Genomic DNA, 72,089 nt, shown 5'->3' with positions numbered 1-72,089 from the left:
ATCTATGTACACTTATATATGCGTATATACGTCGACTATACACGTATATACTCAGAAACTCAGGTATGCACATATATACTCGAGATATATGTGCAAACACGCAAATGATGTTCGTTTTGCGCGTATATACTCGCATATACACGTGACTCGTATATACTCGTGTAGACACGTACACACTCCTGTAGGCAATCACGTATACATGCTTATACGCTCGTGTATACACGAATATACTTGAGTAGGCGCATGCATGCATGTATCTGATGTATATATGTATTTCTTCATATATGAACATGTTTACTCTTGTTTACATGACACGTATATACTCGTGCATACCCGCATATACTCGTACATATACTTGTAACTATAAAAATAACCGAAATATACAAATAATAGGGTTATTTGTAACAGTTTTGCAGCTGTTTTTAACTATGACCACTTTACCCCATGCTATGACCACTTTCCCCCACCCCATGGGGTAAAGTGGTCATAAATACAAAGGGAAATGAAAATGTTATAAAACTACTTAAATCAATATTTTTTTCCCTGAAATTCAATGTACGTGTTCTTTAATAATGCAATGTAAAATAATAACAAAAAAAGTTGAAGTATTTAAAGAATTTAGTGTATTTATTATCCACCTAAGTTGAAAACCTACGATTTTATGACCACTTTACCCCACCAGACCCTAAGTAATATATTATTATTATTACTCATCTTGATTAATATTCCAAATGTAAACATCTGCATCGGTTCTTTTTAACTATGTTTTCAAAGTTAACCCAAGGACTACTTTCTCACATCAGAATTGTATGCTTCCCCTTCCTAAGAAATTCGTAAAATAGATGATATTATGTAGCTTAACATTATAATTAACTCCTGATTGAAAGAATAGATTGGTTCATAGGTGTTCATTGGTGGCGGGCGCCACCGTTCAATCTCTGTCCGAAAGGTGAAATTAGATTAGTCTTGTTATTTTGACTAGATGATGTCTGTGAAATTGATGCGTGTCATTTTGCGATTGTATCAGATAATTGTCATGCTTTGTGGAAGAGATACCTTTCGTGAAGGGTGTGGGGTTATTGAAGTGGTCGATTAAAAAATTGACATTTAATTCTAAAGAGTAGTGTAATGAAATTTTATTAATTTGTAAGAAACTGCTTTAATTGTTTCTAGTATGCGGCACATATTGTTGTGCGAGCAGTAGAATTAAATTCTACGTAAAAAAAAAAAAAAAAACCCCAGAGTTTGGGAAGGGAATAGGACACTCATGTTTTGGAAAGAGTCACTAGAATGTAAGGGAAGCACATTTTTTTTTTTTTTGGATGGTGAATTATAAAGTAGGGGAGACAGGGGATGGATTTACTGATGGTTTCAAATGGTTCTTTTACTACTAGCTGGTAAATTTTAAGATTAGCTGTCGCCAGGCACCACTTAGCATTCGTATGAAAAAAAAGTGCCTCCTGGAAGTATAATTTGCCATAAGGACGCCGTTTTCCCCAACCTCTCCTGTATTATTGATTAACGTCAATGTCATTAATTAGTTATAATATTAACTTTTATCCAAACTGATAATTTTTAAGTTTTTTAGAAACTAAAAACGTAAAGTTTTATTCTGTTACCTTTTTTTTTTAACTAAAAAAGAAAGAAAAGTGCCGACTAGAAAGAAAGGAGTGGTGGGTAATAAATTTGCTTCTACTCACCACTGGCGACTAGAAAAATTCCCAAGCTTGATCTTTCTTAGCTGGCTATTTGATCGCTGAACCTGCGCAAAATGTATCTAGTATCTGATAATTAGAGCTAACATTTTTTATTTAGTACTCTAAAGTGTAGTCTCTGAAATAGTAAAAAATATCATTGTGTTGAAAGGTTAGACATTAATCCTGTGATAAACAGGATTCAAAAAGAAACAGATGGTTCTTCACTTCATAACATTGCATAATTTACACTGAAAAAAAAAATTCTTTATCATGTGCGCTTGACATATAACTCGCACTTGCGCCAACAGTGGCACATCTCAAAATTTTCGAAAAACATAACAACTAAACTATTGCTTTAAAATCAGTGTACTTAGTTAGTAGAGATGGGCAATGTCGTTCTTTTTAATGATTCATTAAAAATATTCAATTAATTCATTCATTAAATTTTCATAGTAATAATGCCGATTAATTATCGCATTCAGTCAAAGAATAAACCCATCATCACGCCTGCAGTCTCAACAAAAGTGAATTTAGTGCGTTTTTGTTCTTTTTATAAGCTTCTTTTATACTTGTGTAGCACGCATTCCTGGAGGATATTAGTGATCCGTAATTGTTCCGAAACATATCCTAAAAACTGTACCAAAACGTGTGCCACAAAATGGTTAGTGCAAGTGTTCAAAAACCATTCTTTTACACTATCCATGAAGTATCTAAAAAGTGCACTAAAAAGGAAATACATGTTCCGAACAGTGTTTCTAGAAGTGTTGTGAAAATTGACCGAAAAAAGTGTTCTAAAAAAGGGGACAAGTGTACGTGTTCAAAAAGTATTATGACATGTGTTCTCAAAACGGTTATAAAACTATTACGAAAAATAATATTCTCAAAAAAGGAGACAAGTGTACGTGTGCAAAAAGTGTTCAAAAAATGTTTGATTATTTGCAGTGCATTTTTTCTTGGATTCTTTTTTGATGTAAATTTACTTTTAGATTCATTCAGTTTGAAAATATTTCCTTATTACTATAACTAGCTTGTATTAATCGGTGGTTGTCTTATATTATCAATTTTTGTCCTACTATAATACCAAGATGTTGCGAGATTATTTTTATTAAATTATATTCACGATTTGAGGTTCAGTATTTTCAATATATTCGTCGGGTACGCATTTTTTTGTATTGCTTAAATTAGTGTAGTGTATTCAAAAATGTATGTTATACATTGATAAAAATTCAAACATCGATGTTTGGAAACCTCGATGTTTTTTGATCGATGTAGCAATACGATCGATGTTTTTTGGTCGATGTATCAATACCATCGATGTTTCAATTTCTAACATCGATGTTTTGAAACATCGATGTTTTGACATCGATGTCGCATCTCTACTCCAAACTGCTCACCGTTCAAAAGAACGGTAGTTCATTTTTTAGGTGAACGAACGGTCCCGTTCATTTTAAGGACTCGTTCTTTTTGACCCGTTTGTTCATGAACGACGCATCCCTAGTGTCAAGAAATAGATCTAATTCGGCCAGGAACACAGTACTTAAATAAGGCATAAACGTTGCTTATTTTATTTCATAAGCAATGGAAAGAAGTGCGTTTCAAATATACTTTTAAAATAAGTAATGATTTGAAAAGATTACTGAAATCGTTTGCATTTTATTCGTAAAGTATTTGAACACAATGTGAACGCATAACAGAATCGGTTTAGGGAGGGTCATGACCCCCATGACCCTATCCTTGTATCCGCCTCTGCTCTTAGCGTGTAGCCGTAAGTTACGTTTACATAATTTTCCCCACCTCATTCCACTTTTTTGCGTGTAGCTTTAGGTTGAGTTTACATAAGCATTCGCCACCGCGCGTAGCCTTAGGTTGAGTTTACGTAACCAGTCGCCATTGCCTTAGGTTGTGTTTACATAACTGGTGCGTAGCGCCGTAAAAACAACATAACCAATAGTCACAAACTACATATCTGAATTTCCCAACTTTCAGGAATATTTCCAAACTGTATTTGACTAGAAAAACCAACCAGGAAGCAAAGCTAGATAATGTAGACGCACGCCGTGCGCGGATACATCCGCTGACGTGCGGATACATTCGTCGCAGAGTTGCACGTCGTCCGATAATCGTAAAAGTTCTTAAATAAAAGATAAAGATTAGATCAATTGAAGATCAATTTGAAACGAATAAGTAATTAGAAGTAAAGATATTATCTTTACTTCTAATTTGTTTTAAATTGATATTGATGTTATTTATTTAGATAGTAAAAATTACTACAGGACAGTAATACACCCACGTGTTCGGTGGATGTATTCGCTGCTGTACGGATACATTCGCTGCGGGCACGCGCATCTGGCGAAAATAGTTCAAATTCTTACTGCTTACTTCTAATTTGTTTTAAACTGATATTATTTAATTAATATGTAAAAGTTACAAATAGATAGTACATAGTACTATGTACGCAAGAGTGTAAGGTGGACGCATTCGCTGCGGGCACGCGCATCTCGCGATAATAGTTCAAGTTCTTACTTTTTAATTTAACTTGCTGAGCAATCACATTGCTTATTGTTTTCATTTGACCTTTGAATAGCGTTCCTATGATTTTATTCCCCCCCCTCCTCCCTCTGCAGCACCACCGTCGACGGCCACCCGATGCTGCTCCTCTAGCGAAAACCGTCTCCAGGTTACGTCCATATCCTACACACACGCGCGCATACATACACACACACATACACAAACACACATACACACACACACACTCATACCTGCACACAGACACAAACACACACACACATACACACACTCATACCTGCACACAGACACAAACACACACATACACACACACACTCATACCTGCACACAGACACAAAAACACACAAACATGCAAACACACTCATACCTGCACACAGACACAAACACACACGTCTACACACACACACACACACACACGAGCGCGCGCGCACGCACACACAAACTCGTGATTGCGGAAAACATGAAAAACATAATTTGAATTCAAGATGTCAAAATTCAAATTAATTTTTTTGTCTAATTTTTTCAAAACTAATTTAATATAATAAATTTGTAAACATTATTATAGATAGTATATATGCAAGCGCGTAAGACGAATATATTAGCTGCTGTGCGGATCAGGGATGCCCCTTAAGAACAAGGACGCACACCCCCCTAAATATCGTGAAGACCCCCCAAAGCAAGAGCCACCCGCCCCCAAAAGAAAAAATACCCCTCAAAATAGCCCTCCTAAAAATTTCAATGGCGCAGTCTCGGATACATGCATAAATGATAACCCATCGTTTGCTTAACAGCGGTTTTAGATTTATAATAATCGAAAAAAGCTAATATACGTAGATTTCGAAAAATTCTTTAAAACGTTGTTTTATACAAAGTTAACTCAAATTTCGCTTGCGTTTACACATCCATTTCACTTAGAAGTAGGGAAATACGCACTTATGAAGCATTTAATTCGCACTAATTTCCGGTTGGCCCTTCTGGTATCTTCTTTTTTTTTTTTTTTTTTTTTTGTTAAATTGACTTAAATATTTGCTTTCTTGGGTATTTTTACCAACAGGAGGTAGAAAGGTCCTGGAAATAGTCTTATCTGCAGAATATAATTCTCAGTAGGCACTGCTCCACTCAGTAGCAATTCTTATCTTCCAGAAACTCAAATCACGGAAAAATTAACCCAGAAGTGGCTACTGTAAATCTTTCTAGATGAACGAAATTCCTGCTTCAGAACAATCTCTGAGTCATTTAATGCGACAATATTTGTTTCTAGAGTTCCTTAAGTTGGTCAGAAAAAGCACGTGTGCTATTTGAGTTTGAAATTTATTTTATTTGTGTTAAAAATGTTATCAAGCAGTTATTTCTTTTAATTTTATTTTATTATATTTATTATTACTATTATTGGGGCATTTCACGTATTTTTGTCATTTGCGTAGAGTTCGTAACGTGACCTTTTTTACCATAACTTTTTAATTTATTGTTTGATTTGCAAATTATTTTAATTTGAGTTGGTGTGTTGGTAGGAAAAGCTCAAAATAAAATAATATGCTAATCAAACAGTAAATTAAAAAAGTTATGGCAAAAAAAGGTCACGTTACGGACTTTACATAAATGTCTAAATTACCGTGAAATGACCCTATTACTAGAAAACCGCCTGTCAAGGTATGACGGGTGAAAATTGCTTCTACATTTGAACGAAGCAATTGCTCGTTTGGTAATATTTTGACAGTTGACATTTTAACCCTACCTCCAGTGGATTAACCCTAAACTCCAGTGGACAGCGTTAATTTTTGACCGCTTTTTCGATTCGTCATTCCCCTAAAATGACTGTCTTACCAGTAAAACAGTAACAGTTAAGTTACTGGATCCAATTCAGCCTTGTCAGAATGAAGCATTTTCCTGCATGTCAAACGTTACCAAAATATGTTATTAAATTATCATGCCGTGGCACGAGTTTCGTTGTTGGTGACGTCAGGAGCGCTACTCGATCATTCGCTATTATATATATAAGGAAAATTATTATTATTATTATTATTTTTGTAGTACTATTTACTATTTCGAAGAGTGATTTTATGTCCATGTACCAAAAGTGCTGATGCCCTTAATTTTCTGTAAAAACGGCTTTAGATTTATTTATTTTATTTCATTTATTTATTTAATTATTATTTTTTTTTCTGGAATCCCAGGGGTGCCCATCCCCCCCAAGTTCAATGGCGCAAATTCCCCCCCCCCCCCCCCAAAAAAAAAAAATTTCTCGCTTTCGAATCGGGTTAAATATAACAGTTTTTAGAGTGTTTAATTTCCAGTCAAATCCGTGAGGGAAGGGGTAGCGCTAACAAATAGCATTTGAACAGAAATATTGTTGGATTGTTGACCTGCCTTGCCTTCCCAAATTTTACAACGTGCACCTTGAGTAAACAAGTTTTGGGTACACCTGGATTTTGCTACACCTTATTTTTTTTCAAACGTTATGAACAATTAAAGGAAGAGTGGATTCAACTTTCTGGCTTGGGATGGAGTCATTACTAGATGTATACAATGTGAATCTATAAAATATGAATCGTATTTTATCGTCACTTAGGAGGTTCGTGGGTTTCTCCTCCGCAAAATTTTCGAAATTGTAGTTTTAAAACCAGTTTTAAACGATCTTTGGTGATGTTTGGGGGATAAAAGATTTGGTGTGCCCTTCCCGGTAATTTTTCAATATTGAAATTTAAAAACCGCAATTGTAGATAGTTTAACGTTGTGTGAAAGAGGGCTTTTCCTTTGTTTTCAAAATTGTAGTTCTAAAAACGCAGTTTTAGACTATCTGTGGTAATGTTAGGGAAAGAAGAGATCCTAGGGCTTGCCCCAGGAAAATTTTCAAAATTAAATCCTTAAAAACGCTATCTATGATTGGGGAAAAGCAGTTTTCTGAAATTGAAGCTCTAAAATCGCAATTGTAGCCGACTTTTGTGACGTTAAGAAAACGAGTTTTCGGAAGCTCTCCCGGAGTTTTCTCGAAATTGAAGCCCTGAAAACCAAATTTAACACGATTTTTAATAATGCTGATGAGAGTAGGGGGGGGGGAGAGGCACTCCACTTAAATTTTCGAACTTGTAGCTTAAAAAATGCAGTTTTGATAGATCTGGATGATGTTAGTGGAAGGTGAATTTCGGTGCCATTTCCCCGGAAATTGTTTGAATTTGATATTCCAAAAACGCAATTCTTGGCTTGTCTTTGATCATGTTAAGGAAAGAGGGGGGAATCAGGGGCTCTCTCCTATAAATTTTTCAAAATTGCAGTTCGACAAACGCAGTTTTAAATGACTCTTGATGATAAAGAGGGTGATATTCTGGCGCTACAGTGGGGGGCGCTCTACTGGAAGTTTTCCAAAATTGAAGTTGCATATCCAAAAAAGATGGATCAGACACACCGTGACAGATGTGTTTCGGAAATCCTCAAAAATGGATTCAGCTATTCAGCACACATCGAAAATCTGAATTCGAGAATTTTAATGAATCAAATATCCTGCTATACATATCAGATAGAAGAAAGTAAATATGATTTACAAAACATAATTTAAACACGATAAGAACAGACTGTTCTACCTGCATCAGCGAAAACCAACATCACTGAAAGTTTTAATAAAAATCTAATGATAAATTGAAACAATCAGTTTAAAAATGGTAGAGAAGATGGGAGTAAAGTGAAATGAAATTTTTTTTTCACAAGCTTAAGCTCGTTAATGAAGAAAATATATTAATTGTCAATTGGAGGGATAAAAAATTATTCGCAAACTTCAAAACTAGTTCTTAACGATTGTCGAGGTGCAAATGAATCAATGGAAGACTAGAGCATACTGGACAGAATTATTACAAACAATAAAGCATTTTTGACCTCTCTCCCTCTCATCATTTTTACACACATTCATCATGTAGAACTGTGCAACTTCCAGAAAATTTATAAAAAAATGAAAAGAAATCTAATCGTCTGATCCAGCTTTGAAACGGACACTAACTCCATGCCGTCTGTGATTTTCCTTTCATTGAAAATGAGACACGGTCATTTAATTTTGGAAAGAGTACCAGGGCCGTCCCTAGGTAAAAGAAAAAAAAAACTGGGGAGGGGGTACGCTTTTGAAGGACCGTTAATTTTTTCAAACGCATGTTCCAATATGCAGAGAGAGAGAGAGAAGATTTGGCTTCTGGTTCAGCAGGGATAGTCATATTACTAGATCTTAGTACTAGCAATATAAATTTAATCGTAAGGATAATATTCAATCAGAATTAGGAGGTGTCGGAGGGATACCTTCTTGCATTATTTCGAAATTGCAGACACAAAAACGCCGTTTTAGACTATATTTTAAGTTTGGGAGGAAGGGGGAGAGGAAGTCCAGGGTAGCATCTGCCGATAATTTTTCCAAATTTAAATTATCAACACAATCGTGCGTTATATTTAATTATGTTCAGAAGAGAGGGTCTGGGACTCAGCCCCGGGTATTTTCTAGATTGTTATTTGAAAAACACAGTTTTAGACGACCTATGGTGAATTTAAGGAAAGAAGAGACACGAGATCATCGTTCTATATTTTTTCAAAATGCAAACTTCAAGCACGCATTCCCAATTGTGAATTATTTGTGAATGTGACACGTAAAGGGGGATCTGGGGGCTCTCCCCCAGGAAAAATCTGAAAACTGTAGTTTGAAAAATGCTGTTTTAGATGATCTATAGTGATATTAAGGGGAAGAGAGATGCGCCCCCCCCCCCCGAATTTTTTAAAAATTTTGAAGCTTTAAAAACGCGATTGTAGACTTTTTTACTTCCTTTTACAAAAAAGGAAGTATTTCATTCGCGAAAAAATTTTCACACAAAAATCGGCCTTAATTTCCATTTTGCTCACCCCCGAATGAATGTTGAGTTTTTTTTTCGAGCCGACCACACGTATATATGTACCTAAGAACGTATAGACGCTCAAAATATCCATTTTGAAGTTTCCCGAGTTAATTACAACGAGTTGTCTCGTGACGTGTGTATGTACGTATGTATGTGCGTATGTGTGTATGTATGTCACATAACTCAAGAACGGTATGTCCTAGAAAGTTGAAAGTTGGTCCGTAGACTCCTAGTGGGGTCTAGTTGTGCACCTCTTTTTTTGGTTGCATTCGGGTGTTTCTAAAGGGATCTTTTGCACTTTTTTTGGTGGAAATCATTGTTAATTTCGATGCAAACTCAAGTGGTGTTATAATTTGGCGGACACTTGGCGATATATCGCCAGTCTTTTGGTCATCAAGTTCTGTCGCCAACTTGGAGACAAATTTGGCGATTTTTTTTATCATTTTTTACTTCCTTTTACAAAAAAGGAAGTATTGTATTCGCGAAAAAATTTTCCCTCAAAAATCGCCCTTAATTTCCATTTTGCTCACCCCCAAATGAATGTTGAGTTTTTTTTTCGATTCGACCACATGCGGAAAAGTGCCTAAGAATGTATAGACACGCGAAATATCCATTTTGACCATCACCGAGGTAATTACAACGACTTTTCTCGTGACGTCTGTATGTATGTGCGTATGTGTGTATGTGCGTATGTGCGTATGTGCGTATGTGCGTATGTATCTCGCATAACTCAAAAATGGTATGTCCTAGAAAGTTGAAATTTGGTACATAGACTCGTAGTGGGGTCTAGTTGTGCACCTCCCCTTTTGGTTGCTTTCGGATGTTCCTAAGGGGGTCTTTTGCACCTTTTTGGGGGGAAATCATTGTTAATATCAATGCAAACTTAAGTGGTGTTACAATTTGGCGGACACTTGGCGATATATCGCCAGTCTTTTGGTCGCCAAGTTTTGTCGCCAACTTGGCGGAAAATTTGGCGATTTTTTTTTATCTGGTTTTAATTTGGCCATCGTTTTTAATATTTAGAGATTAAACTATTGAATCACATTAAAATTGCCAATAATGGGAAAATGACATTAAAATGGAGTAAAAGGAAGTCATGTGAGGCACACATCAGCTCGTTTAATTTGGTTTCAATATGGCCATTGTTGGTGATATTTAGAGAGTTAGAGAGAGAATCACATTAAAATTGCAATAATAGGGAAATAACATTAAATTGGTGCAAAAGGAAGTCATGTGATGCACACATCATCTCGTTTTGTTAAAATTTAGTGCACGGCCAGTTTCTTGAAATTAAAGCCGCAAAAACGTAATTTAAGCCAACCTTCGATGAAAGGGAGAAGGGGGTGTTTTGAAGTGGCTCGAGGCCAGAAATGTTTCGTAATTGAAGCACTTAAAGCGATATTTAAGACATTTTTCGATGATGTTGGCGGGAGAGAGATAGAGAGGGAACGGGAGGGCATTCTCTCGAAAAAAATTTTGATTTGTTGAAACCGTAGTTTTAGAAGAGTTTCGGTAATGTTAATGGGTGGAGAGATTCGAAGTAATCCCCTGGCAAATTTTCAAAATTAAATTCAATTAACGCAAACGTAGACGATTTTAAATACTGTTAGAGGAGTAGAAGGTTTTGGAGATCTTCACCGAAAAATTTTCTGAAATGAAGCCCTAACAATGAAATTTTTTGACGATCTTCGGTAATATTTGGAGAACGACAGTTTCGAGACACCTCAGGGAGTTTTTTTTTTTTTTTTTAATTGAAGTCCAAAAGACGAAATTTATTCGACCTTGAGTGATGATGAATGATAAATTGAGAGGACGTTTCTCGGAGGTTACGTTGGGAGCACTCTCACAGCTTTTCGAAATTGCAGTCCTAAATACTTAGGTGTAGGCCATCTTTAATGACGTTAGGATAAAGGATGGGGTTTGAGAACGTTTTCCCAGGATTTTTTCAAAACTTAAGTTATAAAAACTCATTTCCAGGTCAGCTTCGGGGACGTAAAAAGAAGTTTTTGGAGTTCCCCACTCTTCCTGTCAGTTTGGCTACGTCTCTCCTATCTTCATTGTAAATTTCAGTAATTGATAAACATATTGTTTTACCATTTTTTTTTCCAATTTTTCTTTGCCAAACACGATTATTTGCTTAGATTTTCATAATAAAGTTTTCAATTTCCCGCACAATATTTTTGTTTTCTTGCAATACAAGCATTTGCGGCCTTAGGAAAAGGACTTTTAACATTTTGAACGGATGTGGTAATTTTCTGCGATACCTTAGTTCCCTTTTCCACTTCATTTTATTTTAAATATGTCACCTGCATCTCTTGATCAAACTTTGATTTACTTACGATTTTTACATTCAAACATTTAGAACTTTTGGTATGAGTATTCATTATAGTACTTTGAATCTCTCTTTGCATTTAACTGTTTTCTTTTTTCCTCTATCTCTCTATTTCTAACTTAATTCGGCGACCAATACATTTTTTTCCACTTAGCAATGATTTTCAGGACAACATTTTTCATTAAAAAAAAAAAAACAATGTATATACATATGGGAATGTTTCGGCGACCCCTATCTTATGGGCTGTCCTGTTTATTTATGTATTTTCTTTCTTTTTTTTAAACTGCATGGTTTAAGCATGGTTTTGTATAACCAGGACCGCCGAGAGACAGACGTACAACATGTTAGTTTGGTCGCCTGTCCTCCCTCCCATAATTCAAATTTTACTCTATGTACAATGTTTTTAATTCGAGTCGAGCCCATAGTTTCCGACTTGGCAGACATACGCACTCTTCGGCCTAGTAAAGGGTTTATTGTACTGAATACTTTTTTTTGTGTTAATAAAAATGTTTGAAGTGTACATTTCCGCGGCCTTTACTTAGATACTCTTGATAAAATATAGTCATGGATGTTCCTAAATTGTATTTTAAGATTACATTTTCTATTTAAATTTGACAGAAAAAATTCTTTTTGTCACTATTATTTCACTTGTTTATTTAAAATTACTATTTTAATTTTTTTAAACAACGAAGAGCTTTCCTTTTTCTTCGTTAGTTGAAAAATGAAATTGGCGGCCCCTCTTCTGAAAAACGGGGGGGGGGGGGGGTGGCTTGCTACTGCGACGGCCCTGAAAAGTACGAGGGAAAAGTATTATTAGTGCTTCTACTTCTTGATGAATGAGTCTAAATATTTTTTCTTTCCAAAATTCAAAAATTTCATGTTCTAAATAAAAAAAACCTTCTGGAAAAAAAAATCCCCCCCAAAAATGTTGATGGCGCAACTTGCACCATAATCCCCCCTTGTGGGCACCCCTGTTCTGGAACGCAGGTTTTCCCCCTTTAACTACGGCACAAAGTGGTCCAAAGCATTTTTTAAATTTTTCTTTTTCTTTGCGTATTAAAAAGCATTAAAAAATTTTCGAGGTCATGTGCTTGTGATATCACTTATGATACTTTCATTTAAACCTTTTTGCACTGTTTAAAAAAATCCTGAAATTCGACGGTAAAAGTTACTGGAATCCATGTTGCCACTAACTTTTACCGTAAAATCGTATTTTACTATAAAATTTTGCGGTAGAATAAACGAGAGTTTAAAAAAGCAAAATGCGATCCGCTGGTCTGATCTCGGGACCTTCACATTGGCTGGCGGCTTTGCAGCCCACTATACGAGTTCGGACATGTCAAGTGAGAGGAAATACGGTGTTATCTGCTTCGCACTGTAAGTCACGTGGTATATCGATTGGCGATGCAATCGTTTATTTCTCTCGGTACAATTTAATGTAATTTTTTATGCTCTGTAAACACTACATTTTACAGTAATATTTACCGAGAAAGTTTCCTGAATTTTTAACAATGTGGGCTCATCGCATTTTTCTAGAGGTTCACTGACCGCTCCCCTCCTCTTCTTCTTTGAAAAAAGCCAAAAATTGGCGTTAGTGAGCATCGATATTTTTGAAAATATAAATGCTTAGTTTAAATTTGGAGCAATATATATAATGAAGCAATTTTATCCAATTACTCGTAAACTTTTTTTAAAAAAGTAAAAATACTTTTTTTACGTCTTTTTTTCTTTCCAAACCGAAGTGATAGGTATTTGAAGAGAAATACCTAACTGAGAGCATTGATGCACTTTTTAAAACAGAAATATATATTTTAGAAACTTTATTTTTCAAATTGGAATCTGGTGGAATTAAAAACATTGACACTAAAAATTAAAAAAAAAAAATTCATAAATTTGTCGATAAGTGATGAAATAACTTAAGGTTCAACAGAGATGTGAAGAGGAAGCCTCTAAACTTGAATTTGTTTCTTGTCTGAACTCTTAGAAATCGGTTTTGTATGCGTTTGCAATTGATGTTCCTTGTTTTTATTATTATTATTATTATTATTATTATTATTATTATTATTATTATTATTATTTTGTCTTTTAAATATTTATCGATCCTCACAAGTTTATCGCCCCCTTTAGGAGCCAAATCGCCCCTTTGGGAGCGATCGCCACCTGGTTGGGAACCACTGATTTAAACGTTGCTTTTATTTTAAAAAAATGATGAAAATGTTTCTCTTTGAGATATTACATTCTTAAGGATATGCTTAAACGTAGATATGTAACAAAATGTCCATAAGTGCGTTATACTTACTATGAGAAAATTATCAACTTACTCGGCGTCGTACTCTCTTTACGATGGCAGATGAGTCTGGAACGCTTCTAACTTCTTTTAAAGATATTTAGGTTAGTTATTTCACTATAAATAGCGTTGCAAATTGTAACTGAATTTATTTTCTTTAAAAAAAATTCGAAATGATCTAGCCCAGAGATTCTCAACCGGGTTGGTATGGCGAACCGACACAGATCCGCGAACTAGCGGACTCTGAGACTTTTATCTTTCTATGCTAAAAATTAAAAAATATCGTGCAGCACTCATACGATTTTCTTTCATGAATGTTTTTCTTACCTGGTCCTGGTAAAGTTTGATGAGTTTGCAAAAAAAATATAGTTTTTCTTTTTTTTCTTTCTTTCTTTCTATGTTTAGTCAAGGGTAAATAAACTGTAAAAAAGAAAAACGAGCTGATGTGTGCATCACATGACTTCCTTTTACCCCAATTTAATGTCATTTTCCCATTACTGGCAATTTTAATGTGATTCAATAGTTTACTCTCTAAATATCACCAACAGTGGCCAAATTGAAATCAGGTTAAAAAAAAGAAAAAAAAAATCCGCCAAATTTGTCGTCAAGTTGGCGACTAAACTTGGCGTCCAAAAGACTGGTGATATATCGCCAAGTGTCCGCCAAATTATAACACCACTTGTTTACATTGAAATTAACAATGATTTCCCCCCAAAAAGGAGCAAAAGACCCCTTTAGAAACACCCGAATGCAACCAAAAGAAGAGGTGCACACAACTAGATTCCACTAGGAGTCTACGTACCAAATTTCAACTTTCTAGGACATACCGTTCTTGAGTTATGCGACATACATACGCACATACGTACATACAGACGTCACGAGATAACTCGTTGTAATTAACTCAGGAATCGTCAAAATGGATATTCCGCGTGTCTATACGTTCTTAGACACTTATCCACATGTGGTCCAGACGAAAAAAACCTCGTCGTTTATTTGGGGATGAGTAAAACGGAAATTAAGGTCAATTTTTGAGTGAACATTTTTTCGCGAATACAATACTTCCTTTTTGTAAAAGGGGGAAAAAATAGTGTGATAGCATTTAAGTGTGCATTAGGTTGCATTTTCGGAAAACAGTTTCTCTGTTGGCAGAAACATAATTTTATAAAAGATGACTTGTCAATACTGTCTACTGTGAAAATTTCTCAACACTGAAGCTAAAGTTTTCACATTTAATTTAAATTCCCTTTCGTGACCTTGTACACTTCACCTCACTAAATCCATTACATCTCTATTGTGTCAAAAACTACTTTTGGTTTTACTTGTTAGTTTTTTCCTTTTTCTTTTACATTTTAGTTTTTCTCAAGGATCTTTTAACCAGTTTGAACCCTAGGAAGCGCAGCGTTTATTTAAATATATTCATTATCATCTCAGTGCTTGCATTTATGCTTAACATCAAGGGCACCTGTGAACGTTAGTTGAATATGGAAACGAAACCAGAAAATATTTTGTCTCAAAGGGGCATTTTGACTAAGAAGAGTGTTCTCAATGACGACTATTATAAAGAAAAGCATTCATGATCAGAAGTTAATCTTTGAGAAAGTTCAGTGTAGCAATTTGTCTAAAAATAGCGCAATTTTTCTCAAATTAAACTATTAGACACACCTACTTACTACAATTAGCTAAGTTTCCAAGGTTTCTCTAACGTGATGAGAATGTAAAACAGGTGACCGTTGAGCGAGATTAATTTCTCCATGCAGTTTGAAACTCTTTATTGCTTCATTATCTTACTCTTCGCTCTCCCTATGTTTCGTCTTTCTTGCACTGACTCAATGTTGATATTTTACAGACCGGGGCGGAGAAAAGTAGCATTTTTTTTTTGGTTATTTGGTTTTTCAGTGTACCATAAAACGGTACAACTTTGTGCCAAGGGGGCAACAATGGGCCACTGTTGCCATGGCGATAATTTTGCTCTCTAGTGACCTCTTGTTCGAACTTACGAGCTCCAAAAAAAAAAAAAAATAATAATAATCAGCAGGTAGTGTAGCCATTTAGTTAGCTAAAGACCCTTCATCAGAGATTGCCATTGTTTTTTGTATGCCTTAGATAACTTAGTCGTTCTTAGTGCGTGATTCGACTCACTCGTGTAAGAGCCATAAGTCTCCTTTGGGCAGACCACTTACACTGTTTTCCAAGATCTGGTAAGTTCAGATTTGATTTACTAATTTGTCAGTTATGAATTAAATCGCTTATTGACGTAGTTTTCACAAGCTCTCAATATTTATCGAAAATGGGAATGTTGGGGTACAACAATGGGCCACCTATTTTTCACGGTTTTTAGTAGCTTGGAGCTTCATTTAATTCTCTGTAGGGATGCTTTCGTCATATTTTGTGTTATTTATTGCAAATAATGGCAAGAAAAGACAGAAGAAGGCTTGGAGGTCGCCCTATCGCCCGTACTCATGAGCCCGTACTGGGAGTTTTTGAAGAAGGTGCTAACTGAAATCCGGACCAAATACAAACTGAGATAATCTTTAAAAATTATTTATTTTGATGAGATTTGGAATAAGAAGTGTGATTTCGCATTTTAGTTTTCAAAACCTTTTTATTTTTTATTTTTATTTCGTTTAAAATTTGTCAGACCTACGTATTTTCTGAGACCTATGTAGAGGTACCTAGCCTTTAGTTGGTAAGATTTTTCTAGTTTCCAAATGTTTCTATGTCAAAATCTAGGCAGATAATAAAGAATGCTACCTACGTTTACCATGTTGAGTTACCTACGTTTACCACGACAAGTGATGATTAAGTCTTAAAAAATTGGAAAAAAAAAAAAAAAAAAAAAGGTTAATGATGGACTAAAAAAAATCTTTATACAGTTTCAAGCAGGGGACAACACGTAGTCTCAGACAACAATAAGCTAGATGAAGTGTTCACTGTGTTTTCTAGGTTAAAATGAGGTAGCCCATTTCTAATATCGCTGGTTGTACCCCGTAAGGGTACAACTATAGGCCTAGGGGGAAAAAATTCCCCTTGCTCTTCTTCAACTTAGGTTTTTTTTAAACATTTCATTCGAAAGACGAGATGTATAGCTACCGTTGCTAAAGTCCTTAAATTTCTAAATCAAAGATATACACGGAAGTTTCATTAAAAACATCGAAAAATGGCCCATAGTTGAACCATTTTACGGTATTTAACGGGAAAGAAATATGCTACATTCAGTGCTCACCGATACATATCAGTCGATATATATATATATATATATATATATATATATATATATATATATATATATATATATATATATATATATATATATATATATATATATATATATATATAAGATATTTATTTTGAAAGTATCATGATATTCTGATATTTCCGACATTTATTTTTTCAACACGGTATTTTCAATATTGAAAATTATATTACAATAGTTCATTTATTATTAAAAATAACCAAAAAGGTATGAACTATATTTTTATAATATATTAATACATCATTAATGTAACAAATACAATATTCCTTTTTTGTTTTCATAAAATTATTCGTAATGAAACAATTTTAATTCACATTAAAAGTGCTCAATTAAATATTAAGCGTTGGTCAGGAAAAAAATGTCTCATGACTGTGCACCGACTAATGCATATTTTGTATTTCTGAATCATGTGACTGTAAAAGTGACTAACAGAAGAGAAATGAGTTAAACAGCGAATGCTAAATAAACTCCATTAAAATTGATTAAAATTTAAAATGAAGTAGTATTAGATACAAATAATGAAAGAAACCTTAATTTTAAGTCTACATATTGTAATAATAATATAAGAAAAGAAAGAGTGATTCGAGGATGCATTTACCTTCTGGAAGATTAGTTGATGACGATTGAAAATATCGGATATATATCAAAATATCGATATGTATCAAAATATCGGATACTTTCGAAAGTACCATGATATTTCCAAACCCTGGCTAAATTACAACCTACGTCACACACTATAGCACGAATACACGCGTCGTGAAAATCACAAACCATTTTCTTTTAACTAAGTCTTTATCACTTTAATTTTATTTAAGGCGATTTAAGTCTAAGGTCATCACTTAAATCGCCATTCATTAAACATTTTTTAGAAATGCAAGTCTTGTTCATTATTTTAGTTTTTTGGGTTTCTTAATGAAGAATAACTTTTTCCTCAATTTTCTGTAGATTTTCATCCTCATCTATGCCAATAATCGATAACGGTGCTAAGTAAAAAGCCAATTAATTTTGGCAATAGTTTGTAAATAGAAATTGTTTATTGTCTAAAATTACATAAGCCTGCAAAATTCGGGTCATGAAAAAGTGATTGTACGGTAATGAGTGAATTTTATTCTATTGGATGCGCTGATTTCAAATATGACATCCATTTTCGTCAATCACATAAGAGATTTTGAATACATAGGCTTTAACATATAGGCAGAAAAGATTATTTTTTCCTATCCTGAGAGAAAGAGTCTTTTCAAAATATGTATAAATTTATTACTTACAAACGAGTTTATGCCTCAAACATACAATTGGAAACCAGTTACTTAATATAGATATTAATTTCATAGAAATAAGAACATAGTAATAATTAATCATAACGATTCAGTTATAACCAGGGCTGTGGAGTCGGAGTCGGAGTCGGAGTCGAAGAGTCGGAGTCGGACTGATTTTGGAATAAAGAAGTCGGAGTCGGAGTCGTTGGAAAACATGCCGACTCCGACTCCGACTCCGGGCTTCTTTTTTTCTTTCCTTTTCACTGACTCTCCTTGCATTTTTTAAAAATTGATTACCAATTGGTTCGATTACATGTATAAAAAGATACTAATGAGAAAATAACTGCCATTATGGCAATCAGCTAGCTTGAAAGCTTACCGAACTTTCTGTAGCCGTCCCCTAGTTTGCTTGCTTTTTAACTTAACTAATACCAACTGTCAGCAAACGGTTTTATTGAATAACATTTTCAAGTAATCACTTTCAAATAAAAATAGAAATATAGTGTTTTGTTCTATCTCAGTTTAAAATAGTAAAAGAAACGTAACAAATTAGTAAGTCGACGCCTGTAGCTAAGGTTGAAACGTTTAAGTGTGATCGGCAAATTCAAAGAAGTTCTGGCTCGAAAGCACGAATCCAAAAGATTCGATGAAATAATCTAATGTTTTTTTCTTTATTAAGACTATTTCTGTAAGCTTGTTTCTCACTAAAAAGTATGGAACAAAATAAGTGTAAAAAATTTCTTGATTACAACACTCAAGAATTGCAGTTAATCTTAAAATCTTCATATTTAGGTTAATTCTAAAGCAGCCAATAAAATTTAAATTAAAAATTTAGCGAAGAAGAAATATAGATATAGTAAAAGCTATTCGTACAAATTTGTATACCGCCGCGTTTTGTGTAAAATTAGCTCCTGACGCATATGTGCCCTATTTTCGTTGAAATTTTATTGATGAAATATAATTTAAAATATATTCGTGAAAATTTTCAGAATTAAAGTATTTATATTTTTTATAAACTCTGAAATTAACTTTGGGCGTCATCTACTAGATGGATGTCACCAGGGGCAAACCACTCCCTCTCAAGAACTTGGATTTAGAAAAAAAGTTTTTTTTTTCTCTCAAGTTACAGCTTTCAAAAATTGAAAGCACACGATTTGATCAATATATATTTGTTAAACATTAAAGGGGGGCAAATTACAGATAATCATTTTCAAAATTTTTAAAAATGATTTTTAAGTCATCTCACTTTTTAACTCGTAACTATTGGAAAGTTTGATTTTTAAATTGAATTTCTAACGTTGTATGACGTCTCGGGTTTACAATAAAAAACAAAATGCTAAATTTTCATAAAAAGGAATTAATATTTCTGTTAAGAGGTTTTCCCCCTTCCCTTCAATGGAGAGAGGGAGTTTAAAAAATACAATTAAAAAAATCAAAAAAAATCCGGAGTCGGAGTCGGAGTCGGGCGTTTCAAAATCCAGGAGTCGGAGTCGGGGTCGGAGTCGGCCATTTTCCTTCCGACTCCGCAGCCCTGGTTATAACTTAAGGCAATCTTTTCAACTGGCGCTGTTTTTGCAGCCAAAAACTACGTAATAATGTTCCTCAGCTTTCATTTCACCATGTAACCAAAATATCGCAATTAAAAGAATCTTTAAAACTTTTCTTAAAATGTAAAATAATCCACTTACTAAATTAGGCAAATCTATAAACAGCACATAAACTTCCATCAGTTTGTCTTTGCACAATTTCAAACACTGGCCAAGTTTTAACTTATTTCGGAAGAAAATATTTAGCATCATTTTATGGTCACTAAAAATATCTCAGTATTTGGCGATAATATCTCTTTGACGAAAATTATTAACAGATAGTTTTACAAAGTGGGGGAGGGGGAGCATTATCCAAGGTATCCCAAAACGATTACCGCAAATTTGGTAACATTTTAAATCGCACCAAGAATCCACAATAATTGAAATTTCCCAAAATAACTAAAGCAAGCATAGTGGGATTACGGGCGGCTACATTTTTTAAAACCGTTTGTATTTCGATACCCATATAGAAAAAACTTTAGACTATGTTCCAAAAAAAAAGAAAGAAAGAAATATTAACTGATAAATCTTTTTAAACAAGTGAAATTTCATATTTTGGAAAGATATCAAATTTTTATATGCTAAAATGTCGTGCTTTCGTTTCTAGCTGAATGCTATTTTGTTCTTTATACTGATTGCTATTTTACTTTTATGGATAAGGAAGAAGTTCAATTTTTAATCACGTCAACGCGGTGTGTTTTGAGTTCTTTCAGTTGAAACAAAAAACGAATGAAAGTAGCGATTGTTTCTCACAATTATTACTGATCCAGGAAACGCCGGGTATTTTTGCTAGTCAATTATAAAATGGATTAAATATTTAACCTGAAACTTAAAGAAAAAGAAAAAAAAAATCGGAAGGATATAGACAGGATCAAGGGCGGATCCAGGTTCTGGTTTTGGAGGGGGTCATACGTTCTTTTTTTTTGTGCCATAAGTGGGGGTCTGGGGCGAATTTTTTGAAATATAAGTCCACAAAGTGCAGTTTTAGGCTATCTTTTGTTGGTTTAAGGGGGCATGCCTATCATGAACCCCCTTCCTCCTCTGGATCCATGGCTGGACAGGGTTCAATTGTTCTCGAGTGACTAAAAATACACCTTGACGACCAGTTTTTTCGGACTCGGAGAAATAATTTGTCGGGAGCGTAAATTTTTTCCCCGGCTCTTATTAGTTTACGATTTTTTTCGGTCTCTAGATATAGGAATACTAAAACCATGTTTTTTGAAAATACTGTTAATTTTTAGCGTTTGATTTCAAGAAAATATTTTTGAGAGTATTCAACAGTTGGATATGTTTGTGTTTAAAAATTTGAAAATATGAAAATGATACAGATTTTTTTCTCCAGTATTCGTATATTACTTGCAAAAATAAAAGTTAAAATTATATTAGTAGACTAGCTTGGATTAAATTCAGCTTGTTCAGTGTATAAAGCGTCCAAGTCTTCCACACGAAATTTACTATCTGGCTCCGAATAAAATGTATGACTGCGCCATTAAGATTTATTAATGACTTGAATGAATGCGTCAGGCAGTTTGGTCATGAAAGAAAAATTCATTCTTAATCTCAGTTACTGCACAGACTAATTCCTAAAAATCCCGCGTTGGAGTTTTGTTTATTATGGAGGCTAAGGGCAACACTCCGTTATCGCATCTCCAACTGTGACGTTATCGGGAAATTTCAGTGTGGCACGAATTTCTGCCTTATCTCTTACTCTCTCTCTCTCTTATCCAACCTATATAAGAACGCAGTCAGAACTCCATGGCTTATAGAACCAAACCTTTTTTTCTATAAGTCATTGAGTCGAGAACCTTTCCATCTAATATTCTGTATGGAAATATAGGTAAGTGTTATAATGCATTTTCTCGAGTACTTACAATTATTTAGTACTGATTTCTTTTGTATTATATTCCTGGAATTTTGTAATACTGCTGAGTATTAATTTCAAAGTGGAATGTTTACAAGTTGTATCGTTCGCAGTACTAAATTTGAACTTTTTAACAACCAGTTGTGGATTTACCACGTCACAATTGCGAGGGACTCCTATAACATAAGGGGCCCCGAAGATAATATAAAAAAAACACATGAAAAGTATTTTACGTAATTCTGTATACATCTAAGGGGCCGCCAAAAATGCACTGGGACGGGTCCCCGAATCTGTAAATCTGCCCCTTTTAACAACTTGTAGAGATTAAAGTAAATTTTAATCCGTATTTGAAGATAAATTAATAATTATTTTCACTTGAACTTTTTATACTAGCAAGGAATAAATACATAAACAAATCTAGTAAGGTAGCTTTTGATGTGTTTTGCTGTGGGCTAATTTCATGCGTAACTCACAAAAAAAAACATTTAAAAAAAAGTAGAGTACTTTAACTGATTAAAAACTAAATTAATATTTTTGCATTTCACATTGATAGTTAAATAACTATTTTACACTAGTAGCATTCTACTTGATTCATGTTATATCGTGAATATGTTTTGAAGCACAAGTGTGACTCACTAAAATGTAAGTTAATTTTTCACAATGTTTAATTATGTAATTTTGTCAATTTTTAACGTGTTTTAAAATATTTTGAAGTGCAGTTACAGTTTTTTAATTATAAAACTTTGGATCAAGCGGGAAAAATAAAAATGTACTTTTTAACAATTGTGGAAAAAAATTATTAATGTGACTCACAGGACAGCTCACCCATTAAGGTAACAGTTCTTTTTCTGCATTTTTGGGGGTTTTTTTTTTACATTATTGGCTTTTGAAAAGGAAGGCATTCTTGAAATGATATATTTGTATTATAAAAATTGGAAAAATTACATTTGAATGAATTTCTTACCCTATAACAACACACCAAATAAATAGCAGCATTTGACATATTTTGGAATAGCAAGTGCCAATAAAATGCAAAAAATACAACAGCTCATGAAAAAAAAAAAAGACATCCGAAAAAAGGTTTGACATTTTGAAGTATTTATGAAAATTTTGGGAGTTTCACAGTAGTAGGGGGGGGGGGGGGGGCAAAGCGGGTAGATTTTCGAAGAGCGCTCGAATATTGTAGTTTTTGTATTTTCATCGCAACTATTTCGGCTTTATTTCCTAGCAGGGTTCTTGAACTTTAAAATGAAAAGTGATTTTTGTAATATTTCAAACCCAATATTTATTTATTATCAAACTTAACAAACATGTGAAAAACCCATTTTGCCTTACCATTGAGCCCAAAGCGGATAAACTTAACTAATTGTGGTTTGGTTCATTTTGTAATCAAATATGATTAAAATAGTTGACTAACTACTTGCCGTTACATAAAAAGATACAAAACGGTTGTACTTATCCAATTTAAAGTCAGTACATTTATTTATTAAATATAAAGAAATAACTGAGTTAATTAGTAGACTAATTAATTAATTGCCATCCTAAAAAATAAATTTTTAAAGTTATACTTATCCTATTGAAAGAGAAATCAGCACACGAGTCAAGGAATTTCAAATAAATGTATGATTAAATCCTATACATACGCTTTGCCCAAAGGCACGTTTTTTTATTTCAATAATTATAACCTTAAATTAATAATTAAAAAAACGGAATGACCATCGTAGTTTATAGTTGGATAGTGTCAGAATAAGTTAATATTATTGACAATAAAAAAATAATCTGGTCTTCGACTAATCACAAATTACAAAACTTCTTTTTTTTTTTTTTTTTTTTTTTTGAGCCTGGTTGCGCCATGCCGCTTCACTGCTGCTGCGCTGGGACTGATAATAACTCGAGGGTGTTCGGGTAAATACAACATACGTATTCATCGCCACTAACACACCATGGAGGGGGGGGGGGACATACGAAGGCCCACCCGCTTTGAGCGACCTAACCGCTTTGGGCCACCCTCCCCTATACTTTCTATGGACTTAGCCACTGAATTATATATTTTTGCAGATAACATTGTGTGTAGTGTATTTTTAGGTAAATTTAGTTTATGCAACTCATCCTTTTTGTGGGAATGCTCACAAATGTTAAGCTGTCACTACATGTAAACTATACAAAACTGGTCACTACGCATGAATAGAATATTGTAGGAAATATTTTTCAAAGTCACAAACGAATGTATTCGATGTATAAATTTTTCGTACGTACATAAAATTTCTATCTACTTTTAGCACATCATGCTTTTACATTTTTTCAAGTAGACACAAGCTGAAAACACACAACTTTTGAAGTGGTTTGTATTCTTTTGAATCAATATTCTGCGGACCTTTACAAAAACCATGGTTTTTTGATAAACCATGAAAAAAAAAATCAAATTCAAATAATTGCATCAAATAGGCTAGAACATTTTCCTCCAAAGTACATATGAGTAGAAGTAAATAAAATATATATTTTTTTTTAATTCAAAGGCACTCTTGACCGTTAGCGGAAAAAATTGTTTGAAGCCTGTCAACCTTTCAACCTTTTGGTTTCTATATGGAAGCAGTTTTCCACCCTAGTAGACGGTGATGAAATTTTTTAAGCGTCTTGACGTCTATTTTTGACTACTGCATGCTCGGCACGAAGCTTTTGACGACATCGTTGTATCGAGGTTTGGTTCATTATTAAATTTTTGGTGTTGTGCTCAAAGCTTCTGAAGCAGCCGTTAAATTGTGGACAGAGCTTGCATTTATCAAGAGCTTCAACTAATTTCGTGTTAATGAAGTTAACGTTTCCACATTCATTCTTTGGACGGACACGGATCATTAGTTGGCAGCAACATATCGTCGCTTCAGAGCAAAACTAAGACATCTAAGCCCAGAAATAATAGAAAGATATCCTACTGTTGTTCTGAAGAGACGAAATACTATGAATAGTATAACTGGTATCCGCGATTTGGACAAAAAAAAAAGTTTTAGAAATTGCTAAACGAGCACTTATGCAAAGCCTTAACTTTCTGTGTATCATATTATAAAAAAAAATCACTGCATCACTTATTTAGGAGGAGGTAATTTGCTACCTAACATTTGATTTGTTCCTCTTTCAGTCAGATGTGATTGCAATGCTTGCTCTTTTACGATATTTTTATTAAATTACATGCAAACTTTTCATTTGGAAGGTAACGCAACCGAATATGGCTAGACGCAACAGAACTGTTGAGCAATACATTTCTAAAATATCTTGTAAGCTTTTGCACGTTGTAAATGAAACTTCTTATTAATAAATTAGCAATAAATCTCATGTTGAAAAAAAAATAGTAGAGAAAAAAAAATGATACATATATGAGGTAGTGAGAAACAAAGGGATGTAAATGGATTTCTTAAAATTTTGAGTCAAACACGTTTAAAGTTCAGATCCTTAGGTAGGCTTTCATTGAAAATTCTTTCTAAATCATGCTATATAGCAGCATCCACCATGTCTACTAGCACCATCTTTTGCTCCAAAACAAAGGAGAGGTTTTTCTAATATTTGTTCCAAATGTTGTCTCTAAAATTAAAATTTTTGCACTTACATCCCTTCGCTTCTCACTGCTTCATATTGAAAAATAAAAATAGGAGAGAGGAAATATAAAGAAAGAGAACAGGAATCACGAAAAAATAGCAGTTTCACCATCGAAACAAGAAGGAATTTTTCAAATGAAGCCCAGACTGAAGAAAAATACAGGATTGCTTTGAGATCGTTAATGTAATTGGAACGATTCCAATATAATGTGGAAAGATTCCCAAAAATCAAGATCTGACGAATTTAGGAATTTTTGAATAAGTTGATAAGATTTGAAATCAAATGAGTGATTTAACTCCCAGCAATGTTAAGCACAGTACTAGACCTATTGTATATAAATATGCATAAATAAGTGTTATGTAGTTACATCTGTAAAAAATGTATTGGTGTACTAGATCACTTATAGAATCCCTAAAATTTGTACTCAAACGAAATCCATATCTGTGAACTCTTATACAGTTACAGATCCTTACCAGTTAGACTTCAATGTTTACAACAATACGATAAAGAATAACAGAACTATAAGTTCGGGGTCTGTTGGGTATAAGGTGATAAAATTACCCAAATCATTAATTATTATTTCTAATAAATTTTTCAAAAATCGGTTGACGAGGTACACAACGGTGACAAAAACTACACAAGAAAAACATTTAATCTTTCTAGGTCTTACCGTTTTCCCTGGAAACCGGGGTTTTGTGTGTGCCACAAAAAACAAACACACAAACATCTTACTTTATTATGTGCACAAAATATCCCTCAAACAGACAAAAAAAATATATATATAGTTGCGATAACTGCGATAAATTGAATCTTTAAGTCTTCTGTTTTACCAATGTGTACGTAAAAGGCTTTACGAGTGGTTGAGAACAAAAATAATGTTAAATACAAATTAAAAATCAAAATTTAGAGAAATTTATAAATTTGATACATTAACCCTACAGTTTGATATTACAGCCGAAATTCTCATACAAAAATGCGCTGTAAGTGTTTTAATTTTTTTTTTAAAAAGCGGATGATCCATTTTAATTAAAATCCAAATCGCCGGCGATTTATTTGTGGTTAACTTTAGTGAATGATAAACTTTTTATTAACATTTACTAATGTTTGCGAAACATATAATGTATTAAATTTTCAATTTATTTAAATTTTAGCTTAAAAAACTAATTACAAAAAAAATCGATTTTTTTTAAATTAAAAAAAAAACGCTTCGAAGTAATTTTGTACCCAATGTTAAGGCTGTTGGTGCTATGAGGTCTCCTGAACGCGGAACAGCCAGCCACAAATCTTTTCACAATTTCTCTGACGTTACTTTTTTTTTTTTTTTTTTAAATATTTAGAGATAGAAAATTCTTTGCAAATGTTCCTACTTTAATTTGCTAAATTTTCTGGGGGCACAAGAAATATAATGTTGGGGATATATACACTCCACCTAAACACGTACTTACAAAAATGAAAGTTACTTCACCAGTTATGGGTTTAAAAAAAAATGACAACCAAAAGGTGCATATGTTCTTTTCCCAATAGAAGACGAAACAAATTCTGTCTTTGACGAAGCGTGACAGACATTCATAAATGTGTGAACTGTTTGTTTCATAAAGAATACAAAGAGAGGTGATAAATGTATTCTCAATGAACTATGAAGCTTAATTTTCATATTTTATTGCGTCACCTTGAGCTTTCGTGCATTAGATTAAATTAAATGAAAAAAAATTAAGACATAAAAAGTTGTTTAAGTGCTCACGCCAAGGTCAAGGCTTGGCTTATTTACTAAGGTTTGTGAATGATCAAGAAGAAATGTTAAAAAATGAAACGTGAATAGCGAAGATACGTTTAGAATTGATCAGAAAGTTTCGGAGTCACTTAGTTTACTAATCCTCTTCGTGCCTTTAGGGATTTTTAACTCCTCTTATTTTTTAATTTTGTTTCCTTTTTCAAGGTAGCACAGTTCGCGCATCCGCTAACCTAAATGTTATGAATGCTAATATTATTTAATAATTATTGTAAACATCCTTTGATTGATACATAACAATTGAAATTTTTCATGTTGATCACGAAATTAAAACGTAAATAACAGATTATAAGAAAAAAAGATAAATGTTTTCGTACGTGATTATTAAAAGCAGAGTCACACAACTGAAAATAAGATTAGTAACCATATATTTCTTTTATCATGAGCCTAATGATTTTTCATTAGATTTAGTTTTTGAGAAATTAGCGAATGCAATTTAATTACTTATTTTTTAAATTTAAGACTTATGAAATGTGCCTCTCCTCAGAAAGGAATGTTCGCATAAGTTTCTTTTTGACTAATTGAATTATAATTGCTACAACACAACTGTATAACAAATGAATAAGCATTGAAGTTTAAATGCTGTCACTGCTATTTAGTCATTTAAATATTGCATTAAAAACGGCCTAGTTGTTATATTTTGATGTGTTAAGCTGAATTCGAGAAAACGTATACCTTCTCTAATGAAATCTTGCCTGCTTCTACTCCCCCCCCCCCAGTTTATTTTCTTTATTTTGTTTTTAACAGGAACTAAAATTGTTTGAAACTGCAAATTAGGAATCCATTTTAAAACAAAAGGAATTTATAACGAGAAAATGGGAAAAATTTCCATTGCCATTTCCAATTTTTTTTATCGCTGTCAGAAGAGCTAAAAACAAATTAATGATTATTTGGGGGAAAAAATCTCAAAAAAGTAAAAAACAGCGACCGAATTAATATTTAATTGAAGTTAAAAATGTCCAAAAAGAAAAAAAAAATAATAGCTAATTTGGAATTTTCTGCAACAATGAAAATGTTTGTAATGATATTTTTGATAAAAACCCTAACTATACTAAGGAAAAGTAGCAACAAAAGATAGCATTTTGAGATCTAAGAGATTATTTTATTGATATGAAAACCTCCTGGAAATTGTATGTTTATGCAATTACCAAACAGCAATTCAGATCAACAAGATAAAAAGGTAATAATTATCTCGCAGGATTTTAGATTAACAAGATAACAAGCAGATAATTACGGAATGTTTATAAAAATACCCTTTCGTATTGAAAAAGTCGCACTCATTGTACAGTTACAAAAGTCGCTTTTTACCACCCATTTCACAAAATTGGTAGTTGGGGTGAAATTTTGTTGAAAGTATATCTAAAGTACAGATACTATTTACAAGGATGATTACCTGAAAATTTCAAACATTGTTTTAGTGATCAAATGGCACATTTTGACATATGAAGCTAATTGAAATTCAAAAAAAAAAAAAAAAAAATTCTGCCCTTTTCACTCCACCCTACTATACACACAAGTTAAAGAGAAAACGACGCTTTTAGCAGCATATACAGAAAACAATCAAAAAAATTTCGCAGTAGCAGAGGCTTAAAAGGTTTGGAAACTAGTTATAATATATTTTTGAGGCAGCCCTTTGTTTATTATTCACAAAATAATCATTTCTGAGAAACAATTGTTATTTACTAATAATTATTGTCAATACTAATCTCAATCTTCGAAGTCATCACCCGATATCCTACTTACTTATTTACACTTACGTTCACTCAGGTGGAGTTCTGATACTCCAACTAATTACCTTTAAGAATCCTTGTATGACTCTCCCCCTAGGACCTGATGTTTAAATAGGTCAACTATGCCACGGTCTAGTAGGCCACCGCTGTTTAGGGGCCCCCAATTGGCTATACAACTTTTGACTACAAAGCGTCCCCGAAAAAGCGTTTAGGATCTTGTTAACTTAAACGGGCCCTACTCTCCCGACATAAAAAAAAAAAAAAAAAATGCCCATCGTATAGTTACATCTGTATAATTAACAAATTTTGAAACTTAAAAAGTTTTCTTTTAATTTCATGCTGAAAATGAATCACAATTTTTATTTCACATACGTTCATCATCTGAAAACATATTATTCTTTCTAATAAGAAAAAAAAAGAAGAAGTTTATAAGGCTATTACTTAAAGTAATCCTGAATTATGAAGATAGCTGCATACACGTGTAAACTTTTCCAAATTTAGAATCTACTCATAGGTTTTGAAGCAAGATCTTATATAAGATGAAATCCGTCATGCCCATCACGTCCATTGAGGATAGTCAAAGAATCATAAAAAGGAGTCCTCCCGAGTAGTTGTACTTGAAATATGCTTTTTCTTTTTCTGTCTTAGAATGCTTCTCCAATTGTTTCAACCTTGTCAATCTCACCTGTATGTTTTAGTGTTTTAGTTAGGTAGATGAGCACGCATATTCATAAAGTAGCAAGCTTTTTCTTAAAAACTGTCTGCATAAATTAGATTCAAGGGCTCTGTTTATCAAGGTATATTTTTCAGCTAGGTATGGAACTTTGCTCATTTAAATGGGGGGGGAAAAAAACTCACCAGTTTTTTTTTTTTTTTTTTTTTAGTTTAAATATATGCTTTCTTAATGGAAGGAAAACTAACATTTTCATGAAAGAGATTGAATTTTTCTGAATTTCCCTTATTATTAAAAAAATTAATAATGTTGTCTACCAGATATCGTTGCATCCAAAATCTCACTACTTAGCATTGAAAAAGGGGTTTCTTGTAACCCCGAAACACGTGTCTGCAGTAATCTGATAATTGTGTGCAATAAAACGTTCTTGATTAACTTTTACATTTACTTTTTGAGAATCTTTTAAGTAAAATCTTTTTTTTTGGAAGGAGAAAAAACTTCGGAAATTTTTTAGCAACTGTGAGATTTTAGAAACCATTATCTCATTGATGAGGTATTATGACATTGAACAATGTATATAAAATGTCGTATCTTAGAAAGTGAAATAAAAATCAGAGGTATTAGATAATACAATAAGCAGAAATAAAAACCAGTGAAAGCTCGGTTCGAGAGATTGTTTATCTCCTTGAGTCATCTCAATAAGATATCTCGAGACGAATTTTATTGCAGTAAGCATTATAAATGATTTATCAAAATACGGTCACTTAATAAAGCCACGGTCTGCGGCTGTGCAGCACACATAACTGCAGAATAATATCGAGTGTCCCTTCACTTTCGAAATTGCTTGTTTTATGATGCAATTGATTTGATCCTGCTGAAGTAATAGCTCGGACATTTTACTGCATATTGGACTATTAGAGGTTTGGTTCTTTTACAAAAGGAGGAATTTCTTTGCCATCGCATATTAGTATGTTACACTAATTTTCGCTATTTTTTAACTGTCCTTTAGTACTGTGTAATTATTTTACATTTTAACCCTTTGCACTCGAAATCTTTTTTTTTTTTTTTTTTTTTTTTGTTGCTTAATTTCCATTTTGAATCTAAATTAATCAATATGAGCTCAATTTTACTGGATATTGGTCTTTTTACAAAAGGAGAAATCTCGCTGCCATTGCATATATTTTGATGTTACATACACTTTCGCTAGTTTTTTTTTTTTTTTTTTTTTTAATTGGTCGTTAGTTTTGTACGAGTATTTTGTATTTTAATCCTTTTGCATTCGAAATCTTTTCATTTAATTTTCATTTTGATCCTACATTCATTCACATTGAACTCAATTTTACTGGATACTGGACTGTTTGAGGTTTGCCTTTTTTACAAAATGAGGACTCCTTCCACAGACATACTAATCATTGTAAATTGGTATGTTACACAAACTTTCGCTAATTTTTTATTGAACTTCAGTTTTTTACAATTATTTTACGTTTTGACCCTTTGAACTAGAAGCTGTTTTCATTTAATTTTAATTCTTAGCTCGAATTTATTCAATTTCCATTTTCCAAAAAAAAAAAAAAAAATGCACTGAAAAACCCCAGACAAGAACCACTAATGAATTTTACTACCTCCTCCCCTCAGAGGAAACATCCAAATGTTAATCTACAATTAAGTTGACCCTCGGAGGGCAAAACAATTCCAGGATAACTCTTAACCCTTAGTTCCTTAACCCTTTGGTCCTTGTACTCTGCTGTGCCCTCAGAACGAAAACAACTAAGTGCACGGGGAATAAGACACGACGACTCTTACCACGTGTGTCATTAATAGTAACTTGTTTGTCATTGACAAGAAGTGAAAGCTGCCTGTTACATAACTTAATTTGCTTCTAACAGCATTGGATTGCGTAAATCGGTATTATTTTATTTATTTATTTATTTTTATTCAACATGTTTATTTTTTTATTACAATTTTTACATTATGTTTCTTTAATTATAATTTCTCCGGGCATGTTTCTTATTTGAGGATTAGTAAATTTGAAACTCTTCTTACAAGGTAAACTACGCTTTAAAAAAATAAAATCCTGATACCTGAGATTCTGCTCAGTTTTTGTATTTGTTTATTCGCTCAACTGATTTATTTTAATTTGACGTCTGAACAGGGAATACGTCAAAAACAATTAATAATATTTCAAAAAAACATGCCCAAATCTAAATTGCTCTTTTATCTGGTTCCCTAACAGCATATTTTAGTCCTGGAATTTTCCGCTTTATTTCTAAACTTTTATGGATTTCCAAATTCAAGAATTTTCAGACAGTTATGTTTACATCTATATTTTTTTCCTTTTTTTTTCGTTTTTGTCCAGCATATAAATGTACGATTAGCCGGTATGCATAAGACTCGTTCTTTTAAATGAAATTTGTAAAGTTTAAGAATGTAAATCAAAAGGTTTAAAAGGGAAGTCAGTGATGATCTCGAGTATGCGGGCTTAAGGTACGATCAAGCCAAAGTGGTGTCCAGGTCCTGGTAAATTTTGGTTCCCCTCTCACTAGAAAATTCACATTGTCGAAGTAATAATTCTAAAATCATGAGAAAAAGACCGCTGTTTTTGCGAATCGTTGTCCAGCGACTAAAACCGTGAATTTGGATCTCTATTTAAAATTCTTTCTCTATCTTTTCAAGAAACGTAATAAAAAAAAGACGAAAGAAAGAAAAAATGAAATGACTCTTGTGATAATAATAAATCAGATACTTCAACAAATTTCCTGGTGAGAATAAACTGATTTGAACAAAAAAAAAAAAAAAAAGACAAAAGTTGTACATTATTAAATGCCCACAACACAGAGATATTTTCAATTTTCACACGCATTAAAATCAGAAATACGTCACAAAAACTTCAAACGTACTTTTACGCTTTATAAAAAAAAAATGTACCGGGGAGCATGTAAAAGAGAGAAAAAGAAAAGCAATTAGAATTTTTAAAATGTTACGTTTGAGTATTTTGTAATTTTTTCTATTTCAAATGTAAAACATTCTGAAAGTTTATTCTCAAAATAGTAAACAGCACTTCTTTTCCTACCATCTTCCATCTCGTCTTTAGAAAGTTAGTTTTTTGTAGAAAAAAATAATATTTAGGTCTTTACTGTTTTCGATTATTTCTTCTTACCAAAATAAATTTCACTTCTCTAATAAATCTCAAGGAGAATTTTCACATTTTAGAAAAAAAAGAAAAAAGCTCAGGCAGCATAGAGTAAAATTCGACTCTGCCTTGGTGCAATCTATTCAGATTACATTTAAGCAGCGGCACATCCTCATAAATGGTGACATTTTATCAACAGCCAGGTCCGACGAGAGGCCATGTCGGCCTAATCGGAAACTAGGGACCCGTCTTTTGAGGGGCCCCGGCTTGGAATTGGAGTAGCATAAATTTGACTAGTTTTATGTGGGGATGGGGGCCCGATGACCAAAATAACAAGGGACCCGCCTTGACTCTCGGCAGCTCTGTCAACAGAGGCAATAATCCAGATCTGAATAATAGCACTAAGTAAATTCAAACCAGTCGAAAGCGAAAGTGAAGAATAATAAGCTGCAAAACAGCTGTTGCCTTGTAATTTGCAATACTAAACAATATTGACATTGAAATCTCTAATTGTTTGTTTCCCCTCCATCAAAAAATAATCATTAGCTATCAGCTGACCTATTTAAACCTGATTAGATATTCTTTCATTTCTAATTTGCAGGTGAAAAGAAAGGGTTGTGTTTTGAGACGAAAAAAGAAACCGGATTGCCAAGGGTAGGATGTCAAAGTTCACCCGACCTTCAAATTGTGCTTTGATCTCATAAACACGTTGCCGGTGCTCTGAAGGTTGTTTTGGATTCATCTTTGGATAGTTAGTGGAAAAGTGGCCTAAGAGAGTCAGGACCATGTTGTCGAAGGGGAAGAGCGAACAGTCGAAGATCCGTTGTCCTCAGGGAACGTTGCGGCTGTTCTCCAAGATGACCAGCAGGAAGGCTCCTTACGAGAGGATGGACAAGGATGGGAAAGACATCAAGAAGAGCAAGAAGGTGGAAGAGAAGAAGGTTGAAGAGAAAAATAAGGAAAATAAGCAGAATGTGAATGCCAAGCATGGGAAAGAGAAGAAAAAGAGGAAGGTAAGATACTTGCTGCTTGAACGTAATTTCGTTAGCACTTTATTTTGGGGCAGTTTTTTTTTTTTTTTTTTTTTAACAATGTGTAGTGAAATTTCGATTTTATGAAATCTTTAATATGGGATAGACCAGCCAGTAAATGAACCCCCTTCCCCTCAGTGAATAAACTGCTGGAATTTTTAATATTTCTCAAAAATACGGTTTCGAAAGTGACGTAGTTCTTATGTTCATTTCCTAAATGAAAAAGATTAGAAAATGCTATGTTTGTCCATCGGTTGGGAAGCTCCATTGAATGGGTTGATGTAATTTTTGCCCTTTCCACCAAGTGCGGATCCAGATTGGGTGACAGGGTGATGAACCCAATCTTTAAGAGACCGAATAGAGCTTAGAGCCACGTTTTGGGGACTTACATTTCGAAAACTGCCATCTAGACGCTCTATTTAAGCCCAAAAACAATTTATGACCCAGCCTGTTCTGGAACTAACTCCACACAAAAAGGAAGAAGTGGGATCCATCCTTGGTTTCAACTCTAAAAAACCTGATTCAAAAATTTCTCTCACTTTTTTAAAAATAATTATATTTCAACTAAAACGTTTTTAGTATCATGTCCCAACTGCAAGTTTTTAACGATACTATGGTTGGAATTGACTATTTTTGCTCATGATAGAGACAATTTGAATTTTGGGATAGACCAATGGACTCCTACCCACATCGTAATGGACGATTAACTCATCAACGACCGTTACGGCAAGAGCGAATCCAGTTTCTCGTTTTGAAGGAGGCATTATCGGACGAGAGAATCATAAGGGTAATATTTGGGCACAAATGAGGCGGCTTGTGCTCCCCCGGTATTTTCTCGTAATTGAAAAACCTCAGAATGTAGTTATAAGTTTACTTTGGCCGCTTGGTTCACGACCAGGCCAGCGAAAATTGTTAGTAAACTCTCATATAGTGATTGCAATACCGGTATACCGAATACCGGTATTTCGAGAAATGTTGCAATTTCGTAATACCGCTATTTGCTGAGGTAAAATGCCGGTATTTTCGGTATTAGCTGAAAATAATAAATAGTTTCAATTAAGGAATTTGCAGTTTAACTTATTCAATATCTACTTATATTTTAAATGTACATTTCTTTTTCCATGATACAGAACTAAAATCGGTGTGTTGATGTAAAAATTTGGCTTCAAAAGCGTGAGTTAATAGAATATCATGAAACAAAAGTAACCAAAAGAGTACAAAAAGAGTATTTTCATCAATGTGTGTCGCATTTTCGTGCACCATGTTTTTATTTTTCTCTTTTCCTAATCACTAATTTTCTTTTTTGTAAAACTTAATTTCGAGTGTAATTTTGAATGCATTTGTTCTATTAACAATTTATTCCAACCAACGATTTCAGAAAACTTTGATTTCTTTTTTAGTTATTTGAATGAACTGTACTAAATTTTGACAAAACCTTTTTCTTGTTAGCATAACAAAAGGTAATTTGTTGTCACCAATATTGGTTTGTTGTCCTGTCTCGCTATTTGCCTTTATACTTGCCAAGATATAGAAATTATATAGTGCCTTGAAAATTTTTATCGAGGTAAGGTAAAATCAATCGAAACATATTTTCAGATATTTACATAATTGTAATTGTAAAGAATTTTGAAAACAAAGTGAAAACGAATAAGAGAAACTAACAAGATCAAATTTAGTCAAAAATATATTAAATTTCAAACCAAAGAGCTCATTAAAAGCAAACACAACCCTTTCCTGCTCAAAGAGAAAATGATGTTAATATTAGAAACGTATCTACTCTCGGAAAGAAATTGCAACTAGCCATAAATAAAAAGAAAATAATAATAATACACACAATACAAAAGAAACACACACAAAAGGATTTAGCTCAAAAATAACACGCAAGAGACCGAATTATTTGAAGATGAATGACTTCTACACTATTAGAGGAGGTGTATCGAGCATTGTTAACAATACCACCGACCTGCGTAAATTCAGAAAGAGTTTTTCAACTCTCAACTGTAGGAAAGTTAAGCACTAAAATGAGTTCCTGGCTAACAGACAGTTCAATAGATACATTATGTTTTTTTACTATTATTGATTTTTATTATGGCATTTATTTCTTCATTTTATATTTGTTCACAATACGTTTTCAGAAATAATACAATTTTTGTACAAAATGACGAAATGTGGCAACAAAACAATATGTTTTCAAACATTTTTTGAGAAATTTTGAAATACCGGTATTAATACCCGTATTCCGGTATCACGTTTAGAAAATACCGAATACCGGTATTGAATTTTTGGTCCGGTATTGCAATCCCTACTCTCATGGTTTGTTTATTCTTGAAAATAATCGCGGTTATTATTGTTTTGTTTATTTATTGTCGAATTTTAAATTGTATTTGGTGTTTTTAATCAGAAGAAAAGTACGAAAAGAAAAAGAAAATTCGTTAAATATAAATGCAATTACTGATCACGTTCTGAAAATCATTGATATTAGATTTGCTTCAATGACAGATGAAGAGTTAAGTTTTCAGGAATGACACTTCCTTATAAAAAGTTCTTGTTTAAACTTTAAGGGTCTAAAAGTACGCATTTACAGAGCGGTACAACGCTTTCAGAACTGTGTCATTTCACGCAATGATAAAAAAAATGTTTTTTGGTTAATCCTGTAATGTAACAGGTGTTTCACACAACCAATACTGTATCAATAATAAAATTTTCTGAAGTAAAAATTTAAAAATTTTGTATTTTGTCAAATGTGATAAAGTTAGAATATAATTTTTTTTAAACATATAAAAGAGACTTTAAATGTATATTAAAGTGGCCTTAAATGTAATTGGCATTATGAATTGAAACCAAGAGCTCTGGGGAGAGTGTCCTCCCTCTCCCCTAGCTGCACAACTGCGAACCAATGCTCATACTGTTTTCATACTTTAACTTGTGTGGAAGAATATTTAACAGTCATTCAGTAACCATTTCATATTACTACTAGTGGTACCCACACGGCTTTGCCCGTAGTAGAAAATTAAAAGGTCATTTGCTTCGCCTGTATAATTGCAAATAACGGATGATGAATTTCTCGCCAATTGGTTATGTTCATTCGCTCTCCCATTCCACGTCATGATAATTTCGTAATTTACTCGTCCATTTTATGATAATTTTGCTCCGGAAAATGTTCTTAAAATTGAAATAGAAAAAGTACAAAATCGAATTTTCGAAAAATCGCTTTGAGGTGCGCACCCCCATGCTACAAACTAACTTTGTGCCAAATTTCATGAAAATCGGCCGAACGGTCTAGGCGCTATACGCGTCACCGAGATCCAGACATTCTGACAGAGAGACTTTGAGCTTTATTATTAGTAAAGATTTGTTACTGAATAATGACTTAGTTGCATTTTCTGCATTGCAAACTAATCTAACATTGCTTTAAAAATGCTACTATGAACCCAGGTTTATAGCAGTTTTTAGCACTAAGGAACTTTTCAACTGATTTTTAAAAATCGAAAAGTATGCAGTGCAATTTTTTTTCTTACCGGAACGCATGAGTCCGGAGAAAAAAAATCAATTATACAGTCGTTTTTGCTGTGTTTTCTTCATCAATCAATACCGCGAGGAGGAGATCGTCAGGAAAAAGCTTAAAATGTGATGTAATTGTGTAGAAGCACTTTTCATTGATATTGCTTTAAGATTGACGCATTACGCATTATATTTATTGGTTACTAATAATGATAGTGAAATAAAAGCTAACTTAAATGCTATTATTTTTAGATTTTTTTCGGTGGACCACCAATTTTTAAGAACGAAGGCATTTTGAAGTATCAGAACAATTGCAATTTATCTTTATTAATCATCTTCAGATAGGGAAAATATGTATTTCTTGTTATTTAGTTATTTGATAAGTTTTATGTAGCATTGCTTCTTTTTTTTTTTTTTCCTTCCGATTTTTGAAAAGTAATACATCTTTTACTTAAAATGATAAGTGATTACAGCTTTCAAATCACTGATATGAATGAAGTTACCTAAAATACCAACTGAATGAAGTTTTTTTAAAAAATACATAAATAAAAACAACTATATAAAATACTACACCGGAACGGCATTCTACTCAGTAGAAAAGTACTGGAATGATGGACCAGGTGAAGCGATCCTACTGCACCCCTGATTATACTCTCTCTGATCCCCCCCCCCCCTCCCCTGGATTCAAGCTGGTGGCTCTGAACTCAATTTTTTTAGAGGCGATAATTTCTCAATTTTCCAACTGAAACACCGAATTTCAGAGTGATAAAATATGAGCACAATCAGGTGCCTAACATCTAAAGAAAAGTAACATTCGGAATCATTGAATTTTAGAAAAAAATACAGTACTATATCTAAACTTTCCAAATCCACAGATAAAATTCTACGATTAAAGATTTTTCTGGAGGTCACAGTGACCTCTCATCTCGGCGCTCCTGACTGTTGCTGATTGGCTGATTTGACTAATGAAATGCAACAGGAACGGAGCTTAGTTCGTCAGAAGAACATACGGCACCCCTGTAGGACGCAATGCTCTTTTTTTTTTTTTTTTCATTCTTGCCATTCGAAATCGCGGCGGCTTTTCATACACTATCATTATTTCACGTTTGAAAGGGATCTTCTCGCGAATGGCTTTAACCTGTAACCCTGAAAATATTAATTACCCAGACAAATGCTTTGCCTGAACGTCTACCTTGTCATTCATTTCAACTAATTTCTTCTTGATGTTTTAATTTTATTTGCTGACAGAGCATTCAAAAGAATTTCTAAAAAGAGAAGAAAGAGAACTAGATTTTGCTTAACCAGTGAGACCGGCTCAGCTCGATTCCAGCCGTGCCGAACAATTATTGGCGATCATGCATAATTTATCTCCTAAAATAGCACGCCTTCCCCTTTCTTTGCTTTCTGTTATTCCGTGATAGAATTTCTAATTTATGCTATTTGAATTCAAGTAATGAATAGTAGATGAATGATAAATTGCTCATTGATTCTTAAATATATCAGAGAGATATTTATGCACTTAGAACAATTTAAATAATATTTTACAAGTGGAGAAAAATATGTAGAAAAACAGTCAAAGCATAAATTAATAAATAAAGCAATGATTTACTTTCAAACACATAATTTGTACTTTAAAAATGACTTATTTAAATACTTAATGTCATTAGCAAATAACGTAAAATGAAAATTTCTGTAAGTACTTGAGACTAGACAGCTTTTTTGGGCAATGCATTTCTATCTTTGCTGCGACTGAAAAATGTTCATGAATTGTTTTCTTTTTGCATAATTTGTGAATTAAACTTCATTATTTCTGGTCAAAGATCTTTTTAAACCTTGAAAATGATTTTTTTAAATATCAATTTAGAAAAAGGTGGAAAAAAACTAACAAAAGACTTTAATAAAATAACCATAGCGGCAGCAATATAGCAATAAATAGCACTATAAGTGCTACTGCTCCGTTGGATGTCTAGACTACGATCTTAAATAAAAGGCAACACTTAAAGCTATTTTTTGGCTTTAAAACAAAATGATGAATCCTACAGCTTTCATCAAGTAGTATTATTTTACTTCAATATGAGTTTGAATTCGAAGAACATAATCGAGTACTGATCGCGACCCCCTTCTAGAGTTACCACGATCCACTAGGGCAGTGCTCCTCGCATATTGAGAATAGCTTACGTATGCATGTATTATATAATAATTATTTACCATTTCTATATTTTTTAATATTTAAAACGTGCAAATTATTGTTCCTAATAAGCTTAAAAGAACTTTTGTGAATTTTGAACAGTTCATTAAAGTTGGCTCTAATTTGAAAATATTTTTAATTTTTCCTCCTTTATGCAGTAAAATGTTAAAAATCTTAATTTAATACTGTTTTAATATTGAATTCATTGCAATTGTTCTTCATTCCAGCCGGACAAAAAAAAAACCAATTAGTATCATTTAATGTTAGCAGATGATACTATTTGTGAAATGATTGCTATAAATGAATGTTTTCAGCATTGCAATACTTATTTTAATGCCTAAAATTAAAATAATGCAATAAGGAATGAAAACTTTTTTTTTTTTTTTTGAAACTTTTTCACTAGCATATTCCAGCAACCAGAAGCAACCTTGATATCCTGAGTTCAAAAAAAAAAAAAAAAAAAGGGGTGGGGGTTAGTTGTTAAGAAATATCACCTTCCTGATTATTTTAGTGCTTAAAGGACGCGTATGTATTAGCGTCTCTGCTAATTTTTAGAAAACGAGCTGATGTGTGTATCACATGACTTCCTTTTACACCAATTCAATGTTATTTCCCCATTATTGCACTTTTAATGTGATTCAATACTTAACTCTCTAAATGTCACCAACAGTGGCCAAATTGAAATGGATTTGAAAAAAAATCGCCAAATTTGTCGCAAAAGACTGGCGATATATGGCCAAGTGTCCGCTAAATTATAAAACCACTTGAGTTTGCATCGAAATTAACAATGATTCCCCCCAAAAAGGTGCAAAAGACTTCTTTAAAAACACCCGAATGCAACCAAAAGGGGAGGTACACAACGAGACCCACTAGGAGTCTCCGTACCAAATTTCACCTTTCTAGGACATACCGTTCTTGAGTTATGCGATATACATACGCACATATGCACATATGCACATACGCACATACAGACATTACGAGAAAACTCGTTGTAATTAACTCGGGAATCGTCAAAATGGATATTTCGGGCGTCTATACGTTCTTATATAAATATGCACGTGTGGTCAGGTCGAAAAAAAAAAGCTCAACATTAATTCAGAGGTGAGTAAAATGGAAATAAAGGTCGATTTTTGAGTGAAAATTTTTTCGCGAATACAATACTTCCTTTTTTTTTTGTAAAAGGAAGTAGAAATTGATTTTACATTTTTTTATAGCCCATTATTATTTGGCTAAATTTAGAAGATGTTTTATTTTAGTTTGATAGTATTTTTTGGCGTCTGCGCGGAGTTGGTCTTGCCCCGTGTTCCTAAAAAGACCAATTCGCCATCTTTTTTAAAAATTGCCGACACTCATAATTTAAACTTAAATTTTCACATGAAATGATTCTTTTCTTATTTTTAATGAGTCATTCGATGAATATACAAAAATTGTAGAAAATTGAATCATAAATGAGCGATAGATACATTAGGCACTAAACCTTAGATTGACCTTATTTGGAGCACTGACCTTATTGAATAAAGTAAACAAGAAGTTCTGTCTAGAACTAGACGAGCCTACTTTCCCGTATACCCATACTACTTTCTAGTACCTGATCAATGTTCTCAAAATAGCTAAAATCGCAAATTGTTTCAAACATATTTTTCCAATATTTTAAGCTACTTTCTAGGAATAAAATATTCCTCACTCATCTAAAAAAATTAGATGCGTAAAAAAAAGAAAAAAAAAAAACAAAAAAAACAAAACGAACAAATAAAATAGCAGCAACTTTTAAACAAAGCAGCTAATACAATTTTTTCCATTTAAAAAAAATTCTTCAACAGCTTTCAAAACGAAAAAAATAATAATAAAAATTAATAAGCTCATTAAAATAAATACATCCTATCAAAAAAAAATCATTTCTTTTTCCCCTGTTGCCAAAAATAATTTTTTAAATGAATTAATGCACTTATCAAGATAAATAAAAACAATAAAATGTCAACGTAAAGAAATACTTTTCATTGTCAAAAAAAAAAAAAAAAAAAAAAATCGTCTGCGCGTATCTTTATGTAGAAACATAAATGACTTCGAGTTTATTCACCGAAAACTGAATACCTAAATAAAAACTTTAACGTTAAAATAAAAACAAATCACATCAACAATAATTATTTCACAGTTAAAACCATAGCGTCGGAGTCGGAGTCAATCTAATTTTGGGATGAAGGAGTCGCAGTCGAATATCCAAGAATCGGAGTCAGTCATTTGTCCGTGTATAAATTTTTGCCAAAGCTAGGAAGTCATAGTCGAAGTCGGGGAGTCGGAGTCCGATTAATTGTCGGGCACAGCAGTCGGATTCGGATTCAGGTGCCCCTAAATTCTCGGAGTCGGAGTCTGGAGTTCGGCGTCAAGAGCTATTTCTAACAAAATTTGTTTGAAGTAAATCCGCCTTCAAGTACGGAATCTACATTGACTTTCAGTTTCCCCGTAGGCGCTAATGTTAAGGGATTTGAACTGTTCAAAATTGAACAGAAAATTGTTCAAATCAAAAAGATATTTTATATACGAGTTTTTCATCAAAAGCTTTTTCCTACAAAGTTTGTTTGAAGCAAATTCGCCTCACAGTTCGGAATTGCCTTGAATTTCCCCGTAGGAGCTAATGTTAAGTTTTTTTGAACTGTTCAAAATTGAACAAAAAATAGTTCAAATCAAAAAGCAAAATATGGGAATGAGGTGTCCTTGCCGAGATCTTTCGAACAAAAAAAGTTTGTTCGAATCGGACTATTCATTCAAAAGTTATTAGGGGGGGACAGACAGACAGACCGACAGACAGACCGACAGACAGACAGACCGACAGACAGACCGACAGACATTTTTCCCCATCTCAATACCCTACTTTCCAATTTTTATTTTTTCGATATTTATTTAATTATTTAATTTATTTTTGACTTTTTTTTGTTTTTCGGGATATTTTTAAGATGCCTTCTTTCATGCTTTTTTCTTCTTTTTCTGACTTTTACTGGGAAAGTAGGCTAAAAACCAACGTAACTGAAGCACAAATTCTCAGAAAAATGCAGCATATAGAAAGTCGAGAGAGAACTCACAGTTTTCTCACGACTTCCCTTGTTGTGTGGTGAGCTTTTTGCACTGATGAAGAAGCTCCATTGCAGCCTTGAAATAGCTATATGCTGTTTTCAGCCTACTTTCCCAGTAAAAATCAGAGAAAGAAAAAAAAGCATGAAAGAAGGCTTAATACATCTTAAAAATATCCCGAAAAACAAAAAAAAGTCAAAAATAAATAAAATGGTTAGATAAATATTGAAAAATTAAAAATTGGAAAGTAGGGTATTGAGATGGGGAGAAATGTCTGTCGGTCTGTCTGTCTGTCCCCCCCCTAATAACTTTTGAATGAATAGTCCGATTCGAACAAATTTTTTTTTGTTAGAAATATCTCGGCGAGGACATCTCATTCCCATAATTCATTTTTTGACTTGAACAATTTTTCGTTCAATTTTGAACAGTTCAAAAAAACTTAACATTAGCGCCTACGGGGAAATTCAAATCAAAAATAAATCTTGAACTTAGAAGCGAAGTGGCTTCAAACAAACTTTGTAGGGAAAAACTTTTGATAAAAAACATGTATCGAAAATATTTTTTTGATTTGAACAAGTTTTCGTTCAATTTTGAACAGTTCAAATCTCTTAACATTAGCGCCTAAGGGGAAACTGAAAGTCAATATAGATTCCGAACTTAAAGGCGGATTTACTTCAAACAAACTTCGTTGGAAATAGCTCTTGACGACCTACTCCAGACTTCGACTCCGAGAATTTAGGGGCACCTGACATCGACTCTGACTCCTGTTCCCGACAATTAACCCCCGGACTCCGACTCCCCGACTTCGACTCTGACTTCGTAGCTTTGGCAAACATTTATACACGGAGGACAAATGACTGACTCCGATTCTTGGATATTCGACTCCGACTCTTTTATCCCAAAATGAGATTGACTCCGACTCCGCTGCTGTGGTTTTAACTGTGAAATAATTATTGTTGATATGATTTGTTTTTATTTTCACGCTAAAGTTTTAATTTAGGTATTTAGTTTTCGGTGAATAAACTCGAAAAATATGCGCAGACGATTTTTTTTTGACAATGAAAATTATTTCTTTAAGTTGACATTTTATTGTTTTTTTTTTATTTTGGTAATTGCATTAATTCGTTCAATAAATTCTTTTTGGCAAAAGGGGAAAAAGAAACGATTTTTTTTTTATGTGATGTATTTATTTTAATGAACTTATTATTATTATTTTTTCGTTTTGAAAGCTGTTAAAAAATTTTTTTCATGGAAAGAAGTGTATTAGCTGCTTTGTTTAAAAGGTGCTGCTATTTTATTTGTTTGTACTCACCCCCGAATGAATATTGAGTTTTTTTTTTCCACTCAACCACACGTGGATAAGTGCCTAAGAACGTTTAGACACGCGAAATATCCATAATGACGATTCCCGAGTTAACTACAACGAATATTCTCGTAACGTCTGTATGTACGTATGTATGTAAGTGCGTATGTGCGGATGTGCGTATGTATGTCGCATAACTCAAGACGGGTATGTCCTAGAAAGTTGAAATTTGGTACGTAGACTCTTAGTGGGATCTAGTTGTGCACCTCTCCTTTTGGATGCATTCAGGTGTTTCTAAAGGGATCTTTTGCCCCTTTTTGGGGGGAAATCATTGTTAATTTCGATGTGAACTCAAGTGGTGTTATAATTTGGCGACACTTGGCGATACATCGCCAGTCTTTTGGTCGCCTTGTCGCCAACTTGGCGACAAATTTCCCGGGGTTTTTTAAATCTGTTTCAATTTGGCCACTGTTGGTGATATTTAGAAAGCAGACTATTGAATCACATTAAAATTGCCAGTAATGGGGAAATGACATTAGAGTAAAAGGAAGTCATGTGATGCACACATCAGCTCATTGTTTATAACTTTATTTGTTCTAAACTAACTCTTTCTTTTAGGGGTGGAAAAGAGTGAGGCATGTTGCACTTCTGACTTGCCGCTACATTGGAATGGGAGCTGCTCATATGAGTCCAGGTACACTCTACACTGCTCCGGATTACAGTGTTGATCCCAAGTACTGGAATCGTCCCTTCAATCCTCATTACAAGTCCGCAGCTCCACACCAAACTCCTCACTGGACAAGCAATATGATGTTTTCTGGATGGTAGGGGGGCGAAAGTTTCACGACCACGAAGCATGCTGTTGTAGTGACTGAAAAAAAAAGAACTCCATGATGGTGATTGAAAACATTTTTGATGATTTGGAATCAAATGCTGATTGTTGTGCTGGGCATCTATATCAGTGAAACATTAAGTTTTTTGTGTGACAGAAAGCAATTTTTTTTCAATTTTTATTCGAAAACAGCAAAGTGGATGAAAAGTGAGAACTGCTGGGGGGAAAAGTCATGGAATTACTTCAGAACATTGAAAATTTCACTCCAAGGAGCCAGGTGCTGGTAGTATATCAGTAGATATATCATTGAGCAATTTTCGCAATATGTCTGTAAGGCTTGCCCTTATAAGCCACGCCCTATTTTTAAGGTCTCGATCACCAATAATCGCAAGCACTCAAAACTGTCTACAAGCTAATGAATTGTAAATTTATTAGAAAGTAAACTGTTATCTCTGCTATACTGGAGGAAAAAGTCCTTACAAGATAGGACGTGGTTTAAGAATGCGCAAATCCTGTACTGGTGGAGATAACAGCACACGCCTGTGATTCCAATGTGTCATATGAGACAAAAGGTGAAAATCCTGTATGTGTGTGAAGTGTGAAAAGCAACTAAACGTTTCATTCCACTTGCTTTACTGATACCGAACCAGTGGAGCAGTGCTGAAAGGAACACGTTGAACAGGCAAGACTTTATGCAACAAGGCATAAGATTTAGTTCCAATTATTTGGAACTAAATCCAATTTGTTGCATAAATTTGGATACTATTTCATTATCGAAGAGTCGCCCCTAGAATGCATACAAAAGCTGAACCTTGCAATAGCATAATGGAATATCTGTAAAAAAAAAAAAAAACTGTTGATGCGTTTTAATTAGTAGAAATCTCAATGTTGAATTAATGAAATACTGACGGAATGATTTTACCAGTCGGTTTAAAAAGCTGATGGGTAAAATGATCTTTGAATAAGGATTAAAACCTGAATAAAATCACTATATTTTTTGTTGATACTGCAAGAGCAAAATATTCTTGAAATGTTCAAGTTTCTGATTGATACTTCTTAAGATATTTGTGGTTCAGCAACGTTATGAAGCTTCAAATGTTCCTCTGTATATTATTGTTACATTCTTCTAGTTAATGCAAAATCTTTTACATGATAGTTACTACGCAATGTTTTTTTCATGTGAAAGTTTTTGCTCACTTATTGATCTCATTAAAGTAGAAAGTTCTGGATACATTCTAAAAAGTATTTATCAGAAAAGTTTATGTAACCAATGAAACTATAATATGGACCGTCCTATAATTGAGATAGAAATAAAATCAAAAGATCTCTTTTGGAAAATATGAGTAAGATAAAATGAAGTGAAATAAAATAAAAGAAATTGAGAAAAAAGTAAACAAAGAGAAATAAATAAATAATTAAATAAATGTAAATGTATGAATCAATAAAATGAATAGAAGAAAATTCGGATCCAATTACATGAGTTGATTTACATTTTGAATTCAATTAACTATCAATTGATAATTTGAATTCTGAATCAATTAATTATGAATACCTTATTTGAATTTGAATTCAATTAACTATAAAAAGTTAATTTAAATTTTGTGTCGACATTAATTATTGTTTAAAATACTCTGGATTTCACAGTAATGATACGCCGTTTAAATGGATGTAATTTATTTGTAAAAGTCAAAAAAGGTTTGACTTTTTTTTAAATTTCATTTCAATATTTGACCAAAGTAAAGGATTTGTAATTATTTTTAAATTTTTAACAACTTAATATTTTTTTTTACTGGGACGAACAATTTTTTTTTAAATTCAACCTTTTTTCATAGTTTCTTTCTTGTGATACATATGTCATTCATATTTGTTCCCTAGTAAATGTCTTTTTGCTCCGAGTTCGATTTCTTTCATTAATTATTAACTTAAACTTAATAATTATTAATAAGTAAAAAGTACTTAAACCCTAGTCATTGCATGCAATGAATTTTTCTCTCATTTTAAATAGATTCTCAAACTATATATCGTCTTTCTTTGATGAGTTATTAAGAATTGAACTTATTTAATTGAGTGCAAAATACCAAAGAGCATTCTTTGACACATAAAACCATTTTGACGAGTCAATTCCCTTAGGACAAAGTTGTAATCAAAATCCATACCTGAAATACGTTTTTCATTTTTTCGTTAAAAACTTCGTAGATTATGTTGTATGAAATTGGATATTTACATAAGAGAAATTTTAAACTTTATTGCACGTTTTTAAACATAAATATTGCACAGTCAATTTCAAAACCGTAATTAATAAAAATAAATAAATAAACAAATAAATAAATAAGAAAAGCGTTACTAGTTCAATGAACATTCAGAGTATTTCATTAAACAAATATTCTAAATGTACAAAGCGACAGATTTTTTAGTTACTGCTTGCTTTGCAAAGATATTATCTTTGCAACTGCAAGTTAATGAAAGAAAAAGTACAGAAAAGGAATGAGAAAAAAAAACTGTACTGTTGATCTCCGTTTCATTCTTCAATAAATTCTTATAAATACGGCGAAGTTTGAAAAGAAAAATTCAAGACTGAGTATAATATTTGATTAGTTAAAAAATTTGTTTCTGAAAAATAACCTATGCATAAAAGAAAGGTAAATTTAAAATAGAAACGATGCAATATTTAAAAATTCATTTTAGTACTTTTTTTCTTTTTTTTTTCCGTTTAATTTTTTCGTCCATATTTCTGTGAGAATCTATGTGAAACATTGTAACTACTTTGTAAAACATGTTTCATTTGTAAATTTAAAATCACAGTACTCGATGTGTATTCTTTATTAATTGCCTATATTTTGAAACATGAAACACTTTCTTCCATTGAATCACTTTCATTTCTCATGTATGTTTTTATAAAATACGTGCAATTACATACTTTTCTTATTTAAGTCGCAATCAAAACGTTTCTTTGAAATCCCTTTATAATCTCGTGCATTACTGTGTATATTTCTTTTTAGTTTACGAATCTAGTTTTTATCATAAAATATCATGGATATATGTATGTGATGATGGACTTATTATTTGTTGATGATATTCAACACATAAAAATTCTTTTGATGTTTGTTGCTGTTATTGTATATCTAACTACACTAGTGGAAAATGTAGTTTTCAATAAATGTTAAATTTTCTTTTTCGTCGTAATTTATTGCTGCAGATTTTCTTGATAGGTTTCGTGTAATCTTGATCGGTTCTTTCTTTGCGATACAACAATTCTTTCAAATTTTCCTAGAAGTGAGTTTGAGTTGCCCTGTTTATAATAATCATGTTTGGCTTTCTGTAAGTTGATTAGGATGATTTTCTGTTAAAAGAAACAGTAAAACTAAAATTTTTATTTGAAAACTTACTATCGACTTGCTTTAACTTTTAAAGGAATGGCTATTTGATTAAAAAATGTGAATGCAATAAAATGTAGATGTAAGGATTTCAAAACGGATTAAAACCGACACATTAAAAACCGTGTTCGAGTGTTGTTCCAATACTATGGTTTTAATCTTTAAAATTTAAAGTTCAGTCTTGATTTAAACTTAAAGCAGGAATTAGCATCTAAAGGAAGAGTTTTAAATGCAATAAAAAACGACATGACGTCACCTGCTTTTTTTTTCAAACAAAAACATAATGGTTTATTTTGAAAGCTTATAGTATACTTACGAAAGAATACTAAGAGCATTAAAGTACTACTTATAACTTGTGTAACGAGTAACTGTGAGCACGTAATGTACTGCAATTATATTGTCATTTCTTCAGAAGACAAACACTATTTATGGTTTTATTCGACAGTAACTTGTACATAACGAGTCTTCTACACAACAAATACACAACATTCTTCACAAAAAAAATCTACAACTCGTATAACAAATTGTAATTTTCAGTTCTTAGAAATTTAATAACTGAAAGTTGCGTGAATAGTTTCAGTAAATGGAATTTTAATTTGAAGCTAAACGAGCTTATTTTGTTTTTAAGATAAGCAGCATTATGTGTCAAGTCAAGATTTACAGCACCATTTTGCTCGATAAACAGAACTAGAACGCAAAAGAACGTATTTTGCGGTGGAAGTTCTCTTGTGTTTAAAACGCGGCAGTTTGTTTTTTGGATTAGTTGTCGACTTCAAAACAGATAGCAGCGTTATCCACTTTTCTGATAATTTTTCACGCTTGCGAAACTAAAAAAAAAAAGGAAAGAAAAAAAACTTTGAAATTCATTTCATCCGACTTTTAAACACTGAGTTGAGTTACACACACACACACACACACACACACACACACACACACACACACACACACACACACACATATATATATATATATATATATATATATATATATATATATATCAAAGAATTGAACTTTCATGTAGCAATATTAAATTGAATTAACAGGAATAAATAATTTAACGTGATTAAAACATTAAAGCATTTTTTTTCCTAGTCCCGGAAGATGTAACGTGTGTAAATTCTGTGTAAAAAAGTAATATTATCCAAGATTTTATTGATGATGTCCTATAACTTGTAAATTTTATTCTTAGCACGAAAGAATAATGTATTAAGAAATAAAGTAGGGAGAGTCTTAAGTTTTCTAAAATTAGCCGGGAGTAAAGGAAGAATGAAAAAAGAAAAAACTTCATTATATTAAATATTATTATATTATTCATTATGTTCAAACATCATTTTTCAACTGTAGTGCTATATTGCATAACACAAATCGAAACATTAAAGAAAGAGTATATAATTACTACATAAGTCCGTACCGAATGTTGTACGTTGTTAGTCCCTGACGTACAGTTATAAAAAGAAGAAGAAGACAGAAAGAAAGAAATAAAAAAACTGAAAATTTTCGTTTTTAACCTACTTTCCCGAAAAAATAAAAGAAATCAAAAGAGCATGAAAGAGGGTAGTGCATCTTAAAAATAGCACTAAAAAATAGATAAATAAATAAAAATAAATAAATAAAATGATTAAATAAATGTCGCAAAATTAAAAACTGAAAAGTAGGATTTTGATATTGGGGATATGTTTCTGTTGTTCTATCTGCTCACTCCCTCCTCCCCCTTAAAAACTTTTGAGTGAATTTTCGATTCGAGTAAACATTTTATTTGTTCGAAAGATTTCGGATAGGACACCTCATTCCCATACTTCACTTTTTGATTTGAACAATTTCGTTCAAATCAAAAAGTGAAGTTCGAATTGATTTCGTTCAATTTTGAAAAGTTCAAAAATTACAACAACATTAGCATCTACGGGGAAATTTAAGGCAAACATAGGTTCTAAGCTTAAAGACAGATGAAAAAAACCTTGTTGGAATAAGCTCTTGATGAAGAAGATACAGAAAAAATTTTCTTCTTCGTTTTAGCTGTTTTAAGGGTATTTTTTTAACAATACGATTTGTTTTTAGCATTAACAAAGACACGAAAAATTATTTTTTGGTAATCAAACACTGAAAAATTGTGCAGATTCTGAACATTTTTTCAATTTTTGGTTTAAGAAGTAAAAAAGTTTTTAAGAAAAATCCAAATACCATATCTCGTTGACTTAACATTCAGGAAATCAAAGATAAATATGACTATAAATCAAAATAAAATGAATTCAAACCGCAAATGTTTTACCAGGGCTGCGGAATCGGTGAGAAAATGACCATTGTCCAACTCCGCCTCTGACTCCACAGCCTTGCCAGAAATGCTGACTTAGAGCGAAAATGACCGACTCCGACTCTTGAAATTTTAACGCCTTCTATTTCTGATTCCAACTCCGACTCTTTTACCCAAAATCACTTTGACTCTGAATCTGCAGCCCTGGTTTTTACTATGAAATAATGATTGTTGAGAAGATTTTTTTTTTCATTGTAAAGTTTTAATTAATTAATTTTATGTTTGGCATCTGGAAATAAAAAGAAAACTCGGAGTGCTTCATTTTTAACAGAAATAAAGAAATATGCAGACGATTTTATTATTGAAGAAAATATACTTCAGAGAACTTTATGTTATTAATTTATTTATTTTATAAAGCACATAATTATTAATTTTTTAATTTTAATTTTTGGCAGCAGGGGGAAAAATAAAATCTGACAAAGACGAAATAAATAAATTAATTAATAAATTTTAATGTACTTATTTCGATCTGCTTTTTTATAAAAAAAATCTTTTTTACCCTTGAAAACAATTAAAGAATGTATCATGGGAAAAAATGTTTTCGCTGCATTGTTTAAAAGGTGCTTCTACTTTATTTATTCGTTTATTTATTTTTCACTTAACAATTTCATCAGATGAGAGAAGTATATTTTATTTTTGGGAATCAGTTCAAAATTTTAAAAAGGTACCTCTGACATATTTTAGTCTTAGTTTGTTAAGAGAATATTGATCAGATGCTAGAGAGTTGATGTTGGTAGGCGGGAAAGTAAGCTCGTTTCATTCTGTATGAAACTTCTTGTTAAATATAATTTTTTAATAATATTTTTTCACTACACAACATAACATAAATTTGAGCATAAAGAAGGAAAATATAGTTACTACATAAAAAAGAAAAGCACAGCACAATTTAGCTGGATAAAAATAAAAAAAAAAATCCCCACAGTAAAAATTAAATTAATTAATTAACCTATCTATGCACATAATAAAAATATATCTGTTTGTGTGTGTGCGGCTCACTTCCGCTTAAAACGGTAAGACTGATCAACAACAACACTAAATGGAAACACACTCAAATCTACCAACCTTTCTAAGAATAGGGTCAATTCTAAAATTTTAAAAATATTTCTTTCTGAAAGACATGCTTAAAAAGATAGGATCCGACCATTTTTTAAATAATTTGTTTAAGATTAATATTTTTAAAAAATTACTAAACTCGGTGCGTTTTCATTGTTTACGTTTTTGTCCGATGACATCACAAATGATGAAATGCCATTCAATGTTGTCTTTCACGGAGCAAAATATTTAATTAGCATCTTTATTCACGTGTATTGGCAACGGTATGGAGACTATGATAGCAAGCGCAGAGCGCAATTTTAATTCACTTCTTCATTATCATAGCGTGGAAACGTGGTAAGAAAGATGCGCCAAAGAGTACCATTTGTGACGTCATCAAGACCACGCCTTGTTTGAAAAATAGGACATTTTAAAAAAATAATTAAAAAATTATTGTTGTGAAAATGAAAGTATTTTCTGGGTCCATGTTATTATTATTATTATTATTATTATTTTTTTGCTTATTCTATGAATTTCAGTGACAAAAAGTACTACTTTTGACTGAAGGAAACAACCCCATTTCAGCTCAAAATAACATCAAGAAAGAATTTATTGCATTTTTACTTTTTTTTTAGTGTAAAAATCATATAATAATTATCAGATGGTTAAATTTTGTTACAGAAGACAAATAAAGAGGAGAAAATAGGTGCGAATAATTGAAGTCCTAAAAAATGAAAGAACTGGTCATCAATTGGATAGCAGTAAATAAGGTAGCTGGAAAAAAGGAAAATTTATACATAGAATTAAAAATTTTATACACAAAAAATGATATTAAACTGGCATTTAAAATTATCATAGCAAGTTTTTGTTTCAGTAGTGCTGCCATCTAGTTTTTAAAAGGGAAGATTTTGTAACTAAAATATTCTTATTCCAGTGTCACAATTTAAATGTCAATTAAAATATTAAAAATCTTAAAATTAGTATTTTAGTTCATAGTGTGTGCATAAAATAACGATAAAAATAATTGATTTTCTTTAACGGGTTTGAGAAATAAATTCCAAGACTATAGATTCGTGGAAATTTATTCGTGAGAAGAAAAAAATCATCTCGTTTCGGAATAGGATGAAGCAAATAAGGAACAAGAAATCTTTCCCCCCTACACCCAAGGGCTGTTGGACCAAAGATGAAAAGAAAGTGTTTAAAAAAAAGTGCATAATTTTCTGTTGAAGACTGAAACGAAAAAAAAAAAGTGTTCGTTTGAAAAGAGCATTACGATTGGGGTTCATTAAAAATTAGTAAATAAATTTTTGTATTTCTTTCCCATGGCATACTTTTTTCTTTAAACAATATCCATCATACTGCATCACAATCATCACATTGTGTTTTCAAAACAGTTCACAAATTTGTGATGCAATGTACTTCATGAAAAATTAAAACGTACCCATTGTTTATGTTGTTGGTACAATTGCACCCCCCCCCCCCCCCACCTCATAGGCAAAAAATTCTGCAGCTTTCATTGGAACTGATTTAAAAAAAAATAAAAAATTCTTATGGAATCATTCAGAAAGTACTTATTAAATACTGTAACTGATTCTTCGTTACTATTTTTCTAAGCAATCAAGTGCCATCAGCTGGCGTGAGCTTCTTTTATTCGCTTTGTGATTGGTAGATAATGACCAACTGAATGGAATTCATAAAAGCTAAATTACTGAAGAAAGACTATTGTGTCACTGGAAATAAATATTATCGTCTGATTTTTTTTTTTTTTTTTTTGCATTTGAAGTGCAGTGTCTATTCGCATCTCTTCTTTACTTCTTAATTAATTTTTTTTGGCGATTTTTTTCTTCGGGTTGTATTGATTGCCATTTTTTTATATGTTCGGCTGATAATTTAATTGTAAGCGTTTACTTAAGGTAATTTCGAATAATTATTCTGCCAATTTTATCTAATTCGAAAGTTTGTTATATACCAAAGATAATTAAATAAACTCTTTTTTTTTTTTTTTTTTTTTTTTTGAGCTTCAAAACAAATACATAGTAGTCTCCACTGAACGAGGCTACTTTGGGACACTATGATTTTGATAACAGTGACAGATTGATAACGAGTCCCGAAATTCAATTTACCAAGAAAAAAGAAGAGAAACCTACCTTATACTTTTGTCTTACCACACTAAGCCATTAAAATAAAAAAATTATGCACAATTTTAAAATATCATCATTTATAAATCGTCTATAGTTTTCAGATGCGTCTATAGTTTTCATTTATAAATTGCTCGCAATCAGTGTTTTTTTTTATTATTATTAAGTCATCGGAACGATGTTGTAATAAATATTTCAAGCTTTCAATGCATTGCTCATTTCAGTATTTTTCACTCCAGGGTCCCTCGAACCTACCACTGTTTGTGGTTTAACCAATTGGATGAGACCTTGAAGACAACTCTCATATTTTGATCCAGACCAAGAGTCGAGCAATCCTTGGTCCACTCAGCTCCCCCAGAGGTATCGTTTCACTTGGAGGTCTTTGTGACCACGAGCATATTTACCATCCCCCAATCACCATTAATGAAGATGTTAGATCTTCGACCGGCTTGGATTGAACCCGGGAACCTCCTGTCACGATGCCTTAATTAGTGATCAGACCCACAAGGCCCTTCCTTATATCCCCTCATTTGTAGGAGGTGGCTCAACAACAAGGCATTCTTCATCTGACTTATCAGTTTCATTATTCATCTGTTTTTCTATAACAATCTGTCAAACTTCCGACAAAATTAATGCGAAAGCTGCACAGATATTGTAATGAATTATCCACCACGACTCTTGAGATGTTACATCTGAAGGCGTTTCTATCAATTTTTAGTTTTCCTGGTTGACTTTTTGCAAAATCTTGAGTAGTCGAAGAATTTTCTAATCGTTTCAGCTTCCCTGGTGTGAAAACTAATAACAGTAAAGGATATTGTGATCATATAAATCGACAATTTTACCATGCAAATTAATGGAGATTCCTGCATTTTATATGAGATCTTGCTGATTCTTATATAAAATGACCCCTTGAATACTTTGAATTTCTTTGGGTATTGTTTTTAAAACTTTCTTCAGTGTAGATGAGAACTTTGAAACATCCGAATATCAATCGGGATTGGATATTCTTATTAAAAGTAATGAAAAGCAAGAAAAATCAGAAAAGGAAGCGAAAGAAAATGTTGAGTAGGGGAATGTGGGGCAAAGTGAAATAATTAAGATAACTTACCTTTTTCAAAATGAACAAAATGGAAATTCACTTTGAAAATTAAAACACATAAAATGAGAACGATAAATTTCACAATAGGTCTTATACTGAAACGTTATTTTTAATTAAATAAATGCTTATTTTTAAATAAAAGTAGAAAGATATCACTTAGCCCGTACATGGGGGAAAATTGATTAGTAAAGTATTATTTTTTTAATTAAAAGTTTTTTCTTTAAAAGAATAAATAAATGAATGAACTTTTGAAATTTTATATGAGTATATAAATAAATACACACCAATTAACGAATGATTAAATGAATGAATGAATCAGTTAACCAATTAGTGCGTAAGTGAAAAAATAAATAATTAAGTGAATGAATGAATAAACCAGTGCACGAATAAATGAATGAATTTGTAAATAAATCAATAAATGAATTAATACGCAAATGAAATATTAAATGATTGAATGATAGATCTTCAGAGGTAGCCATTTTTTGACTGGAATCTGCAACATGCCTAATAACATAATAGTTAAAAACACTGCTAGGTAAATGGCGCTACAAACTGAGCAAAATAGCCTATCATTTCCCTCTGTCCTGCTCTTTCACTTTTCCCCAAGTTCCCCTATACGAAATTCAACATTAAATGTAGATAATCTGATTAATTAGTCAAATATTTATAAAAATAAAAAAATAATCAAATTTTGAAAAATATTTGTAGTTGTGAATCTCTCTTGGATCATACAGACACATATGTCCCAACTATTCAGATAAAATCTACTGAACCAATTTTCACAAAATTTGACGTAGTGGAGGGTGTCCCAAAGCGGGTAGACTTTCGTATACCTCCCTCTCCATGGTGTATTAGCGGCGATGAATACATATGTCGTGTTTACCCGAGCACCCCCAAGTTAGTATCAGTCCCAGCGAAGCAGCAGTAAAGCAGCATGGAGTAACCAGGCTTAAAATTTAAAAAGAAAAAAGTATACATTTCTAAAAAAAATGAAATTTTGTAACTTGTGATTAGTCGAAAACCAGCTTATTTTTTTTTGATTGTCAATAATATTAACTTATTCTGACACTATCCACCTATAAACTACGATGGTCATTCCGTTTGTTTTTTTTAAATTATTAATTTAAGGTTATAATTATTGAAATAAAAAACGTGCCTTTGGGCAAAGCAGGTATAGTATTTAATCATATAAGTATTTATTCAAAATTTCTTGACTCGTGTGCTGACTTAGATTTTCTCTTTCAATAGGATAAGTGTAACTTTAAAAAGTTATTTTTTTAGGATGGCGATTAATTAGTCTATTAATCAACTCAATTATTTCTTTATGTTTTATAAACAAATGTACTGACTTTAAATTGGATAAGTACAACTATTTTATACCTTTTTTTATATAATGGCAGGTAACTAGTCAATTATTTTAATCATTTATAACTTCATATTTGATTGGCAAATGTACCAGACCACAATTAGTTAAGCTTACCCGCTTTGGGCTACCTGGTAGGGCAAAACGGCGTTTTCACATGTTTGTTAAGTTTGATAATAAATAATTATTGGATTTGAAATAATACAAAAATCACTTTTTATTTTGAAGTTCAAGAACCCTGCTAGGAAATAAAATCGAAATTGTTGCGATTAAGATCCAAAAATTTTCGAGCGTTCTTCGAAAACCTACCCGCTTTGAGCAACCCTCCCCTACATGTAATTTACGCCGCTATTTAATAGTGTGTTATGCTAAAAAAAAAAAAAAAATCTCACTCTACCGCAAAGCTTATGGTCTTTAAAGAGTTAATTATTACAAAACACACATTATCGCCGACTCCTTATTGTCTCTGTAAAAGTTGGTTGAAAGTAAAACCGGATTATTTAACGAAACTTCAGGCATTTGGCACTCTTCGTAAACAGTTTACGTAATCAATTGTATACGATAAAATACTTCACTTGAATCACACTACAGCGGATTGAATAATGCTCTGAAATATAAACCGATTATGTCACTCTTTAACGGCACTCCCTTATGTCAAATCCACTCGCTGGAACGCTGATTTCAGAAAATTATTCAGATTCCCAAGAAGAACATGCGAAATGTGTGCTCAAGTTGATGCCATCTATCTTACCATTATCTGCGGCAGAAGGTTTGACGCACGATTTACCTTCTTTACATCAGTGGATACGACATTCGTGTTTAAAACTTGAAAATGCACTCTCCATTTCTTATCATTTCAGATTTATTGTAACATCGAAAATCCGCCAGTGAATTTGCTAGGCATTAAGTTATCATTGGATGAAGTCCTGGGAAAAAATCGGCAAATCTGTAAGAACTTTCTGGAGTCACCATTATCTCCATTGTGAAAAGTTGTCATTGTAAGAGGTGGTCAGTCGCAGGGGCGGATCCAGAAATTTTTGTAAGGGAGGTCAAGTTTCAATGGCTTCAGCATGTTATATCTCCTATGTAAAAAGTGCCAGTTAAGTAGGGGTGGCCATACCCCCAAGAATAATGGCGCACACCCCATATGGAACGGAACACCCCTTCCCCAAATGAGATCAAAACCCTTTCAAATCGCACCCTCACCCCTTAAATTTGTCGATACCTGCGCCATGGATCATACTGCTTCTTTTGAAAATGACCAAAAAACTCAGCCCAATAATCAAACTCAGCCAATCCATTGAACTATGACTCGCTTAGAAGAAACACCTAACAGAAGCAAGAAAGTTAAAAAAAAAAGTTAACATTGATTCCTGTACTAATTTTTCTAATCTAAAAAATTGAAGTTTAACATCAATCATAGTAAAATTCTTATCACAGGGGGGTCAACTGACCCTTTGACCCTTCCCTGAATCCGCCCCAGGAAGAGACCTGTATACTTTTGCATCCATCACCATGGATTAAAGAACAAATCTTTTACACACTGTCATATCCATTACATCAAAGATTCTCAATCAAGTGGACGTGAAAGAATTTTAAATGAGACCTGAATGTTTACAAAATGTAACGAAAAAGCAACACTAACTACAATGTGCTCAAATTTGTGGTCACATGAAAATATTTTCGACGTTATCGCTCTATTTTATTTATTTACTTATTTGATATTTTTCATTCACTTTTCATCCATCAGGTTCTGTGAACCTGGATTTTCAATAACACAAAATCAAGACACGATGTTAAGCAAGGCGTTGAAAATAACCTGAGGTGCGGCTTGCAATCTGGATATTCGAAAACTTATCAAGGACAAGCAACGGCAGTACTCCCATTGATGTTGCGAAAGTGACTGGTATTGCATACAGGGCGGGATTTACCTATAAGTTAAACAAGAAGTAGCTTAGAGTCACCGCTTTTCAGGGGGGGGGGGGTGCCTAAATTCCGAAAAATTGAACGATTCGTTCCAAAAAAAAGTGTACTTGAAAAAATAATTTTCATTTTTAAGTGCTCAAAAACCTTGATTTTTTTTCTTTTTTAATGCAGTAACAAAGCTTGAATTTTTAATTTTCTAACAAATGCAAGCCCCCCTCCCCCGCATTTGGGTGTCGAAATGTGCCGAATTCAGCTCTTTGCTATACATCCTGCGTCAAAAGTGTCAAAATAATGGTTCTCACTTTTCTCTAACATATTGCTTGAGATATTTTTGTAAGTAATAAAATCTTGCTATTTACTTAATCCTGAATTAGGTGTTTTGGAAGCTCTTTTGTTGTTGCTTGCTTTTCTCTTACTTTTGTTGCATACTGTCACTCTGATCAGCACGGTAAAAAAAAAAAAAAAAAAAAAACATTATGCAATCTCTTTTTTTTTTTTTTTTCGTTTTCTGCACAATTCGCAATTTGTTATTGAAAATTTTTTCGCTACAGCTTGAAATCTACATAAAAAAAAAAAAAAAAAAAAAAAAAAACTTAAAAATAAGTGTTTATTAAAAATAACAATTATGTTAAGACTACACATTATACAAAAAAATACTAAAATATCAAAAACTGGAAAGTGCAAATGAAATTCTTTAAAAAACTTAATTGCTCCAAAGTCCAAAGTCCTTCAAAAGAATTGTAATTCTTTGAAACTCCTTGAAAAGTTCTTTCATGTTATCTCTATATCAAGTATATAAAACATGCCAAGTTTGCTTAACAAGTGTGCAAAAATCCAAATTCTCATCAGAATGTTCATAACATTTCCTAAAAGTCCCTTTAAGTTAAGAGCCATCACTCTAAAAGTTCCCACGAAATTAAGGATCGGCATTAACTAAGATCTCCATTAGAATATAAGGAGCAGCTAGTCAATTGACCCCTCCCTCTGGATTTTGAAAACATAATGTAGCTAATGCTTTTGCATGTATTTTGACGCCTTTTTCCAGAAAATACATTGAGAAATATATCTTTTGCCTAGCAATATAAACTATGAAACATAATTTGAATTCTAGATTCGTAATTCATGAATCGTGAATTCATAGTTCGAATTTTCTTTATTATTTTTTTATTAACCTGCATGATTCAATTTGATATGCTTCATATATCGCTCATTTGGAAGAAGAGTGCCCCAATATGAAGAAATGAAATTTTACAGAAGCGCTTGAAATTGAACTCTTCAGGCAATTTCCTTTAAGAAAAAGTAAGTTTGCCACGCTCTCCAATGGTAAATATTAGAACAAAAAATCTGTCAATATTTTCTAAAGGAGATAACGTCCTTTAAAGGCCTTTAAGGGGGAAAAAAAAATAAATATTTCGTATTGTGGCACTTTTTTTTCCAAACGAGCGATATATTTATTTTCCTTTTAAAATTAAGCTTCAATTCTCGTTTTAAGAAATTAATTCCCCAAAACTGGTCGATTTGCTCTATTTTAACAAGAAGTTCCTTAAACTAAAGCTACATGCAGATGAGACCGCTTCTCGGGAATTTTCCGAATCCTTTGGTCTTTGGTCACTTAGTCTCAGCCGTTCGTGAGAAAATACCTTAAAATAAAGATATGTAGATTTCAGGTACAATTACATTGAGTTTTCAAACATTTTATTAATGCAATAAAAAATCATACCATATTGAACTAATTTATTTTTTCTTTCTTTTCTTCTTACACTCTCTTTTAATATTCAACGCTACAAACAGTTTCAAAATTCAAAGGAATTGTGAGGTTTTTTTCTATTTTCCATGTTGTTATTCAAATAATACATAGATTCATGTCACAAAAATTACATCACTAAATGTTGGGACCTTTTATAAGAAGAAAATAAATAGATAAGATTTATTGACAAAACGCATATACATAACAGTAAGCAAAATAAAATAAAGTTAAAACATACAAATTATAAAACATAAATTACAAACGTCAATAACAAAACATTAAGAAATTCTTGATTATAGTTCAACATGAGTTAGTTTAGTAATAAATTCAACACTAAAGAGCGCCAAAGGCACTTTCCACAGTGTTATTTAATCGGTTTAATATGGAGTACAAAACACAAATATGTATTAAACAGTATAATATTTACAAATCAATTTTACACAAGTAATAAATATTTCACGCAGAACAATAATTCGACTGTTTGACTCCAGAAAAAAAAAAAAAAAAAAACACAATAACTCGCATTGAAACATTTTATATTATAAAAAGTATAATACAAAATCCCCCCCCCCCCGGTTGGCAAGTCATTATATTTTATCAGCTAAAAGTTAATTATTGATAGAATGTCGTTATTTTGTATACATTCATTAACCCCTTGTTTATATTTTTTGAAGTTCTTCTCATTTCTAACATCTTCCTAATCTAACATCTAACATTCATTAAACAGCCGCGGTGCCAAGAAAAATAATTGCTTTTTAATAATCAATTTATTTGGTTTTATAACTTTATATTGTTTATCTGAAATTCGAGTATTATATTGTTTTTCCTTAACTTCAAACCAGTTATTGTTGTTATGTAAAAAATACAATATTCTCTGTGCATATATTTCTCTGATATTATAGATTTTCTTTGATTCATGTAAAATAGTATCGTTTTTATTAAATTCTTGTTTAGATCCATAAATTATTTTCAAATTTTTTGCATAAGTTCTAAATTGGTAAGATTTGTTTCATAATCATTTTCAGGTAATTAATTAGATTTCAAGTTCATATGAATCCGCATTTTAGTGAAAATGTACTACGTCGCCATGATGCGATACAGCAACCAATAAGGTAACCTCGGTTAAACAGCTGAGGGTATCGCATACAGCGCCGCCTGTAAAGCGGAAATTGCTTTTGGTCAATGAATGAGTCACTGAAATGCCGTTCGGAAAATGTGTATTTTTTGTTAAAATAAGGAAGAATTTTTCCCGCGTTAACTTAACACGGGTTATGACAGAGGGTTATGACAAATAATTCAATGAGCCATAAAACAAATGAAATGTCTTCAAATGTTCATGCACCATGGGATTTTTTAAAATAAAAACAAACAAATAAACATTTTCTATTTCTTCTCATCAAAAATACGATGCATGTCCATAAAAATAGAAATGTTAATGGATGTGGTTATTAAGATATGATTATTCTGGCCAATTTGCACTTATCATCAAGATTATTGTTTTGAGCTCATACCCTTATAGAAACTTTATTTCTTCTCAATCAATCTTTAATGATGGGAATGGGGTTGTTTCCTTCAGTCAAAAGTACTACTTTTAGTCACTGAAATTGATAGAATAAGCAAAAAAAATAAAAATTATAATAATTTGAATTTTGATATCTTGAATTCAAATTATGTTTTTCGCAATCACGAGTGTGTGTGTATGTAGGCGTGTGTGCTTGTGTGTGGGGGGTATGTGTGTTTGTATGTAGGGGGTATGTGTATGTGTGTGTAGGCATGTGTGTTTGTGTCTGTGTACATGCATGAATATGTGGGTAGTTGTGTGTTTGTTTGTGTATGTGTGTAAGTATATGTGTGTGCATGTGTTTGTGTGTGTGTGTGTGTGTATGTATGCATGCGCGTGTGTGTAGGATATGAACGCAACCTGGAGACGGTTTTCGCTATAGGAACAACATCGTGAGGAGCCGGTCGACGGTGGTGCTGGCAGAGGGTGCTAGCGGGAAAATAAAATGATAGCACATCAAAACAGTCAAACGAAAGCAATAAGCAATCGCGATTGCTCAAAAAATATTAATTTGAATTTTTGGCATCTTGAATTCAAATTATGTTTTTCGCAAGCACGAGCTTGTGTGTGTATATATGCGCGTGCGCGTTTGTGTAGGCGCATGTGTGTGGATGCGCGTGTGTGTGAGTGTTGTGTATGCAGTGCTTGCTGTGCGTGTAGGCGTTCGTGTGTGTGTGTGTGTGTGTGTGTGTGTGTGTGTGTGTGTAGGAGTGTGTGTAAGTGTAGGTGTGGTGTGTGAGTTTGTAGGTGTGTGAGTTTGTAGGTGTGTGAGATTGTAGGTGTGTGTGTGTGTAGGTGTGTGAGTTTGTAGGTGTGTGAGTTTGTAGGTGTGTGAGTTTGTAGGTGTGTGAGTTTGTAGGTGTGTGTATGTATGCGCGTGTGTGTAGCATATGGACGGGACCTGGAGATGGCTTTCCCTATAAGAGCAGCATCGTGAGGAGATGGTCGACGGTCATGTTGCAGAGGGTGCTGGCGGGAAAATAAAATGATAGGAATTTAAAACAGTCAAACGAGAACAATAAGCAATCGTGATTGCTCAGAAAAAAAAAAAAGTTGCGAGAAAAAACTTTCATTTTCCCAAATCTTAAGTTTTAATTAAATTTTTAAAATGTCCGATTTTGAAAATAAGGCGTGATTTATGACGTCACAAATGATGTTCTTTGGCGCATCTATCTACCGCGTTTCCACGTTATGATAATCATGAAGCGAATTAAATATTGCGCTCTACGCTTGCTATCAACCTTATCATTGCCAACACACGTGAGTAAAGAAGCAAATGAAATATTGTACTCTGTGAATGGCATTTCATCATTTGCGATGTCATCGGCAGAAGCGTAAACAATGAAAGCGCACCGATTTAAGTTTTTTTTTTAATATTAAACTTAGTTAAATTATTTTTAAAATGGTCAGATCCTATTTTTTAGTAATGCTCTTTCAGAAAAAAAATACTTTTAAAATTTCGGAAACGACCCCATTAGCAATCTGAAAGTTTTGTATTTGGATCTAGTTTTGCTATTTCAGTAAATCCATATTGTTGTTTTTCCTGAAAAAACGTGACTCCCCTTCCTCCCCCCCCCCAAAAAAAAAACCTTTTCTAATGTAAAATATGCTTGAGTTCAGCCTTGAATGAACGCAAACGATTTGTTCCCATGACTACGAAAATTAGTCTCCCTTAATTAATATTAAAAACAACGAGCTAGACTTATTCTCGTCGTCATAGTAATCTAAAAACTCAAATGAACATCAAGCACGGCCAAGTGAGCACAAAAAGCAATAAAAAAAAAAATTAGGCAGGTTTTAAACACAAATGTTTAAAATGATGGTGCTGTAGGACCCAATCCAGACTATTTGGGACCAGCACCTGCAGGGGTTCTCGAACACGAGTTTTTGGTTGGGGGAAATTCTCAATTTTTAAAAGGAAATTCTAAATTGTACCGAATTATAAAATACAAGCACGGACACATACACATGCATCTAATGAGAAGACATTATGCTATCATAAAAAAAAAGAAAAACATATCAATTTGAATTTTGAAATTTTGAATTGAAATTATGTTTTTCGCAATCACGAGTTGCGACAGGACCCTCTCTTTGGAGTTATTGGTTATAGAAACTGCCCCTGTCCCCCCAAACCTGCCCCTTCTCCTGGGCGGTACGTGTGAATAGTTGTGTGTGTGTGTGTGTATAGGCGCGCGCGCATGTGTAGGCTTGTGTGTACGTAGACCTGTGCATGCACGTAGGCGAGTGTCTGTGTGCGTGTAGGCGCGTGCGTGTGTAGGCTCGGGTGTGCATAGACTTGTGTATTCACGTAGGCGTGTCTGTGTGTGTGTGTATGAGCGTGCGTGTGTGTAGGACATGGAAGCCACCGACCAGAAGAAACGGACTTCGGGGGACAGTGCTCAGGACCGGAGGAGCCGCGCCTGTAGAAGACGGTTGGCGGGAGTGCTGCAGAGGGAGGCGGGGGGAAAATGCGTAACGTTAAGGACAGTCAAGTGAGAACAATAAGCAATCGTGATTGTTCAAAAAATGCAATACCAAATTTGTGAAATCGTCAGACATAATTTGCCAAATATGGAAGTTTTTGGTGGGACACAATCAGTGATGTTCCCATCAATGTTTTTGAGGGTATACTCCCAGTAATAAGTTATGCACAGTATGTGTATTCGATCATATTCATAATATGTCATAATATGAAAATTTTTGAAGCTCGAGGGTTTACGCTATATGTTTAAAAAATGTTTGAGAGCAGACGGCTTATATGGAGGGTTCCCATATCCCTATGGGAACACCACAATGACCTACCGTGACCTCACATCAGGACGCCCCTGAACACCTCGGTTATTAAAAAAAAAAAAAAAAATCGGATTACCTGAAATTTCTTTAAAAATTGAAAAGACAAAGATGTGTGTTAATAAAATGTGAGTTAAATCAGGGGTGCCCACCTGGGGGGTGGGGGTCATGGCACAGACTGCGCCATTGAAATTTTAGGGGCTGTGTTCTGGTGGGTATTTTTCTCAAGGGGGGCTCTTGCTTTTGGAGGGGGCGTCGCGATATTTAGGGGGTGTGCCCTTAATCTTGGGGGTTGGGGTCGGCCACCCCGGTTAAATTACAGTAGAATCTCGTTCATCCGGATCTCCATTAGAGTTTTAGAGCCAAAGAAAAAAAAATAGGTTCTGTTAAATAATAATTTTAAATTATGATAGCAAGAGCGGAACTATAAGTACGCCAAACATTCGCTTTTCATTTTGATTAAATGTACAATTTCTTCTCAGAAGCGGAATTGGGGGGGGGGGGTCGAGTGTCAAAGGGGAACGTGCTCCTTCTAAAGGAGTAAGAATAATTTAACAATTCCAATATCTATTTTTTAATTTATTTTTTCATAACATAAGTAAGCATTTTGAACTATTTCTTTTTAAAAAACGCAAACACGCACGAAGCATATTTGAACCGAAACCACTTTGATTTACTATAGAAGTAACATTACAGACATTGGTCAGAGTAAGAAAATATATTAAACATTTTAAAACCTCCGACTGAGTCGCAACTGTAGAATCAAGAGGGGAAATTTAAACTCCTTTTGAAAGCCTTATATTAATAAAAATCAGTGTCCAATATTTTATTTGCTATTAAATCGAAACTGGCAACAGATAAAAATTTTAAATAATTGCTTTTAATTTTCTTGTCGTCCAACAATGAATTCGTTATCAATCGCGTGAATTATAGGCTGAGCCGTTATTGAAATCTGCTTTGAAAGAAACGTTATAATTCGAATTCTACGAAACATGGAACTTCCAAACACATTCTATCAGGCGCGGGAAAAAATTGTCTTTATCTTGGTATTAAACTTTAAAATTTTTAACTATGTTTTCACTGCAAAAATCGCGAAAAACCTTTTAGAGGATTTTAATTAATATCTTCGTTAATTAATGTCATCCAAAGATGCAACCTAACTAAGAACACTTTCGATCAACTCTCTCTTTCGAACAATTTAAAAAAAAAAAAAAAAATCGGTCCATCCGTTTAAGGCGCTAGAGTTCCTCAGACAGACACGCTGATACACAGACACGTCAAACTTATAACCCCCTTCCATTGTGTGTCGGGGGTTGATAAAACTCACGAGTTTCGAACTCATGTGTACATAATTTCACGATTCTTTCATTTATTCTTCTTTGATAGAAAAAAGTGCTTCTTCTGTATTAATGATCTTTTGTTTTGATCATTATGACCATGTTTCTAAGTTATACCGTTATTATTATACCAATTTGGTGAAATTATATGAGGTTAAGTAGTTATTTTGCTTATGTTAAAAATATATATTTTACCATTACATTGGAAGTAAGTTGCTACTTACTATTTCTGTACTTTAAAGTAGATTAATTGACTTTAATGGCTCTTTAAAAACGTTTTAAAGGATTGAAGGTTTATAAGAAAAGATATTTTACTACCACATTCAAAGTAAATCGGTAAGTAATATTTCTGTACTTTAAAGTAGATTAATTGACTTTTAGGGCTCTTTAAAACATTTTAAAGGAACCCCCTGAGAATTTTTTTTTATGTAAAAAATTAGATTGGGGAGGGGGGGAGGGCATTTTTTACTTTTCGGTGCCTTTCCCGAAAATTTTCTGTATCCACCCCTGCTCCTGCATACTTCGTGCAGTGAATCATAATAGAAATCTAATCGTCATGGCGTACTTGGATGGCCAGTCTGACATAACTGCAACTGAACTACAAACTATTAAATGTTTGTGCGAAACGATCCTATGTAGTTTTGTAACAAACAGGGCTCTATTTACCTATAAGCTGAGCAACTTTGTAGATAAGGGTCCCCGCTTTGTTGAAGGCCAATAAATCCTGAAAAAAGAAAGAAAGAAAGAAAAAAGCACTATCTATCTATCCCTTAAAAAATGAAAAGTACTTGAAAAAATATTCCCAAGTGCTTGAAAACCTTGTAAATTTGGAGAAATGTTGTGATAAAGCTTGCATTTTAAACTTTCTAAAAAGTGTGAAGGGGAGGAGAGATCAAAATGTCCCAAATTCAGGGTACTCTTGTATAAAAAAAAATGCAAAAATCGTGGTTCTCGCGCAGGGGCACCACGAACTTACATTTTTGGGAGGGTGGAAATTCTGAATTTGCCAAATGGCACTCCAAATTTTGCCAACTCCTCAGTAAAAAATTGCCGGATAAGGAAACTTTTGGAAGGACACCTCCCATTGGAGCGCTCCTGAATTGAAGTGGTCCCGAAAAAGGCCCATTTTGTAGACGAATTCATCGACATTGGCAAATATTTTTTTTTTTAATGCGTACTAATCTTCGTTAAATTTTATGTTGAGCTCACTGTAAAATAGCTGTCATCCGCATGTGGTCAGATGGAAAAAAAAAAAATAAATAAATAAATAAATAAATAAAATAAACGAAATTCAATGTGGTTGGTTCAGGTCATTTTATGTATTATTTGCTTCTCCGTATTTGATCAGCACAGCAACTTGTAAACATAAAAATATGTATGAATCAATAAAATAGATGATTAACAAAAATATACTCAAAAAGTTCAAAATAATTTGAAATTAAAAATAAAAAAAGTAAAGAAAAAAGATTAAAAACGCAATGGGGTGGTTTCCTTCAGTCAAAAGTAGTACTTTTAGTCATTGAAATGGATAGAATGAGCGAAAAAAATTACATGGACCTAAAAAATACTTTAATTTTTCCAACAGTTATTTTTTTATTAATTTTTTAAAAAGTCCGATTTTTCAAACAAGGCGTGGTCTTTATGATGTCACAAATAATGCATTTTGGAGCATCTTTCTACCACGGTTCCACGTTATGATAATTAAGCAGCGAATTAAAATTGCACTCTACGCTTGCTATTAACCATATCGTTGCCAATACACGTGAGTAAAGATGCGAATTAAATATTTTGTTCTGTGAATGGCAACATTGATTGGCATTTCATCATTTGTGATGTCACACGGCAGAAATGTAAACAATGAAAGCGCAGAGATTTAAGTAATTTTTTAAAAATATTAAACTTAAATAAATTATTTTAAAAAATGGTCAGATCCTATGTTTTTAAGCATGCTCTTTGAGAAAAAAATACTCTTAAAATTTTGGAAACGACCCCATTGTTTCTTGAAATCTCTCTCTGTTATTGCTATTCCCGGTGAGCCTTCGATTGTATTTTTTTTTTTTTTTTTTGTCACAATAAAATGCAGGCGATCGCGCCCGGGGAGTATTTAGCATGTATTTTGATGCTTTTTCATACTAAATGCATTGAGTATGCACCTTTTGCTCTCCCCCCCCCCGTAAAACTGTGAAATGACGGACCTGGTTCACTGCTTCAACATGAGTTTTATAAAAAAAGGTGTTAATTCTAAGACATTGTACTTAGAATTAATTTTCACCCGTTCTCACACACAACTTCAACTGAATAAAAGTAGAGTCGTAAATAAAACTTATATGAACAATGGAAAATGCAGACTTGAAATGCTGGGGGGAGGGGGCAGTCGAATTATAATAACTTGCTTAACGAAAAAACAGAAAGACATTGAACATGATTGGCGAAACCGCAAAGTCCTTGGCGTGGAACGGGAGAAAACAGCAACCCTACTCACAGCGGCCATCGCTGTGAGAAAGACAAGAGGTTTGGACTCTGTCATGAAGACTTCGGAAAGAAACGAGAGGGTGTGGTGTTGAGAAATATGAATATTATACGCAAAGGATAGTACAATGCTGTTCTAAGTGCTTGTGGAATAATCACCATGGCCGCTACGTGTGGATACGATCGCGGATTCATAGGTAAATACAACAGATCTCTTGTTTTTGTTAAGCGGTTTTCCTTACAATGTTGCCGGCATACGCCTGGTAATCCGTCGGGGACTATAGGTGATTTTCACCGTGAAAAACGCCGGAGCCAACTGTCAAAGCAAGAATCGATTTCTCAAAACATATATTTGGGGTGTGGAACACGTTGTTTTTTTTGCGCGATTTTGTAAGCGAATGAATATATTCCTTGTTTGTGACCGCTATTTTCACCAGGGAGGTATTACCGAACACAGAGATCACATTATAGTACTAACTAAATAGTGATCGATATGAGGTTTTTAATAGAGTGTGCATGTTGTATTTTTACATTTATTTGTATTTAAAAAAAAAAAAAATCCTGCTTTTGAGTATATAAATATGTGTGTTTATACATGCATACATATACAGAGGCATGAACTTGCCAAATACCAGAGAGGATGGGGGCAGGCGCTGTCATGTAAAAGGATCAGGAGGTAATTGCCATTCCCCTCGCTGTGAAAAATAAATGCTGACATTTTAGTGGACGTGTTTTTTTTTCCAATAAAATTACCATTGAATATCCACCCTTTGCCCCCCCCCCCCCTTCCCGAAAAAAGTCTAAATAACGAGCTTGGAGGGAGCACCAGGGACAGGCTCGTCATCTGAGCGATTCGGGAGGGAGTCAATTGATCCCCCCTGAATTTTATAATTAAAGTGTAATTATGAATTTTTGCTTGTATTTTGTTGTTTTTTCGCTGTAAAATGTATTGAATACAAGCCATTTGTCATATGGAACTTTTTGAAATGACAGGCCTGACCAAGGCACGTTAACATATTGAGAAGCAAATTGAATAACGCTGCTCATTTACTCATATAACACACTGAAAGAGTTTTCTTCAAGACTTAAAAATACTCCTTGATATTTTTAAAGAAGTGAAACATATGAAAGCGGTATGTTAGCTGACCGTAATAGTGATTCATTGAAAAAGAAATGACTTTCTCAGGATGAAATGGAAGATGTCGAGGAGGTAAAAGATAAGGTCCTATTTTGACTTTTAACATTTAGAATGTTTGATTTGACATTTTGTATTGAAGAAAATATGAAAATGTTCAAATGTATCTATTATTTAAAAAAATTCCTATTTCTTTTTTCCCATTTTTTACGGCGCTAAATTTTTAGTCAAAATATAGCGTGTATAAGCACGACCAAATTTTTTGAGGCGGGTGGGGGGGGTCGGAAAGACTGATATTGAGATTTTTAAGGGGATGGGGGAAAGGACTCTTTTTTATGGGGTGTGGGCTCTTAACATTTTAGAGTAGTGTAGCATGGGGGGGGGGGGGGGGGTCTGAAAGTGAAAGCGAGAGATAATTGGATATCCAAAATGATGTCACTTTTTTTTTCATTTTTGAACCCTGGTCAAAAAGTGTTACACTTACCTTTACTCTTCTCCTCCTTTTGTCACTTTTCACGCTATTTTTCAAAAACATATTCTCGAAAAAAAAAAAGCGTGATGCCACACCACTTGTTACTCCTTCCCTCCCCTTTTTTGAGAAACTGTCACAATTTCTTGACCCCCCCACCCATAAAGCGTGACATTTGTGGACAGCCCCAAAGAATGTCAACCGCACCCGCACGTGCCGTTGAATTACAGCCTTAAAAATAAATTCATTAGAATGTGAATCGTTACTGTTCTGCATCAATTGTAAATTGAATAAGTATAGGGCACACTATCCCTCCCCCCCCACACACATGTATCTTATTAAAACATTCTGACTTGATCTTTGATAGAATTTTAATGATTACATTTTTTGTCATTATTCCTTAATTTCAAGGGAGACATCAAGTAATCCGATTACATAAAGTACTTGAAAATGCTTTTCAAAGAGGCAAAAAAGTTTTTATGCGTTTTAATTTTTTGTTTAAGATATGTAGCGGTGAGCATTTCCGTTCCATAATCCGTTTTTTTTCTCTTTGAACATCATTTTTTTTTTTCTTCTGCCATAAATTCAGTATTTTAACTCAAGCTTGACGCTGGAAAAAATAATTAGCACTATAAAAAAAAAAAAAAAAAAATACACCAACCGACTGTATTATGTCGTTATTTACAAAGAAATGCAACGGCGTGATCTGAGGTGTTTCTTACTAACAAGATTTGATTTGGACAGTGATCCTTTTACCTTGTATTTAGTTACTAGTTTGATCTTGATCCATCAGATAAATTGAATAAGCATGATTCCCCCCTCCCCTTCTCCATTCAGCTTTCGCTGTAAGAGGAAAGATGATTGGAGATTGCGAATTGTTGTTCATGCTTATATTGATTGTTGTACGACTTGTTCGTTTGTCTGTCTGAAAATTGAGTTTTTGTGATTTCAATCTTTAAAAGTTTAGTTGAATTTCCTCGTATCAATTGAAAGTATAAATTACAAAGTTAAAATTTCACAAGTAGCAGAACGTGTGTCTGGGGTTGCATGGAACTCAGGGGTCTGTCCAGGATTTTTCACAGGGTCCTATTTTTGTGAAAAATCAAATAATTTTGTGAAAAATGAATTAATTTTGTGAAAAATCAAAAAAATTCGCAAAAAAAAAAAGTTAAAACGAAATTTTAGAATTTAGAGATGGCACAAACTGCATCAATTAAACTTAAAGTTGAGTGTTTTCCTCTTCTACGTCGAGAAAATCATTCTGGATTTTTTTTCTGATATTTGGCGGGGGGGGGGGGGGGGGCATCGCTCATTCAAGTATCAATATTTATCTACCATTCTACATTATGTTAAATTATACTAGATATATTTCTATACAGTACTTGAAATAATTGTAACAAAAATATAAATAAATAAAATAAAATTCAGAATAGGGTTCAGCATTCAACTTTTTGACCCAAGACACTCTTAAAAAGCACAGAATTTCGTTTAAAACTTTTTATTTTAACAAGAGTAAAAAGATATTTCAATTGTTTACCTCTTAACAAAGCGTAATAATCATCAAAAATTCGAAAAATCGGATTCCCATAGCGGATGCAAAGAGATCGCAATGCTCAAAGTGAAGGCATCAAAAGTATAAAAAGGGCTTGTAAAAGAAATATTTTTGATAAAATTATTTTAAAATTGCATTTTAGAGTCCTATGATAAACATATCATTAATATCTGTGGTCACAGTTGACCCAAAAAATAAAATAAAATAAACCATAAAATAAATCTATTCAGCATTTTAATTTTTGACTCATAACAGAAAATGGAATTTTGCTTTAAAAACTTGAAATGAGCGTTCTAACAGAAATTAAGAGACTTTTCATTTAGTTGAATCTTAATAAAGCGAAGTTAGCTTGAAAAAAGAACAAAATATGATTCTCATATCGGATGTTAAAAGATTGCATTTTTCAAAATGTAGACATCTAAAGAAAAAAAAACCGGTAATTAAAAGAGTTTATTTAAAGTTTTGAAGTTGGTAACCCTATCTGAAGCGATCATATTTTTTCCTCACCCTTACTATCCCTTTGCAGTTCTAAGTTCATTTTGCAGATATGAGCGGAGAAAAGTGCTTACCAATGCCTTTTCAGAAAAGTTTACAACAACACCGCTGCTAATTAGCTGTGATAAAACAAACAACCATTATATTTATTTGGCAGTAGCAATTATTTATCGCTTGCAGGAGCATCCCAAGAGTGCCTTTTTTTTTTTTTTAGCCGATTTTGTATAAGCTGATCCCTCTAATTTGACTTAAAAAAAGGTTCCAAAAATTATCGGTTTATACACAGAAATATGCGATATTTTGCTTTCAGATCTGCTCTTTCAATAAACAATTTGTGACAGATCCGATCTTGTTTATCAGAATTTTGTGAAGGGTCTGTTTTGTTTGATCGGGATTTTGTGAAAGGTCCGTTTTGGTTGATCCGATTTTTGTGAAGGGTCCGTTAACGGACCCAAATATCCTCTGGCCAGACCTCTGGAACTAGACAACTTTTTTGGGGGGAGAGGGGGGGAGAAAAAAGCATACAATATATATTTTGTCGCAAAATGTCCGAAAACATGCCCACAGTATTTTAATGTAGAAATTTTTCAAAAGCGCAGGGAAAGAAGCAGCTGTCCCCTCCGATCTCACTAAATGACGGGCCTGCAAAGAACTCGTTTATCAATACAGAAAGAAAAGAAAAAACTTGTGAATGAAAAAAAGAACTTTTGTTGGATTTTTTCCATTAATAAGCTTCTTTAAAAAAATGAAAAAAGGGTTTCGTTGTAGCACTTTTTCGTCAAAACACGTGTCTTCAATTTTAA

General features: G+C 33.0%; 2 protein-coding genes across 2 annotated transcripts in view; both read left to right on the top strand.

Annotated features, from left to right (window-relative positions):
• Nucleotides 1-21,530: 21,530 nt before the first annotated feature.
• LOC129222204 (uncharacterized) lies at nucleotides 21,531-47,197 on the top strand. Its single transcript, XM_054856675.1, has 3 exons — nucleotides 21,531-21,636; nucleotides 33,172-33,583; nucleotides 44,278-47,197. The coding sequence occupies exons 2-3, from the start codon at nucleotides 33,356-33,358 to the stop codon at nucleotides 44,485-44,487; spliced, it is 438 nt and encodes a 145-aa protein (XP_054712650.1). The 5' UTR covers nucleotides 21,531-21,636; nucleotides 33,172-33,355; the 3' UTR covers nucleotides 44,488-47,197.
• A 20,589-nt stretch (nucleotides 47,198-67,786) lies between these two features.
• LOC129222933 (unconventional myosin-X-like) overlaps nucleotides 67,787-72,089 on the top strand; it is a 259,802-nt gene continuing 255,499 nt past the window's right edge. Inside the window, exon 1 of the mRNA XM_054857494.1 lies at nucleotides 67,787-67,832. Within this exon, the coding sequence (XP_054713469.1) occupies nucleotides 67,796-67,832 (37 nt within the window). The 5' untranslated portion in view covers nucleotides 67,787-67,795. The remainder of the gene's footprint in view (nucleotides 67,833-72,089) is intronic.

Source organism: Uloborus diversus, chromosome 5 (genome assembly GCF_026930045.1).
Source record: "Uloborus diversus isolate 005 chromosome 5, Udiv.v.3.1, whole genome shotgun sequence".
NCBI lineage: Eukaryota > Metazoa > Arthropoda > Arachnida > Araneae > Uloboridae > Uloborus > Uloborus diversus.
Note: the sequence above shows the minus strand (reverse complement) of the source record. Positions and strands in the feature narration are given on the sequence as shown.

What these genes read in the sequence shown, in the direction of transcription:
- LOC129222204 (XM_054856675.1), top strand. Translation starts at nt 33,356, where the DNA reads ATGTTGTCGAAGGGGAAGAGCGAACAGTCGAAGATCCGTTGTCCTCAG. An exon ending in AAGAGAAGAAAAAGAGGAAG is followed by an intron (nt 33,584 to 44,277) that starts GTAAGATACTTG and finishes TCTTTCTTTTAG; the next exon opens with GGGTGGAAAAGAGTGAGGCA.